The 72,089-nt window shown below is 41.1% G+C and overlaps 4 protein-coding genes across 6 annotated transcripts; 1 reads left to right on the forward strand and 3 right to left on the reverse strand.

Annotated features, from left to right (window-relative positions):
* Positions 1–2,274: 2,274 nt before the first annotated feature.
* On the reverse strand, positions 2,275–22,386 carry LOC123762312 (titin homolog). Its single transcript, XM_045748754.2, has 8 exons — positions 21,038–22,386; positions 13,900–14,064; positions 9,914–10,475; positions 9,564–9,691; positions 8,526–8,721; positions 8,158–8,344; positions 7,725–7,849; positions 2,275–7,388 (listed from the first exon to the last, which is right to left on the reverse strand). Exons 1-8 carry the CDS (start codon positions 21,143–21,145, stop codon positions 4,309–4,311), a joined length of 4,551 nt encoding a protein of 1,516 aa, XP_045604710.2. The 5' UTR covers positions 21,146–22,386; the 3' UTR covers positions 2,275–4,308.
* A 1,213-nt stretch (positions 22,387–23,599) lies between these two features.
* On the forward strand, positions 23,600–39,936 carry abo (de-etiolated protein 1 abo). Of its 3 annotated transcripts, none has more exons than XM_045748749.2 (10): positions 23,600–23,834; positions 24,529–24,744; positions 25,703–25,796; positions 30,619–30,770; positions 31,375–31,645; positions 34,102–34,253; positions 36,549–36,702; positions 37,328–37,551; positions 38,313–38,519; positions 39,491–39,936. In XM_045748749.2, exons 2-10 carry the CDS (start codon positions 24,533–24,535, stop codon positions 39,690–39,692), a joined length of 1,668 nt encoding a protein of 555 aa, XP_045604705.1. In that variant the 5' UTR covers positions 23,600–23,834; positions 24,529–24,532; the 3' UTR covers positions 39,693–39,936. The 3 variants fall into 3 exon arrangements, with proteins under 3 accessions (XP_045604705.1, XP_045604708.1, XP_045604709.1); XM_045748752.2 differs by having other exon boundaries at positions 23,600–23,830; XM_045748753.2 differs by having other exon boundaries at positions 23,671–23,810.
* Positions 39,937–44,815: 4,879 nt separating this feature from the next.
* Positions 44,816–48,403, reverse strand: LOC123762310 (uncharacterized). Its single transcript, XM_045748748.2, has 2 exons — positions 47,745–48,403; positions 44,816–47,419 (listed from the first exon to the last, which is right to left on the reverse strand). Exons 1-2 carry the CDS (start codon positions 48,259–48,261, stop codon positions 44,883–44,885), a joined length of 3,054 nt encoding a protein of 1,017 aa, XP_045604704.2. The 5' UTR covers positions 48,262–48,403; the 3' UTR covers positions 44,816–44,882.
* Positions 48,404–49,894: 1,491 nt separating this feature from the next.
* LOC123762309 (uncharacterized) lies at positions 49,895–52,128 on the reverse strand. The gene is made up of 2 exons (XM_045748747.2): positions 51,545–52,128; positions 49,895–50,983 (listed from the first exon to the last, which is right to left on the reverse strand). Exons 1-2 carry the CDS (start codon positions 52,038–52,040, stop codon positions 49,968–49,970), a joined length of 1,512 nt encoding a protein of 503 aa, XP_045604703.2. The 5' UTR covers positions 52,041–52,128; the 3' UTR covers positions 49,895–49,967.
* Positions 52,129–72,089: the final 19,961 nt, after the last annotated feature.

Below are 72,089 nucleotides of genomic sequence, written 5' to 3' on the forward strand. Positions count from 1 at the left end.
TTCCCAAGGATACAACCCCCGCAAAAGTTGCCTAAGTCTCGGGTACCCGTTTACTGCTAGGTGAACAGAAACATTAGTTGAAATGAAACGTGTCAGGGCATTTCTGTCCCGCTCGGGAATCCCGATTTTTTGTCGGGAACGAACCCAACTGCGCTACCGAGACCCATACACTTCCACAACAGTCATCATTGTCTCCATAAATACGCTTTCTCTTTCTTGCTGAGTCTCCCAGTTGTCAGGGTATCATAAAATATTGGTTATATAATTCATTACAAACTTCGTCGTGGGAGGATGGTGTCAGATGTCCAAGTAAGTCACAAAAGCCATATGTGAATACATTTTTATCATAAATGCAGTTTATTTTTAATAAATAATAAATAATTATATTTAATATAATTTGATTTTAGAAAAATTTAATTTTATAACAATTGAATTTTAATCAATTCTACCCGAAACACTATTGGTGTTAGTAGCTTGGCAAAAAATATAAGAACACTGATGATATGTACTTCCACAACCCGATGTACCTTCTTGCTCGTAAATAAATAAATAAATAAATATATAAATAAATGTTTGACTCTTTATTTTAATATTGGGACTGAGAAGACTTTATGAACTGTTAGCAAGATCTTCAGTAGCGAGCTTTGGTCGTTTCGCTTCCTTAGTCAGGGACATGAAGACTGTACGTTAATCTTATTGAGACCAGGATGAACTTCCCCCAGAATGCGGTCCACAACAGTCCCCCTAACACTAAGGTACCCGTTTACTGCTAGGTGAACAGAGACATCAAGTGTAAGAAAATATGAGTAAACTTCACCTGCTCGATTTTGGGTACGATCGGTTTTGAGCCGACTGTGATGAACTCTGTAATTAGTATGTTAGACCGTGTGGTGAGTGACGAGCAAATGAACTAGAAGCTTCAATCTTGACTATCTTTTTGGCTAAATTATCCGGATTGTCAGAACTTGGGAGTTACACTTGACTATCTCCCTGGCTAAATTATCCGGATTGTATACACTGGTATACCAAAAAAAATATTTATTTTATTAATTTGGAGTTTATTGGATTATTATATACCTTCATTTTTGGTATCTTACCTGTCGTGTTCCCAAGATTTTTTTAAATTGTAAAATTTTCCACGTGATTAAGTATTAAGAAAATATGTATACTTTTTCTATAACAAAGAGAGCACTGAGTCATTCTTGGCCATGGTCCAGCTCTAAGGCTTCCTCCGCTACATCAGTTTCTCCGCTGCACTTTGCACATATGTTTCAGAAACCTAAAATGCCTAAAACTGCTTTCATAAGGACTGTAAACACTCAAGATAACTTCAGGTAATGGTTATTATATTATGTTTTTGGTTATATAATACTCAGTAGTTAATGCAGTTGGCTCACAACCGATTGAACCAGAATACGATACTTTTGGCCACGTTTGTTTACGCCTTATGCTTCTACTTAGTCGACTGTTGTGGGTTGCATCCTGTGAAAGCTCAATCATTGACCTAAGGAAGGGGAGGAGGGACCTTGGTCAACCTAATTGGCTTCCTGTACCAGAAAATGTGAAACTTTCCTGTATATTTTTGACAGAAATCACTGCCTGACATACAGTGAGTAGTGTACCATATTTTAAGGTGAGTTTACAGTGAGTTTAATTAAATCCTGGACTATATGTTCACAACTAAAGTGCACTTGATGGTTAATCAGTTAGCTATTGTATGGACCAAAATAATCTTCCTGCGGTTGATAAGCCTTAAACCTAACATTAACTGCCTAGTCCTATTGTTAGCAAGAAAATGTTTGATTTGAATTCCCGGTTGCCTGCAATGTATGGGTCTCTCCATATGCTGTATTTATTTTTAGAAAAACAGTTTGTGTCAGTAATATCACATGACCTTTATCACGCTAGACGATGATCCGTGAAATTATCCCAGATTGTCATGGATATAGTGGACGAGGATGTGTAGGATTAAGTTGACTGGGTAGTAGAGAAAGTTGACAAGGAAGTGGAGGATAAAGTTTTAGAAAAAGTGTAGATTAAAGTCTGCATTTATCATCACCCAATAATTAAAGTTAGTTCTCATTAATATGGGAGAGAAGTCTATATTTTATTCTCCAGTTGAAGCTTAAACCAATTTGAGTTATGATAACTTCCATCTGGCTAATTTGACAAATAAGCTTGTATCGCCATTTTCTCGTGCTTTAAACACATACTTAACATTGGAATATCCACACGCCGTGTCCCCATATAGGAGGATGCATAATAAAGATCACATTCAATACCTGACAGCTTTATTGAAGCCTTGTAAGCTTAATTTTGTACTTCCTTGGTGATTAATTTTTGTGAATTTGGCATGACATGAGCGCTTAATAGCATGGAGTGAAAATGTTATATGGACATGTAAATTAAGCGTAGACTGAAGCAAAACAACAAAGTCACCCCTCACATTCATGGGTATTGCTTCACCTCTCACATTTATGGCAAATGCATCACCCTCATAAGCATGAGTGATAGTCTACACGAGCATACGCAAAACGCTACACCACGGGCCCCCGGATTCAGGTTCACCAAGAAGACATGCAGGTGACAAAAAGCTTATACAGAGAAGGGGACAAGAAGCCCATCCATGGGACAAGAAACCCGTCCATGGAACAAGAAGCTCTTGCAGAGGGAGCAGAAGCCCATGCAGGGAAGCAGAAGCCTTTGCACGGCACAAGAAGACCATGGATGGCTTGTAGAGATCCTCTTGTCTCTTAAATTCTATCTATGTCTTACACCGCATCATTTTGTTTACCCGCTCCTCCATCATCCCCATAACATTTTATCGATTGGCTTCCACATTTTACTCCTAAACGTTGCAGGGTAAATTGATGCATTGTGTGCTATGCGTAAGACAAAAATTATTCCGAAATTAGTTTTTCTTTGGTGAATTAGCATTCAGAAGCACGAAAATCCACGTAAAAGGTGCACTTATCGTTGCATAGCGGCAGATCGAGGCCCAGTGAAATTGTGTAGATTCAGTAACTGTGTATGTTAAGGCGGCTGGCTTGAAATGCCGAGCATGGGAAGGTAGTCGAAATATTGCTATAGACGATAATCCTTTCCAAAAGCTGCCAGATGGACATAATGCTTCAGGCACAATACAAGCTGGCGACCTTGCACCACAAACATCTTTGTGTAATGAACTGCAAATAGACGATCCCTATATTAATATTTTGATCACATTTAGTAGTTTGTGGAAACAAAATTACCATCAATTGACAACACGAATAATTTTTCCACCACGATCATCGACGAATCTAAAGCACTATCTTATGCCATGAACGCTAACATGATCTCCACTAGCAGGATCATATTAGCAACATGATCAATGTAAATAGGAGTTTCCTCGCACTAGACAATGTGCTTTCTGAATGTTGTTGTTTTAGATTCAGCTACTCGGAATAAAACGTTCCCAGTAGCACGGGCTATGGTGAGCCCGTAGTGGACTTACCTGGCACGGGAGCGATGCTGTATTCTGGCTTTCTGCATCTTTCTTTATTTTTAGGTTGGGTATAAATAGCAGCCGTTTCCCCATGGGCTAAAAAAGACTTTTTGCAATTTCCTTTATTCTTAAATTCTTGTTCTTATATGTCATCAACACATTTTAAGCAGATTCGGTTATTGTTGCAATAAATAAGCTCCAGTTGGGAACTAGAGGTGTGGGTTGTCATCATTGTTGCATCGTGTCAGTGAGCACCCACAGATCCTCACTGCTCAGTCTCTTCCTCTGGTGTTAGAACAGCTTATTACATATTCTGGTGGATAATATCCTGGTTAACTGCTTGTTATATATTCCTCTTCATTATAAGATCATCCAAGTTCATCCAATTCCATGCAGTGTTGTATAGCGTCAATGGCCGCCCAGCATGTTCAGCTGCTGGATGATGATGCGCTAGATATTGTGTATATGTTGAATAAATCCACTAGGGGATTTATTATTATTGTGGATCTATTATTGTGGATTTATTCATTTGATATATCACGCTATTGGGATTTCTGTGTGTGTGATGCATATCTTGTTGTTAAGGGCCAGGAAGGAAATTAAGAGACTAGGTAATTTTTTTTAATAAACAAAGGTCTCTAATGTCGGATGAAGTCCATTTAGAATCTGCAGTACTTTTGAATAAAATAGAGAGGGCTAGATCTATTTCAGGCAATTGGAGCAGTTAAAGGGTTTTAAGCTTTAATTCATGCTTGCAATCATCTTCGGTGTCATCAACTGTGTCTTCGATAACGGAGTTCACATCACTATTAGTCTTTCCATGTTTATATTATCTTGCCTTTGGGGTCTTCAGGACTTCGCCGGCCCTCGAGTTCGTAATGTGAGGAGTCGAGGTGCTCCGCCTCGGTCTCTTCCTCGTCTGCAGTCGTTTTGCTGTCTGTATTCTGCTTCTCTCTGACTGTGTTGTTATCATCGACTTCGACTTCCTTGTTAGATTTGTCTGTTTCTTCGGCGACTTTGTCCTCCACTTCTTCGTCGACTTTGTCCTCCACTTCTTCGTCGACTTTGTCCTTCACTTCTTCGGCGACTTTGTCCTTCACTTCTTCGGCGACTTTGTCCTCTACTTCTTCGGCGACTTTGTCTTCCACTTTCTCGTCGACTTTGTCCTCCACTTCTTCGTCGACTTTGTCCTCCACTTCTTCGTCGACTTTGTCCTCTACTTCTTCGGCGACTTTGTCCTCTACTTCTTCGGCGACTTTGTCCTCCACTTCTTCGTCGACTTTGTCCTCTACTTCTTCGGCGACTTTGTCCTCTACTTCTTCGGCGACTTTGTCCTCTACTTCTTCGTCGACTTTGTCCTCCACTTCTTCGGCGACTTTGTCCTCCACTTCTTCGTCGACTTTGTCCTCCACTTCCTCATCAACTTTATCCTCCACTTCTTCGTCAACTTTATCCTCCACTTCTTCGTCAACTTTATCCTCCACTTCCTCATCAACTTTATCCTCCACTTCCTCATCAACTTTATCCTCCACTTCCTCATCAACTTTATCCTCCACTTCCTCATCAACTTTATCCTCCACTTCCTCATCAACTTTATCCTCCACTTCCTCATCAACTTTATCCTCCACTTCCTCATCAACTTTATCCTCCACTTCCTCATCAACTTTATCCTCCACTTCTTCGTCAACTTTATCCTCAACTTCCTCATCAACTTTATCCTCAACTTCCTCATCAACTTTATCCTCCACTTCCTCATCAACTTTATCCTCCACTTCCTCATCAACTTTATATTCCACTTCCTCGTCAACTTTATCCTCCACTTCCTCATCAACTTTATCCTCAACTTCCTCATCAACTTTATCCTCCACTTCTTCGTCAACTTTATCCTCAACTTCCTCATCAACTTCCTCGTCAACTTTATCCTGCACTTCCTCGTCAACTTTATCCTCAACTTCCTCGTCAACTTTATCCTCAACTTCCTCATCAACTTCCTCGTCAACTTTATCCTGCACTTCCTCGTCAACTTCCTCGTCAACTTTATCCTGCACTTCCTCGTCAACTTTATCCTCAACTTCCTCGTCAACTTTATCCTCAACTTCCTCGTCAACTTTATCCTGCACTTCCTCATCAACTTTATCCTCCACTTCCTCATCAACTTTATCCTCCACTTCCTCATCAACTTTATCCTCAACTTCCTCATCAACTTTATCCTCCACTTCCTCATCAACTTTATCCTCAACTTCCTCATCAACTTTATCCTCAACTTCCTCATCAACTTTATCCTCAACTGCCTCATCAATTTTATCCTCCACTTCCTCATCAACTTTATATTCCACTTCCTCGTAAACTTTATCCTCCACTTCCTCATCAACTTTATCCTCCACTTCCTCGTCAACTTTATCCTCCACTTCCTCATCAACTTTATCCTCCACTTCCTCGTCAACTTTATCCTCCACTTCCTCGTCAACTTTATCCTCAACTTCCTCATCAACTTTGTCCTCAACTTCCTCATCAACTTCATCTTTCATTTCCTCGTTGTATTTAACTGTCTGACTTTCCTGGTGGTCAGCGTCGCGTACGACAACCTCTTCTCCTTCCTTCTTGCTCTGGCTTGCTACGTTGTGCTCGCTGCTTTCTTCTTTTCCTTCAGCATTACTTCTTTCATCTTCGATTTCTTTTACCCCGTCGTTATCTATGTCTTTTTGTTTCGTGTCATCTTTTGCTTTATCATCTTTCTCCTCTTCATCTTCCTCCCAAGAGCTTCCGTACGACACTTCTGTATCATTGCCCGACGCCTCGTGTGCATCACTGCCAGACGGGACGTGAACCTCGCTTCCAGACGCAACGTGACCTTCGCTGCCAGACGCAACGTGACCTTCGCTGCCAGACGCAACGTGACCCTCGCTGCCAGACGCAACGTGACCCTCGCTGCCAGACGCAACGTGACCCTCTCTGCCAGACGCAACATGCCCCTCACTGCCAGACGCAACGTGACTCTCGCTGCCAGACGCAACGTGACCCTCGCTGCCAGACGCAACATGCCCCTCGCTGCCAGACGCAACGTGACTCTCGCTGCCAGACGCAACGTGACCCTCGCTGCCAGACGGCGTAAACACTTGTTGACTGTAGAAGCTGTCGACTTTGCTAATGCCCTTACGTTTTTTTCCTTCGCTGTTCTTTCTGCCTGAGCTTCGACGTCTCCTTCGGCTACTGGAAGAGGTTCCTGAACGGCTCTGAAACGAAGCCTGGTGAATGGGTGATCGGCCAACCAAACTGTCGTCCAACTGTCCCTCTAGACTACTAGATATGTGTGATGGTCGTCTTCTGTTGCTCTGTAAATCTCTCTGGTTTATTTTACTGCTGGAGCCATCGGACTTACCTTCAAAGCTGCTTGTTTTGCTGATGACACTTTCTTTTTTTCTAGAAGAGCTAAAGTGACTTCGTCGAGTCCCTGTGCTCTCACTGTCTTCAGAAGTTTTGGGAGATGTCTCGTTCAAATGGGATTGTGGTTCTTTAATGTTATGTTTAGTCCTGCTACGACGCCTCTGACTGACACGGGAGCTAACCAACGACTTTACATCCACTCCAAGCGCTTTTGCGACTTCGAGATCCGACGGGTCATTACAGGACTCTGCAGAAGTGTCTCGTTGGTGAGTCTTCTGAGACTGTCCCTTCTGCTGAACCTCGAGGTGGTGCTGAAGGACCATGGAGTCAATGTCACTCGAGGTGCTGTCGCTTGTGGAGGAAGATGAGGCAGTCTTGGAGGGCGTGCCGTCTTTGCTGCTCACCGGGTTCGACTCCCCTGTGCCCTGACTGGCGTCGCTGGCGGCAGTACTGCCATCGGGCGAAATGCTGCTTCTCTGAGTGCTGGTGCTACTGTCCTCCGTAGTGCCTGCCTCACTCTCTGCCAGGCAGATATTAAAACAGAAGTTAGATATGGAAAATATAATGATTACTTCTACTAATCTTACCAGAATTATTTCAACTGATGTTGCTTCTACTGCTACTAGTACTACTACTGCTGCTGCTGCAACTGTTACTAATATTAATATTACCACTACTTCAGCTATGTTACCATTACTACCTTTATTACCACTATTATTATGACTTTTAATACATTACAGTGCTACTAGTAGTAGTGTTAAAAATTATAATACAAAAATAAATCAATATAATGGCATTAAAACAATAATATTAACTCAAAATCTTTCCTGAACATCAGTAATATAACATAAGCAACCTGTCTCCTCTGGAGGGGTGTAAGGTCGCTCGTGGTCGGGTGAGGTGGCCTTCCTAGCCTTCCTGGTCTTCACCCTCACTCGTCTACGAGCCTGGTGCCGCTTTTCCACCACTCGTAGCTGACACCTGTTCAGAGAGGGACGCAAAAAAGTAAACATAAAATGCCCTTGTGTTTGGAATTCAAAATAAATAACGAATGCCGCCAGAATATTAATTTGTTGTTGGGCTTGAATGTCTATCAACCTCTTAAGGGTTATTGAGACCACCATAAGCGCCTACTGACCATACAGCGTGTATACTATATATACTTTAGCCATGAATATAGTCCAGGACTTTAGTAAACTCTCAGTGTATATACACCAAGAAGCGGAGTGTACCTCGCAGTCTATATTTCCTTGCCAAATCATATCTTAAATGAATAACTGAATTCTCACCTGAGGCATGGTTCCCCGCCTATGATCTCGACGACCTTCAGATGGCCAGAGCGTCCGCCAAGGCGGGTACCGGGAGCGTACCGGTATTCACAACACGCGCTCAGTCTGCCCGTCGCCACCCCGTTCTCGTAAATTGTCAGAGAAAACGGAAAGTTTTTTCGACGCATGGAAGCGATCTCGATCTCATCTGGTGGTAAACAAAGAATTTAATAATAAACGGACATAAACGTATGTGTATACAAGTAAAAATAAAAGGGAGGATTAAACTTCGACTTAACAAGAAGCGATGCCTCCGCTCTACCGATCAGTTCAAGCGATTGGGTATACAAAAAATATCCGTGATGATGATATCCAAAGAGACAACTCACCCCCGAGACGAATGACACCCTGGAAGATGGAGACGTTATGGGCTCCTGCTGGCTGTTGTACGAGGCCGAGATTGGTGGGGGTGTGGCAGGGCGCTCCCCCACCTGCATACACTAGCCGCATATGGGGGGCAGGAGGAGCTGTGTGGCGAGGCAGGCTGGAGGGTACTGGGTAAGGGGGACACAGTCGCTTCCACACCTGCTGGGGGTACAAGCACAAGGTGATAACTGGCATCTTATGGCACCTGCAATTAAGTTTTATGTGAATGCTGGTTAGCGTTGCAAGAGCACTCCAGTTACCTGTGATTAAGTGTTCAATAACTTCACTATATATGTTATCTACCAAATCTCTAACCTGGTCCGTGGGGCAGAGAATAAATGCATCTGTGTTGTTCAGCATGCAAAAGTATGTACATTGTCGTTAGATTATACAGAAAAGGATGACTAAGTTAATCCTGGTCATGAGTGACCTCTCATATTATCAATAAAAGTGAAAAAAGGGTACAAACGGATGACAAGTCTAGGGCGAGACATTAACAGAGTTCTAAAAACAATCATCCAAGTTAGAACACGAATCAGTGGGTTTGTGTTAGATATGATTAGATTTATAAATAAACTGGTATACACAAATTCTGAAACAGGTTTCACATCAGTCTAACAAGTGAGCAGGTATCAGTACTGAAAAAAGCTTATTGGTAATGTTCAAAAATAGAATGAGCTTGGATGAATGTATGAATTGTCGCCCATAGACCACAAGTTATTAGGAAGATTCTTCTATTTTCATGTTCTGATAAGGATATGTACCCTTTCGGTAGGAAAGGGAAAGCAGTTCGTCCGCCAATCGATATGGATACGAGATGACTCGACCCGAATCCATATCGAATTTTTATCACGACTGGAAAAGGGTCCAGGACAGACCAGAACATCATCACTTTTCTTTCGCGTGTGTAGGTTGGGTTACTGGCTTCAGCGACGTTATTGTGACTGATTCTCCGCAATTTAAATACTTTTAAGGATATGTGTACAAGAGGAAAGACGTACCTCCTTGCAGCTATTGGTAGGGTGGAGGATATGGATGTACTTAGGGGAGGGATGAGGACCCAAGGAAGCCACGTATGGCTCACCGACCATTCCTCGACGACCCAAAAATTTGGGTTTCTGCATGAACTCTGAGAAGTGGAATAAAGGACGTCACAGAGGAAGATAAAAATTAAGTAAAGGAGTTAACAAAGAGATATAAATATTCAGCAAATAAAGATAAATAAAATGGTTTTATGGAAAGGTATATAACTAATGTACATTCAGTTATAGACACAATCTATATAATATACAGATAATTTTCCCAATGTACTATTTCCAAAAACGAATCACTGTACCACCGAACTACTTACTAGGTGGTCTGCCCCACTCAGAAATTACGTTGGTAGAGGGACCAGAAATACCATGCGAATGTCCGAAGGTAACCTCAGAACGATCAGAGTCTGCGTTCGAGGTCCTGGTCTCGCCACCCCATCTGCCGTTCACACCGTTCGAAGCACCAACAGCACCTTTTGAGTTCCTGTGAGTGTCATTTGAAGCCTCAGCTGCTGTAACGTTCCAACGACGATTTGCTCTGTTGACAGTATCTCCGGTACTGTCCCAGTAGCCCTGGTTACTGTTCGCAACTTCTCTGGAACCATTCCAACGGCCCGGGTTATCGTTCACATCTTCTCTGGAACCATTCCAACGGCCCGGGTTACCATTCATGACTTCTCTTGAACCGTTCCAATGGCCTGGATTACCGTTTGCGACCTCCCTTCTACCGTTGGAAGCCCCCGGGGCTCCACCGGAGTGACCAGGAGTACTGCTGGAGGAACGGGCTTCCGTGTTTACGCTGACAGGTCGATAGTTCCATTCTATGTCGAAGTGGATCAGGTCTGGCTCCGACGTCGACGGCGGTCGGGCCAAGTGCAGCTGTGGATAATGGTCGATTAAGTAAAGATTATCATTGGATAAATAGACAACTAATCAAAGAGGTTAATGAGATTGAGGAGCATTTGCATATATTTCTGCTTATGGTTCATTGAAACTGTGTTCATATATATTGAGTGTGGGGTCAAGGGTCATGGCATAGAGCTAAAGTCAAATCTCAGTGTCTGAGGTGACGACTTAGTGAAGTAACGACTTAACTTCAAAAGCAACAAATTAGGGACAGTGCTACGATTCAAGGTACAGGATCAAGGCTTGGTGTCAAAGATCACGACTTAGAATTAAAGATCGGGAGTTAAAGTCAAAGGTCAAATCCTTGTGCACTTTGGGATCAGAACTCTTACAAGAGTCTTGTAGTTCTCGTTTTTACTTTATTCTTTTCAGTTTTGTTTCGACGTGCTTTCCTAACCCACCTTTTATCTTTCCCTTCTATTATTCGTCTTTCCATATCTTCTAACATCATCTTTCATTCTCCGAGCGACTAAGACCATCTCTCATTCTCTTATTCTCTTAGCGTCTAAGACTATCTCTCGTTCATTTAGTGTCTAACACCAGCCTTCATTCCCCCAGTATTCTATACTATGTCTCAACTTCCTAGCGTCTGACACCTCTCATTTCATTGGACTCTAACATCACTTCTCTGTCGTATAAAATCCTTCCTAATTTCCCTTTCGTATGGTGCCCACTTTCTGCATGTTATTATATTTTAAAGCAATTTGTCTACTTCCTAGTGTATTTCGCTATTTAGAACACATCCGTTCACCAGGTGATACCTGGTTCCCATCCACTAAGGTCTCAACTTCAAGCTCATGTACGTTTATTGAGACAATAAAATACATCTCAAAGGGATAGAGTAGCTTAGGCTATTTCTACCCTCCAAATCTAAGGTCTCGCTACAATCTGTCACCCCACTACGGTCTCCATTTAGCTGATACTACACTCTCCTCTCCCTTTTATCTGACACCTTAACCCTTCACACCCTTAGCTGAGGCTTCCATCCCTCCTTTACCCCTTCATCAGTTTCGTCTGATGCTCCACCTCATTCTTCCATCACCAGGAGCCGCTTTCCATGTGAACCTTCATCTGATTCCGTCATTTTAATCCTCATTACCTGATTCCCATCCCTTGAAATCCCATTACCTGGTATTTTGCTCCTTCTGCCCATTATTTTACGTCCATTCCCTTTCCCCCATCATATCCTGATCGAACCCTTTCCCACGTCACCTATCATTGTGCATTCTACCCCATTGCCAGGCGGTCCAGCCCCACGTCTCAGCGTTTAGCTCCATTACCCCTTGTAGTATTAATAATGGCTACCTTTGTCCCTCTCCTAACGCACAGCTTCCATCAGCTCACCTCCCTTCTCCTAGACCTCCCGTCCGCCCCAGGCCTCGTTGTCGCCGCGGTTGTAGCTGCTTTGAGCCCCAAATGCTGCTGCTGTTGCTCCTTATGCTGCTGCTGCTGCTGCTGCTGCTGCTGCTGCTCCTGCTGCTGCTGCTGCTGCAGGTCGAGCACGTACAGCCTCCTCCACTCATCCTCCAGCATGATCTCCAGCGACCGCCTGACCTGAGGGAGGAAACACCTTGTCCTCGTACATAATGCTTCTGTTTTTCTTTCTCACTCTATCTCTCCCTCTCTATTTTCCTCTCCCTCGCTCACATAAGTCTTCCTTCTTCTTCCTTACCTTTGTTACTCCCTTTTATCTTCTATATATAATATTTTCTTATTATCTTATATATCCTATTTTTCCTTAGAGCTCAGTTCATTTTCCTATTTCTTTTCCTTGTCTACGGAAGACGGCACCATCTGTCTACTGCTAACTTTAAAACCTTCAACCGCTGTCTACGGCAGACAGCACCAGTTGGTAACTCTGAACCTCAACCTGCTGTCTGTTACATCTGGTATGCTTATCTATTGTAGACGGCGGCGTGCCGTCTAGGGCCGACAGGCAGCAGAGAGCGAGACGAGAGATCTTTGAAGCGACAAAAAGGCAAAGGTGAGAATATTCTGTCAGAAGTAGAGCCGTATAATTAGGAGCAGGTGGTCGTGGCTCGAGTGGGTTGTAGTTCTTTCGGGATCAGCTGAGTTGAGGGAACCTACATGACTTTGCTGAGTACAATGACTCTGATCAGCAAGGCCGTAAAAGTTCTCATACGCCCACGTGTCTGAGGGAACGTATCAGAAATTTCACCAGAGATCCTTTTATTTAGGTTTGCATTGATTTTTACCCACATCAATGCAGAGTGTCTTTATTCCATCTCCAGTATCACGGAGAGGGAATATATCCAGCGTCTTAAGATCTTTTCCAGTATCACGGTCCTGTTATAGCCAGTGTCTTACGTTCTTCTCCAGAATCACGGTCCTCTTAGCCAGTGTCTTAAGTTCAATTCACTGTTTCAATCTCAAACCTTCCTCTCACCTATGTCTTTCGAATCCATATTTTTTTAGGTGTCCCGTGAGAGCCTCATCGGTTTCATGTTGCTCTTTCTGTATTTAATGTGTAATAACTTTGTACTTTGTATAAATAATGGGTTTTCTGTATTCCTTATTCCCATTAATGTGTGAATGGCAATAAAGAATGAGTCCTGATTCCCTCACCTCCGCTCTCTTTAGTTTCCTGTTCATCATATCAGCCCAATGATCTTCATCCAAACCTTCTTCGTCCGATTGTATTCTTCAGCATTAGTGAGAAAGTCTCGAAGATCTCAAGAAGTTTCTTAGTGAACTGAACATATTTTTGAAGCCATTCTTTTCCAACGTCAATCTTCTGAAGCCTCTTTTTTTCTTCAGTGAGTTGATGAAGCCTCTTCTCGTCTTTATGAATCTCCTGAAGCCTCGTCATATCAGTCTCGACCTTCTGTGTTCACTGATCTCCTACTCATATTGTGTTCATTGATCTCCTACTTATATAATGTTCACTGATCTCCTACTCATATAGTGTTCACTGATCATTCAATAACATAGTGTTATATATCATATAGTGATATATATAATAGACTCATATAGTGTTCACTGATCTACTCATATAGTGTTCACTGATCTCCTACTCATATAGTGTTCATTGATCTCCTACTCATATAGTGTTCACTGATCTCCTACTCATATTGTGTTCACTGATCTCCTACTCATATAGTGTTCACTGATCTCCTACTCATATTGTGTTCACTGATCTACTCATATTGTGCTCACTAATCTACTCATATAGTGTTCACTGATCTCCTACAACCTCATGAAGACTCATTCTATCTTCCACGAACTCTTCTCAAACAGTCCAAATATGTCCACCTCGCCCCCTTGATGTCAACATCGCCTTCCGGAAATATATTCCTGTCCATATATCATTCCCCGCCATCCTCATCGTCTTCCCATTTCCTATTCAAGCCCTTCACTTACGACCCCCTCTCCTTACCTCTTTCCTCTTGATCTTCTCTTTGATCCTTCTCCTCGAAGCTTCCTCCGCCTCCTGAAGCCGTTTTCTGTGCGCCTCTTTCTCCCGCTCCTTGGCTTCTCGTTCTTCCTTCGCGTGCACTCTCCTCCACTCCGCTTCTGGTACCGGATCTCCGGACCGTGTCAACTGGAGAGGAAGGGTAGATGAGAGAGAGAGAGAGAGACAGAGAAAGACAGAGACAGAGACAGACAGACAGCCAGAGGGGGATGAGGAACAGAGACAAAAAGATTAAGAGGAAGGTAGTCAGTAAATTGAGTGTTTGTTGAGCGTGTTAGTACTAAACGAAATAGGGAAGAACGGAGAGAAGATATAATTACATTATATATATTACATAATAGGTGGGAGGGAAGGAATACAGAGAAGGATGAAACGGAGGTAAAGAAGAGACAAATGAGAAGGGGAGGATGGAAATAAACAAAAATGGGAACAATGGAGCTTAAGATTAATTTAAGTTAGAAAATCTTCATTAACTTTGCCTAAACGTTACGTTAAATAAAAAGATATTATTATTAATATAATTACCATAATCTATTGTGTATCTTCATAAATCTTCGTTAATTACCATATACTATTAATAATTATTGTATATTATCGTTAATTATCATATAAGATCATTATCATATATTACCTATTATTTTCATATAATATCGTTATCAAATAATATAATTAATTGTCATATTATCGTTACTTATCTTATACTATCATTAATTATCACATAATTTCGTTATTTATCGTATATTATCGTAATTATTATATATTATCGTTAATTTTCATATATTATTGTTCATTTTCATATATTTTCGATAATTATTACGGCATATATATTATCGTTATCATTTATTATCGTTAATTGTCGTATATTATCTCCAATTATTATATTACCAGTAATTATCAAATAATATTGTTATATATTATCGTTAATTACCATAAAGTGTAAGTAATTAAGAAATAATATAGGTAATTATCAGAAATTATAGTAATTATCTTAATTACCAAATATAATAAATAATGATTGTATATTTTCGTTAATTATCATATTTTATACATGATAATTAACATATATAATCGCTATTTTTATGTAAACTGTCATAGACTATAAATTTTTGTATTTTATCGCTATTTATTACGATTTATCGGTATCATATTTAAATTAACGCCAGTATATAAAATTAAGACTATTAATTATTTAAACTGTCGTACTTTATATACTCACCTACGTAAAATGTTGGGTCTGAATGATTTCTTGCACTTCTGTGTGCTTGTGTGTGTGTGTGTGTGTGTGTGTGTGTGTGTGTGTGTGTGAGTGTATGTGTGTGTGTGTGTGTGTGTGTGTGTGTGTGTGTGTGGGCAACCACCAGGCTCCGTGTTTGCGTGATTCTGAGCTTTAATGTATTTCCGGGATAAGTGCAAGGAAATCACGCACACTGACTTGTCAAAACACACACACACACACACACACACACACACACACACACACACACACACACACACACACACACACACACACACACACACACACACACACACACACACACACACACACACACACACACACACACACACAAACACACACACACACACACACACACACACACACACACACACACACAATCGGACTCACTGAAACAAAACTCTCTGGAATCATAACGAATGCCGTGTTTCCCCAGGAGTATACAGTAATAAGGAAAGAGAGGGAAGGTAGAGGAGGAGGCGGAGTGGCCCTACTCATGAGAAGGGAATGGAGTTTTAAGGAGATGGCCATCCCGGGCTGTGAGGAGTTCAGAGACTACATAGCAGGCACCATAACAATGGGAGGACCAAGAATAGTAGTAGCAGTAATATACAACCCTCCACCAAATGACAGGAGACCCAGTCAAGAGTATGAAAACAACAACAAGGCAGTTAACACTATAATTGAGAGGGCAGCCTCTGCTGCCTGTAGAAATAGATCCCACCTGCTCATCATGGGCGACTTCAATCACGGAAAGATTGACTGGGAGAACAAGGAACCGCATGGAGGCGAGGATACGTGGAGAGCCAAACTATTGGAGGTGGTGACAAGCAACTTTTTAACGCAGCATGTCGGAGAACCCACAAGGATGAGAGGCAATGACGAACCAGCGAGACTCGACCTAGTCTTCACTCTGAACGACTCCGACATAAGAGAAATCGGTTTTGAGGACCCAGTAGGAATGAGCGACCACAGTGTACTGGTGTTTGAGTACTTGATTGAAGAAGGGTTATTGAACTCGAGGAGGGATACCGAAACCAAAAGGTTAGCATACCGAAAGGGAAACTATGAGGGGATAAGAAAATTCCTAACAGATATAGCATGGGAAACAGAGCTCAGGGGAAAGACGGCCCAAGATATGATGGATTACATCACGCAGAAGTGCAAGGACGCAGCAAACAAGTTTGTCCCAGTCCAAAAGGAAAACAGAGAAATGAAGATGAGAAACCCATGGTTTAATCAAAGATGTAGGCTAGCTAAGCAGCAAAGTAAAAGGGCATGGAGAAACTATAGGAATAACAGGACACTGGAGAGCAGAGAAAGATACCAGAATGCCAGGAATGAATATGTCAGGATGAGAAGAGAGGCAGAAAGACAATACGAAAATGACATCGCAAGCAAGGCAAAGACTCAGCCTAAATTGTTGCATAGCCACATTAGGAGAAAAACAACAGTAAAGGAACAGGTTATGAGATTAAGGATAGGGGCGGAAGGATTCACTACAAATGACAAGGAAGTGTGTGAGGAATTGAATAAGAAATTCCAGGAGGTCTTCACCTTAGAACAAGGAGAAATTCCAGAGGTAAGTGAGGGAATAGCTAACCAGGAACCACTGGAAGAGTTTGAGATTACCAGTGGGGAAGTAAGGAAGTGTTTACTAGAGTTGGACGTGACGAAGGCTATAGGCCCAGATGGAATCTCCCCTTGGGTTCTAAAGGAAGGAGCAAGAGAACTGAGCCTACCACTCTCCATAGTGTATAACAAATCACTGGCAACAGGGGAACTGCCAGATATTTGGAAAGCAGCTAACGTAGTCCCGATATACAAGAAAGGGGATAGACAGGAGGCACTGAACTACAGGCCAGTGTCCCTAACCTGCATACCATGCAAGCTGATGGAGAAGATTGTGCGAAAAAAACTAGTGGAGCATCTGGAGCGAAGGAACTTTGTAACACAGCATCAACATGGGTTCAGGGATGGCAGGTCCTGCCTCACAGGGTTACTTGAATTCTACGACCAGGCAACAAAAATAAGGCAAGAAAGAGAAGGGTGGGCAGACTGCATATTTTTGGATTGTCAGAAAGCCTTTGATACAGTGCCACACAAGAGGCTAGTGCGAAAGTTGGAGATGCAGGCTGGAGTGAGAGGGAAGGTACTCCGGTGGATAGAGGAATACCTAAGCAACAGGAGACAACGAGTCTGTGTGAGGGGTGAGGTCTCAGATTGGCGAGACGTCACAAGTGGAGTCCCGCAGGGGTCAGTCCTTGGACCTATACTGTTTCTGGTATATGTAAATGATCTCCCAGAGGGTATAGATTCGTTCCTCTCAATGTTTGCCGACGATGCAAAAATTATGAGGAGGATTGAAACAGAGGATGATAGTAGGAGGCTACAAGATGACCTGGATAGACTGAGTGAATGGTCCAACAAATGGCTGTTGAAGTTCAACCCGAGTAAATGCAAAGTAATGAAACTAGGCAGTGGAAACAGGAGGCCAGGCACAGGATACAGAATAGGAGATGAAGTACTTAATGAAACAGACAGAGAGAAAGATCTAGGAGTTGATATCACACCAAACCTGTCTCCTGAAGCCCACATAAAGAGAATAACGTCTGCGGCATATGCGAGGCTGGCTAACATCAGAACGGCGTTCAGGAACCTGTGTAAGGAATCATTCAGAATCTTGTACACCACATATGTAAGACCAATCCTGGAGTATGCGGCCCCAGCATGGAGCCCGTACCTTGTCAAGCACAAGACGAAGCTGGAAAAAGTCCAAAGGTATGCTACTAGACTAGTCCCAGAACTAAGAGGCATGAGTTATGAGGAAAGGCTGCGGGAAATGCACCTCACGACACTGGAAGACAGAAGAGTAAGGGGGGACATGATCACAACCTACAAAATCCTCAGGGGAATCGACCGGGTAAACAAGGATGAACTTTTCAACACTGGTGGGACGCGAACAAGGGGACACAGGTGGAAGCTGAGTACCCAAATGAGCCACAGAGACGTTAGAAAGAACTTTTTCAGTGTCAGAGTAGTTAGCAAATGGAATGCATTAGGAAGTGATGTGGTGGAGGCTGACTCCATTCACAGTTTCAAATGTAGATATGATAGAGCCCAATAGGCTCAGGAATCTGTACACCAGTTGATTGACGGTTGAGAGGCGGGACCAAAGAGCCAGAGCTCAACCCCCGCAAGCACAATTAGGTGAGTTAGGTGAGTACACACACACACACACACACACACAGGCCCTCGCAGCCAAGGACCTGTGAACATTAGACAACCAACAGTTAGAATGGTGGTATAGGATTGATGAGAATGAAACAAAGTTCCCGATTAAGTCTCATAAATATTAAAACACATTACTTTTCAGTGTCATAATAGTGAATAAATGTAGATATGACAGAGCTGTCAAATATAGATATGACAGACCACACACTAGAAAGTGAAGGGACGACGGCGTTTCGGTCCGTCCTGGACCATTCTCAAGTCGATCCGAAACATCGTTGTCTCTTCACTTTCTAGTATGTGGTCTGGTCAACATATTTCAGCCACGTTATTGTGACTCATCGCCTGCATAGATATGACAGAGCTGTCAAATATAGATATGACAGAGCTGTCAAATATTGGTATGACAGATCCGGATAGCAGGTACGACAGCATTAGAACGTTGAGAAATGTAAAACAAAAAAAGTGAGAGGTTGGGGCTCTAGAGCTAGATCTTGCTCCTCATAGACACCGGCAAGTGTAGTCATGCAGGCAAATCCGAGGAGACCGAGGTTTATGAGGGGAAAGGAGGAGAGACTCACCTGTTTCACTCAGGTAATCAATAGGGCGCCTACTGACCCCCTTTTCGACTTCATCCAGACTTTCCTTCCTCTTTCTCTCTCTCTCTCTTGTCACTCTTTAGTCGGCTGTTGTAGGTGGCATCATAGGGAAGGACAGTCGTTGGCTAGCAGAGCCTTAAATGGTCTTACAGGCTTCCTGTCCCCGACAACGGGAAGGAATACCGTTTTTTTTTTCTTTTCCTCCCCTGCTCTTTAATTATTTTCCTCCCTATCTTCCCCCCCCCCCTCCTCTAATGTGGCCGGGTTATTACCCAGTTGGTGCAACAAGCTCAGCTTTCTTCTTGACTTTCAACTAGTCTCCTCCTTTTCTTTCGTTCCCCTTTTCTTCTCTCTCGTTTTATATTTTCTCCTTTTTCTTCCTCTTCCCCCTGCCTTTTCTTCGTTTCTCCCTCACTCTCGCTCGTTGTTTGAGCCCTCTATTTCCAGCCACCCTTGTTCGTCCCTTCCGGTATACCTTAGCCCCTGATAAGCAGCATCAATTATACTATGTTTCCACCACATTCCAAGTTTAGACTCCTGCCGGCGGCCTCCGACCAGCCGGACCTGCTTCCCCTCCCTCGACCAACCGGTCCAGCTTCCCCGCCCCCCTCCCTCGACCACACAAATTAGCTCCACCCTCCTCCGCAACTTCGACCACACAGACTAGCTCCCCCCTCCCTCGACAAGCCAGACCAGGTCCCCCACCCCCTCCCTCCACTTCGACCAGCTAGATGAAGCCCCAACCAACAAGACATGGCCCGACCAGACTATATATATACCTCCCGGAGCCCTGTCCTACCTGTCGAAGTCCACCCTCCCAGGCAATGCCTTCAGACAATATGCCACGGACCCCAAAATCAGACCCGCTACCCTACCGGTAAAGCTCCCCAGGCCCCCAGACCCCCAGACCCCCAGGCCCCCAGACCCCCAGACTTGGTGTTCCTCACCCACCAGCTAGACTTGGCACTCCCAACCAGTCAGACTTTTGGCAGAGAACCCAGACGGTTTCCCAGCTAACCTTGCAGTTAAGGTCAAGGTGAAACAGACTGTAAATACTTGCTCGCTAAAGATTGTTTGATATTTATTTTGTAATGACTTCCACGCACGTCCCTTTATGAAAGCCGTTTTTCCTGGAAATTATCAAAGTTTCAAGGTTGAGAATGGTATTTTTATATAAGAATTGACTGTTTTTGTTGGAATTTTAAATAAAATTTTGAATAACTGATTTGAAGCAAACAAGGAAATGTGGTGGAATGTTTAAAATTAAGAAACTAAAGGGAGTTGTAATTTGTAGGAATTAAAAAAGGCGATAGATGGTATGGGAATGTTAAAATAAAACCAATAAGTTTGGCAGCTGCATTAGATGATTATAATGAGGAATAGAAATAAAAAAAAATGATGAAGAAAATATGTAACAATTATGTATATAAAATAAAATTAAAATAGAAATATCTTCATTCATATACCTATTATGCTATGATGACAAGGTATCTGAATTGCCACTAAGCCAAGGTCTCTGAGTGGCCAGTAATCCAAGCTCTCTGAGTGGCTATTAATCTAAGCTCTCTGAAGGGTAACTAATCCAAGCTCTCTGAGTGACTATTAATCCAAGCTGTCTGCGTGGCCATGAATCCAAGCTCTCTGAGTGGCCAGTATTCCAAGCTCTCTGAGTGGCCAGTATTCCAAGCTCTCTGAGTGGCCAGTATTCCAAGCTCTCTGAGTGGCCAGTATTCCAAGCTCTCTGAATGGCCAGGAAGTCCCCCAGTTCACTGCAGGAACCTACAGGTATGCGAGCATTGATTAACCTGTTTGACTGGCCTTGCGCCACGACCCCCTCCACTACCTATATACTATTGTATTCCTCTATTGATTATACACTTGCTTGGTTGTACACTTGTGTTTGTTTTGTTTACTACGTGTATACACCCATGTGAATGTCTGATGAGTGAACTGCGGCTTTTGTTACCCGCCGTTTTAACCATTTAATCAACTGGTGGATGTTTTGTGTGTGTGTACGTGTGTGGTTATGTGCACCTACCAGTCCCATGTGCACGAGGTGACTGATGACGTCTGCTCTGGAGAAGTAGTGGGTGAGATGTACATCTTTCAAGCTGCTGTAGCCTTCACAGATACTTCCTTCCCGCATCTTGTCTCTCTGCTTCTGTCTGCTCTGCCTGCTGCTTCTGTTATGCCTGCTGATGCTGTCCGATTTGCCAGCTGTTTCCGTCTACTATGCCTGCGGTTTCTGTCTGCTATTCCTGCTGCTTCTGCCTGTTATACCTGCTGCTTCTGTCTGCTATGCTTGACGGGCGTGTCTGCTCTGCCTCTGCACATATGCCTGGTATTATGATCATGTACAACGATGCCCTGCAAGCGTCTCCTGGACCCACATCACAACTATCATCATTCGATCCAACATTATTGGTATGATTTCCTTGTTCTGTGCTCAGTGTCATTCGTAGAGGACCACTTGGTCGTCTTGGTTTTTCACCTGTGGAAATTTTTTGTTTATTGAATTTTCTTTTATTCCTCTGCTATTCTGTAGGAATTTAAAATTAAATTATTAAAGCTCTGATATCCACGCCCAATGTGCACTGTGTGTATGTCCCCAACACATGCACAGTCCTCGACACGTTCGAAAACGCTGTTTTTATAGATATTTGAAAAGTTCTCACATTCCAACAGATATTCTGAGGTACTATCTCCCAGGTGCTGTCTATCAGGTGTTGTCTCAGGTGTAATCACTCGGGTATTATGCTAACATAATCCAACAGCTGCTTTATCTCTCGATTTTTATAACTGTTTCATTAACGACTATCTTTTTATATTGCTTGTAACGAAAATGAGATTCTCAACGGGGAAATCTTTAGCCAAAGCTGCTCAGGTTATCAAAATGTGAGAGTCGCGACATGTTTCTGGATGACCGGTGATAGCAGGCGATATATAAGTAATGTATCAGAACACTTCAGACTTGTACATAACAAAACTGATTTTTTCTATGCGTTTGAAGGATACTGTGCTATAGCACTGAAAACAGCCAAAATTAGGCAAACCACCTCGGATTTTGTGACCAGTGAGGAATCGAGTCAATTATGTTTAGCGTTGGGTACGTTTATTATGAGAACAAATGTTGATCAGAGATTGATGAGTAAAGGTGATGTTTGGCCACATCCTTGCACAAAACCGTGAAGAATATCTCCAACACTACAACATTTCCGGCTTCCTGTGACACGAGAAGGATTTAAATGTGGCTTTCAATAACACGTTCAGTAGGTGTAACCTACGATACAGCGAGGAGTTCGTGGGCGGACGGAAAGCAGGTAAAATGACGGAGGAAGAGAGAGAGGGCTACATAAGAGGGACGCCCAGACAAACATCGCACACCACCATCGCCTCCCCAACACACACTGCTGTTGATCCTGGTGTCCGGTACGTGCCCCTTTCCTCCCCCACTCCCCCACCACCCTTACCCTGTCTTACCTTCCTTCGCTCTCCCCCCCCCCAATCTTCCTCTCCCACCCCCTCCACTCCCACCTACCTAAACAGGCTATTATTCTCACGCTCTTCTCTGTTTGCACGTGATCCAACGCTCCACATATGCCTCTCTAAACTACCGTGTAAATAAATCGATAAAATATGTAAATGTAGATATGTACACACACATTTCAAGGTGGTGCCTGGGCCTCTGTCCGTCTCTCTCTCTCTCTCTCTCTCTCTCTCTCTCTCTCTCTCTCTCTCTCTCTCTCTCTCTCTCTCTCTCTCTCTCTCTCTCTCTCTCTCTCTCTCTCTCTCTCTCTCTCTCTCTCATCTCTCTCTCTCTCTCTCATCTCTCTCTCTCTCTCTTTCTCTCTCTCTCTCTCTCTCTCTCTCTCTCTCTCCCTCTCTCTCTTTCTCTCTCTCTCTCTCTCTCTCTCTCTCTCTCTCTCTCTCTCTCTCTCTCTCTCTCTCTCTCTCTCTCTCTCTCTCTCTCTTTCTTTTTCTCTCTCCAATCCGCCTAAAATACTCTCCTACCACCCTCTAGAAAACTCCAGGAGTGTTTTTCACTCCTAGTGGTTGCTGGAATTCAATATTAACAAGTGTAAGGTAACGAAGATAGAAAAGGGAGAAAGAAAACTAGTATCTACATCAGTAGATGTCTAGTGTAGATAACGGGCAGGACATACCATCCTGCCCTACCATTAGGCATGGCAGGATCCCTACTGTAGAACGTAGGATTTATTTGTATTTTTATTTATTTATATACAAGAAGATACATTGGGTTTATTAGAGTACAGAGACTTGAAGTTATACATGAAGTTATACAATCTTGTAAACGTAGGATACTACAGGATGCCTACTACTATGCAAGTTGGTTTGCAAAGGATGCAAATCGACATTGACATTGGATCACTTGATTGTTTCAAGCATAGGTTAGACATATATATAAGAACATAAGAACAAAGGTAACTGCAGAAGGCCTATTGGCTCATACGAGGTCAATAGGCCTCGTATATATATTTATTACATATAAATAAATATAAGTCTATAATGTGTCCATTTATTTCTTATATGATATAGTTGGAATCCGACTTCCACATTCAGGATTTTGACGAATGCGGTCAGGAACCGCTTCGAGAACGTAAACATAACTGAGGACTAGGCCGTATTTGCCCGAAAAAATTATAGCGTTAGAAATTAAAAGAGCCAGAGGCGAGTGAAGGCCCCAAAGAGGAGAGCAAAGATGAAAGTGTCGATATAGTTGCCAATTTATTCCTTCTGAATTGAGCTTAATGATTCAAACCAGACGTGTCGAGGGAGTTGCAGCTGCAACGGCGAGGAAACTGTTGCCTTAGTAAGTAAGTGTAGCATCTATGCAATTGGGGATGTATAATAAATACTTGTCACATCATAGAGAAGACAGTTTGCCCATCAGATTTTAAGACTTACCTATCTTTACCCAAATTATATCAAACACAACCGAACCCTAGCACAGCCCAACGGAAGGTAATACATCCTAACCTAATAATCTTTGTAAAAATTCTTGAGTACAGTTACCCCATATCCTCATAGAATTTCTCAAAATGTCTTGGAATTACGTAAATAAAGAGATGTAATAATTAATTATTTCTGCTGGCAGGGACAGGAAGCCTGCACTTAGGCTTCTATTGACATCCCTCTATATCACACTGCTAACCTTTCCAAGAATGCAACCTTCAACAGTTGCCTAACTCCAGAGTACCTGAGTACTACCTGAGTACTCATTTACTGCTAGATGAACAGATTGCCATTGCCTGTGATTTTGAGTAACCATTGCCCGTGCTACTTGGAACCTTTAGTTCCGAGTAGCTGAATCTAAAACAACAACAACCCAAACTATTTTTAGGGTACAGAGGTTGAGAAATGCTGCTCTAGACGAATGCTAAAGTTAAGAGAATGAGTGTTAGCAAAATTTACTGAGCTTAATATCACATCATGATATCATATCTAAAGGAAACATTATTAAATTGTGTATAGGCTGTGTTAATACTGATACTAAATAATTCTCCACAGAGCCATGGGGGATATGAATGCTGAACCTGGCATCTCTGTGCAACGGATCCCACCTCAGAATCTCGTTGTCCGGCTCTTTCATCGAGAGATACACAAACAGTCACACAGTCAGTTGCATACTGACCGATGCTTCTATCAAAATGTTACCCCAAACTTCACCGTAACAAATGTTCAGAAGCCACCTTGTTTTTTAAGGAAGTTTAGTCCTGATGGGAGGTGAGACTTTTGGAAATATGGTGGCTTACATTAATTAATTTTTCACCCTATAACTTTCCCACTAATTAAAATCCTGCTCCCTTTTAGCAATAATGTTCTCTGAGAAAAGTGTACTTTACCTCTTATCCACTTTGATCATGTACATAGCCTAGTTCATTAAGGTTTTTAATAGTGGTTAATTAAGAATGTCATCCAGAATCATAAAGAATACTGAATACAGAGTTTATGTCTTGAAATGGGAATAGCCTTATATATTTGTTAAATTGCAATCCTCATTGCTTGCCCATTGTATGAAGTTATAATTTACAATAATCACATGAAAATATTCTTGTACATAAAATAAGTATCGTATAGTTAAAAAAACTTGTAAAAATTATTTGTTTCAGACAGTTTCTTTCAAGTTTAAAGAAGTATTCAAAATAATTGGGAAATTGCAAAGTCTTGTACCAAAATGTACTGAAAATAATTTGAAATTTTGAACAAATCCATAAGGGCCGTGATGAGGGTTCGAACCTACATCCGAGAGGATCCCAGACACGCCTTAATCGATTGAGCTACGACATCGTTGCTATGTCGTAGCTCAGTCGATTAAGGCGCGTCTGGGACCCTCTCGAACATAGGTTCGAACCCTCATCGCAGCCCTTGTGGATTTGTTCATTTGATGCATCACACTATTGTGATTTCTTTGTATAATTTGAAATTTTGTTAATTTTAGTGAATAGTCAGCAATAAAGTATACAGTTTATGGTTATGTTCACTAACAAATACCTGTACTAATGATATTTTTTCATTTTATATAAAAGCATTTATGGTCTGCAAAGGACCAACCAAGATCACCTATTAGGCTTAAGATATAGGTTTACTTACATACCTCACATTTTGACATTAAATCACAGCATTGGTCTTTGTATGTGGATGGTTTTTCTATGTGATTTGTAGGTGTTACATTTCTTTTCAGGTTTCTGATTGCCTTTTCTGCTGACCAAACCAGCATAGAAATCTTTCGGTATATGGGACCATCTGCTGCTGCCGACATATTGCATTGGTGTGAGGTAATTTGTAGGGATTGCTAATATAGCCTATCTTCAAAGCAAGTTAATCTACATTATAATATAAATTCTAAGAACAATATTTAATATACTATATTTCAGAGTTCTAACTCAAGAAACATGAGCTTAGTCCTAAAGCCTTAAAATCTTATGATATATTTTCTGTATTACGGAGAAAGCTAGTTATTCCTATACCAGTATATACCCAGTATAAAGGATCTCTGTTATTTGTGACTTTAGTAGAATAAATTTATCCAAGAAAACAGGGAATACTGAAGTACAAGATTTTTAAGAATTAGTTGATAACTTTCCTTAAACAACATATTATAGAGCCAATGTCGGAAAATAGTATTATAGACTTAGCGTTAGCTAACAGGAAAAACACATAAATAACATTGAAATAGGGAGTGAGCTAGCAAACAGCGAAATTTGATAAAGCATGACAGGGAAAAGTTGTGTGGCAGAAAAAGAATTGTTAAGGTGCAAGATTTAGTAAATGCTGGTTAAGAAGTGCCTTGGGAAGGGTAGATTGGGTGGACCTGAATATGGAAGAGGGGCTGTTGTTAGGACGTGACATTATTCCAGCAGTGAGTGACAAGACACTCAATTACAATGCAATTAAAAATTGTAACTCATTTCAAAACATTCTTAGTAAAGCTCAGGAATTTAGCACTATACTGTACTATATTTTTTCACCTCATTTCCCATAGTTGAGATAAAAAGCCAATCAGGCTTATTGAGGTTTCTCTGGGCCACCTGCTGACTTTTCCTAGGATGTAGTCCACAACAATTGCCTAATTCCTATGTATGTATTTACTTCTAGGTAAACAGTAACATCAGATAAAAGGAAATGTTGCCCAATCACTTTTGCCCTACCTAAAATGGATACCCATAGGATTAAAAACTACATGGAAAAAACTTTGTACAAAAAAAGTGAGAAAGGGAAGTCTTTCTTCAACAACAATTAGTCAAAATACTGTAGTAAGAAATGTTAAAAATCAAGAAAAACTAAAAAAAATTACGAAGCATGTGCATCAGTGCAGGCAAAGGCAAATCTTGAAAGATTTTGTCAGATATACAGTATTAAAGATTATGGAAAGGACTGAGCAATTGGAAACTGAGACAGGGCAGGTATCTGATAACTACACAAAAAAAAGGACTGCTTTTTTTAAATAAGTACTTTGTCTCTGTAGTTACTAGAGAAGAACTTGACAGTATGCCTGCAGCTGAACAAATGTATGAAGGTGATGAGGAGGACAAATTGACTAGTTTAGAAAAATTAAAGCCATGCAAGTCTCCAGGGCTAGATGAAGTATTTGCCAGCATACTTAACCACCGTGCTGCGCGTCCTTAAAATATGACATTCCCGTATTGCGACGAAAATAAATTCTTTGCAAAAAATTATTTTCTCTTCATATATTGTTAAAATGCAGTCTTTGTTCACGGAAAACTAAAGAAAAATATTGTATGTGACATACTTTAGCTGTGATGGAGCTGAGAAGTTGAGCAAATTATAGGCGCTGAGTGATTAAGCGCTCAGGGTCACAACCATACCACCCCGTGGGGCAGCAGTTGCCTCGAATATAATTTTTTATAATTATTTTGATGTTTCTCATTCGTTTCTTCACTGATTTTTTGCTGTAATATTATTCAAAAGTGTGTAATTTGTGGAATTTATATAGTTTAATGTGTGGAATATCACTATGCTCAAAATTAAGGGGCTCATACTTGTGACATGTATATTATATTATATTCAACGATCAATCAAACAGTGTTTTTGCTGTTATTATACTATATACACATACAGGTATTGTATAATCCTATCTACATGTTTGTGCACCATAATGAACCACAAAGATCGTGTGTTGAGAGTTTATATACACAGGAACAAGAATCCAAGGTCAGCTTAGTGGCCGAGAGCTGAGTGTGGTAGGGGCTGCCCCAAATTAATTTTTACATAATTATTTCAGTGTTTGTGAATGGTTTTATATCTAGTTTTATGCAGTAATTTGATTGAATTGTGTGTAATATGTGGAATGTATATACCAGTAATTAAATGTGTGGACCTTCGCTATTCTAAAAAATATGGCACTCATATATAGTGACATATATGTCCATACCATGCTAATAAGTAGTTCTGGTGGATATGGTGACGAAATCAAAACACAGCATGGAGCCAAAAGCAGATGACGCCAGCAGTCACATGATGCACTACAATGCCTCCAATATTCTACTCATCTCGCTATGACTAGCTACAAAACTGCTGATGTTACCACATTCCTGTCGTAAAATCCCGAATATGAATCCATTTCCATAACAAAATGAACATTGGTGACGGAACATAGCGTCATTTCATGATACATAGATGCAGGAAGCAGTGGCTGGATGCTGTGCTCTCTACCTCATGCTGTGAATATCATAACTAACATTGTGTTCACTAATATCTGAACATTGTACATAGTCTTTATCACTGTCAGGATCATCTATAATACTATCAATGCAAAATAATTTCAGTTCCCTATTTTATTCATCATTACTAAATGATGCTGTGGCCCCTAGCTGCACAGTGGTGCTGTGCACGGCTCCTGCATGCGCCAGTAATGGTCGCGCTCTCAGTACTAAGGCTCTCACAGCCAGCACAGATGCTGATTTTTTTTTCAAGATGGAATCTGTTAACAGGAGTCCTAAGACACAGGACACAGGCAAGAAATAAATACAGAGGAAGACAAAACTGCTACAAGATGATCTAGATCGGCTTTAATGCTGAGAAATGTAGGGTACTGAGCTTAGGTAATAATAATAGTTACCAGATATCAGCTAGACAATGTTAAAATTGCAATATCTGAATGCAAAACATATCGAGGAGTCATGATTAATAGGGATATTAAGCCAAGAATCCATGCATAAATATAAGGCATAAAGAAATTGGGTACTGGGATTTATTTGTAAAAGCATTAGTAATAAGACTTCTTATTAATCTTCAGCATTATCATGCCCTTACTACGCCACATTTAGATTATGCACATTAAGATTATTTTTGGGGGGAGCCCCTACGGTTCCCAGGAGCTATCTAGGCTGATATAGATGTCCCTAACTATGGCATCAGTCGATGTGGGTGGAGTTCTAGGCCTACCAGGAACCACAAGCCAGAACCTGGCCCCCTCAGAGAGTCACAAGGAGCAATGGCCTATAGAAATGTACATGTGATTTTGGAGCATTCTACATCTGTCATCGACCGGGACAGGCACCCAGAAAGGTAAGCGCCCCAAAACAAACCCCTATTCTTGTTAAAAAATGCCAAAAATAGACAAACAAGTGAACAGAACTCCCCAACCGAAACAGAGCAAACAAGCATGACGTCACACGAGCCGCGCCGCATGTCTGCACAGCTCCTCCCTCCCTAGGAGGGGGGAAAAGGAAGCCCCCAGACCCCTGCGCCAGCAATCCACCCTTCAGTTCTTCGGCTGATAGGTTCATTCATTTGCAGCTGTCTCCTTCTTTTCCTGGCGAAGAATGACTACTGCTTTCCAGAGGGGTCCTTGGGTTGTTGATGCTTGGTTGGTCAGGCTGGGGGTGCATCATGTGTTCTGTCCGGTTGCAGCCCTCCTCGTTATTTGCGTGCCACGGCTTCTGTGTCTGGGGATGTGCTTTGGGTTGATCTGGTTTCCCTTCTTCCCTGTACGTGGGTACGGGTCTCTCAGGTCGTCTGCAGGGTTATTAAGTCTAGCCAGCCTGCGGTCTATTTCCGTGCCAACAACGATCGTAAGTTTGCTGCTCTTGCTGCCATTTTTTATATGTCCTGGGCTGACATTCGGGCACTGGGTTTTTGGCAGTCGAACAGGGTCCTGGCTGCACGCTACCTCGTTAACGTTCCTGGGCCTAGCCGGTGGCTGCAGCCAGTCTCGACTTCGAGTTGAGATGTGAAGCACTGACCACCTCCCGAATAAGTCCCCTTCTTTCTTTTTAGTCTTTGGTGAAGTAGCTCCGGAAAGCCATAGGGGCTCCCCCCCAGAAAACCAGCATTGAATGTAATTAAACGCCATTTTCTGGGTGAGTCCCTGTGGCTCCCCGGCAACCCTCCCTCCCTTCAGTCCGCGGTTTTTGCGTATTTTGATATCCAGCCTCAGAACTGCAGAGTAGATCGCCGGCCCACGGGTCTGGGGCTGCCCCATCCACCGCCCAGTAAGGGGGAAGCTGCGCAGACATGTGGCGTGGCTCGTATGACGTCATGCTTGTTTCCTCGTTTTCAATTGGGGAATTCTGTCTACTCATTTGTCCATTTTCGTTGTTTTTAACCAGAACAGGGGATTTGTTTTGGAGTGTTTATTTTTTTGGGTGCTTGTCCCAGTCGATGGCAGATACAGAATGCCCCAAAGTCACAATGTGCATTTCTATAGGCCATTGGTCCTCATGTCTCTCTGAAGGGGGCCAGGTACTGGCTCAGGATATCCATATTAGCCTAGATAGTTCTGGGAGCCTCTGGGCCTCACCCAGAAAATGGGGTTTCATTATATTCAATGCTGGTTTTTTGGACGTTAGCATGGTAACGAAAGCATGGAACGTAAGCATGGTAACGTAACATAAGTAACGTAAAAGTAACATAAGTAACGTAAGGTAACATAAGCATGGTAACGTAACGTAAGTAGCGTAAAAGTAGCATTAAGTAACGTAACGTAATGTAAAAGAACGTAAGCATGGAAGATGGTAACTGAGGTGTTTCCCTGGGAATGTATGGTAACAAGTGTATATTACGAGGTATAGTTGAGCAATTCATATCACATTTGTAGATAAAGTATACTTTAAAATTCACCTTGATTCTTTGCAGAGTACGTGTGTTCTTAAAGAAAATGATCCCAAAACCCATGAAATTCGTAGAAACATCTTTGATCGTTTTTTCAAATTAAAGCACACTGTAACTGTAGCGACAAATGGTGAGCAACTTAACCGTGAATGCAGCCTGTTCACAGATGATGGCAAGTGAGTGGAAATAATTCTCAATTTAATTTTATATGTTATTTGTTCCTCTGCATTAAAGATTACAATTAATTTTATAATTTTATTTTACATATGTTAATTTAATAATGCTTTAAGATGAAAGCTCATTCTGCAAAAATTTCTGATACAAATAACCTAACCCACACATGTGAAGAGAAACGACAGTGATGACAATGTAATCTGTCCTGGACCCGTATCAAGTCAACTTAGCAGTCCCTGTGAAGCAGTGGTAACACACTCGCCCTGGGTTCGTATCTGGGCCAGGGAGGATTGACTAGGTGCCAATTTTTATATGTACGCTTGTGTTGACCCAGCAGTGACTGGGTACCTGGTTGTTAAACGATTTGGCAGGTTGTATTCCAGGGGAAAAATTTTAAATATGGACCTGCCTGAAACACTATGCATGCTAGTGGCTTTGCAAGAATGTAAGAATTCTTGTACAGTATACACTGTATATAAAAAAAAAACTTGATGACTTGATAGGAGTCCATGATGGATTGAAATGTCGTTGTTTCAATCTTTTCATATATGTGGGTTGGGTTATTTGTTTCAACCACCTTAATATGACTTACTCTCTGCGTTTCAGATATGTTATTGTGGGATCAGCATCTATAGATGATGTTAACAGTATTGACCACTTTGATATGTACAGAAATAATGAATCAGTGACCCCAAACCCTCGTTCTCCTCTTGAAGATTACACTCTTCATATAGTTGATATTGAAATGGGCCGCCTCTGTGATTATAGGACGTTCCTGCATGATAAAATCTTCCTCTCGCACAATCAGGGACTTTACTTATATCGGCAGACTCTTGCTGTTCTTTCTGTGCAGCATCAGACCATACACATATTCCAGGTAAATAATTTTTATTTTTTTTCCAATGCACAGTTATTTTTGTTTTATTATGTTATGCCTTGTAAATAAACCATTATGATAGTTTCATGTGCCAAAGTTTATATTGATTATTTCATATGCCAAAAATTTAATTTTATGAAGATTACAAGTTATTCATTATCATTTCTGTGATGCAGAAATTATTGATGTCAGCTTTACATCTTACTCAGCTGTAGTGAAATTTTTATTTAAAGATCAAGCACTCAAATGACGCCTTTATAATTTCATATAAACGTAAAATTGTTACCCTTTTACCATTTATTTTGTAAATTGTAAATTCTTTCATTTACAATCAGTTATATGCATTTTCTGCTTATCTGCCTGTGTATTTACATCTCTGATTTATAGTTTTTTATTTTATTTTATTTTTGGTGAAAATGGCAGCACTTTAAAAGAACATAATATCCACCCACCTTTGAGAATTTCTAAAAATCATTTTTTTTTTATCATTTGCATAATTAATGTTGCCATAGTAATTGACTTCTCATGTACAGTCATGAGAAGTGGACTTCCACTGGAACAGAACTCCATCAGCTGCAATGCCAGATGAAATAGGAGTCCATTTTGTTAGTATGATCATTGTATCTGAATGCCACAGAACTAGTTAGAGACTTTCAGTTGAGTGAGCTTGTGAATTTGCTGGACCAGAATTCACTTCTGATAAACTTCAAGAAAATCAGCAGGGGTTTGGTTTTTGCTGTTGCAATTGCCAATAGTGCTTTCTTGGGTGCCTTGTCTCACCACTACTCTTTGTGCTCCTACAGGGCCTTCATCCTGCTCTTATCTTTCTGGCCTTGTGTCTGTGGTTAATTTTGGCAGGTTATAACTTTAGTGTTTGCAGTTGGGCTTCTTTCTTTGGCTTTGTCCTGCAGTGTGTGCCTGTTTTTTATCCTGTGTATTGGCATTGTTTGACTATTGATCCTGTTCTGCCCTTTGATTTTTTTGGGCCAGCTCCCATTCTTCATCTTGCTTTTGATTGGTCTGGCCTTGGTTGAGACATTACTCCTTTTCTTGGTCTGGGCATTGGAGTGGGTACATCAGATGCCACTTATATTTCACTTTTTTTTTTTTCTGCTGTGGTGTGGCTTCCCTGGAGATTTTTCTCTCAGTCTGTTTGCTTCTCTGGCCCAAAAAGTCACATAGAGCCTGATGTATGTAGTAGTGTCTTGGGTATATATACGTACAGTGGTACCTTGGTTTACAAACGCCCCTGTTTACGAACTTTTTGGGTTACGAGCCCGATTTGTTGGGAAAATTTGAATCGGAATACGAACTTTACCTCTGGATACGAGTTTATTGATGCGTGTATGGCCAACCTAGCGCGTGGTGGTACGGCGATCGCACCTCAGTTTACCAGCACCTCGCGCCCAGTGACTATCCCGCCTGAATACTTCGCAAGCATTAACAGTTTTTTCAGATTTTTGGCTATTTGAGCATAAAAGTTGTTATTATATATCTCACCATGGGAGATACACTGTATATAAAATATAAAATAACCTTTCAGCTAGTTTCTCCAAGAAAGCCAGTGGTAAGGTTCAAGGCAAGAAATCACATGTGAGAATGACCACAGAGAAAAATAAGAGATCATTCGTAAACATGAAAATGGTACATGTGTTGTTGAACTAACTAGGCAGTATAACAAATCTTCAGGGGAGGAGGAGGAGGAGCCAGTAGAGGATGTCCCATCCTCATTAATTAAGAAAATGTGTGCAGTATGGGAAGAACTGCAAAGTTTTGCTGAAAAGAATCACCCAGATAAAGCTTTAGCAGGCCGTTGCATTGATCTTATTAATGACAATGTGATGTCTCACTACAGACAAGTGTTACAAAGAAGGAAAAAACAATCTTCAAGAAAAACAATGAGAAAATCATGCGGTGAGCCAGAAGCAGGTTCTAGTGGTATGCAGGCAAAACGTGCCAGAGTGAGTACCCCAGAGAAATCATCACTGCCTGATGTTATAATGGAAGAGGACTCCCCTTCCAAACAATAACACCTCTCCTCTCTCTTCCCCCCCCCCCACACCATCTTCCCCCCCCCCCCCCCACCCCACACTAACACCTCTCCTCTCTCTTCCCCCCCCCCCTCCACACCATCTTCCATATGCCAACAGGAGTCATCAGCAAGGGTAAGTAATAACTTGAGCATACTTTTGTAGTGAAGATTTGGATGAATTAGGTATAAAATTTACTTTGAAATGAAGTTTTTGGAGAGTCAGGAACAGATTAATTCATTTCCCATTATTTCTTATGGGGAAATTTGCTTCGGTTTACAAATTTTCGGGTTACGAACTGCCTCCAGGAATGGATTAAATTCTTAAACTGAGGTACCCCCTATATACTAGCTAATAGTTAAGGAAGCTACTAAGGGACCACTCGGAAAGAAGCATTTCAATCCTCTCAATGCCTAATTTTTTCAGATAACAGCAGATGGATGCTTCTTGGATGTTCGCACAATTGGCAGGGTTTGCTATGAGGATGATGACTACTTGCTGGCCACAGTCTGCACAGATCGAATGCTACGCACTTATCAGCATGTTAGAGAGAAAATAATAAATTGCCTTAAGCACAGGTAAGCTTTAGCAAGCTTTAAACTAATCTTTAAGAGTTTCTTTGGGATTCTAGTGATATAACTCAATAGTTGTTGTATATAACCTCATCATGGACCATCTAACAAACATTTTTGTTCTTGTCCTGTTCACGTTTATTTTGCCATCATTAGACCATTAGCCTTGTCAGTTATTGCACTGCAGAGAGAGAGGGGACAGAGAACATTAATACTTTGTTTATTAATAATTACTGCTTGCTAATTATTGTTAATAGTAGTACAGTATAGTATTGGATTACACATATTCAGAGTTTCTTGGGTAAACAAATCTCAACCAAGTTTTTAAGTGTGATCGATAAATTATGAAATTAGATTGGTTGAAACTAAATTAACGTGCTAATCTTTGGATCTACCATGTTCTCGGCAGTGATATACCATGCTAATTCTTGGGTCTACCTTGTTTTCAACCTTGAATAATGCTCCCACACACTTAGATTCTTGTTTTTCACACTATTTGTTTTATATTTATGTATTTATGCACATTCTAATCAGTCTGGACTTCAGTGTGTGCTGAGTTTCTGTTTAGAAAGTGGAGTGAGTAATAAATTATTAATGTTGAAAATAGGGCAACTGATTCTTTATCTTTGGGACAATTTTCATGAATACGCTTCTCATGCAACATTTGTGTTTAAATAGGTTTTCCTGGCATATAGTCATTTGAGTCTTGTGCTTTTGGCATTGGGTCTCCTGGAGAAGTTGTTTGTCACAACACTGAATGCTGGTCTTGACATCCAGGTCAGAGCTCTCTTGAAAATGCTTGCCTATTTCAACCGATGCATGGGTTAGTAAATATAAATTACCTTCATGTTCTTTTCTTTGGTGGTCCTGTGGAATGAAAGATTGATGTTCGCTGTACAATGTTAACTAGCATTCCACAACAAAGAAACAATCCTTGTCATTAGCTCTTCTTTCTTTCTTCACTTTGTTGGTCAAGGAAATTAAATTTGTACAGGAGTCCCTCCAGCTACATTTCGGTGTAGCTTGCATTTGTCTCCTGCTATTGGCCACTGGTGAGCAAGATACATGTACTGTTCTGCAGTTTCAGGTTTGCAATTTTTTGGGTTATGGAAACTTTAGTAAGACTCCATCCCTGTCTATTTTTCCTCTCCAAGACTGGGACTAGCTCATTTTAGCAAAGTACCATACTCCTTACAGCATAATTTCTTCTTCTCAAGGGTTCTTCTTATTCATTCTGGCAACTTGCTCCAGGAATATCTGACTGCCTCCTGTTACATGTCTTCTGACAGTCATGTGTGCTTATCATTGCTCCCAAGTTGTCTGCTCCAAGTCTCAAATCTTTTGGTTGATGATGCGTATTGAACCCATTGCTTATTACTTGGCTTATCCTTATTATCAGTAGAAATTCACCACCTAAATGAGATTTTTTTTTGTAATACCTTGCTCAAAGATCCAACCACAGGGGTAGGTTTGATCCTCTAATTTGGTGATTCATATGCCAACAAATATTTTCTCAAGATTCCTCATTCTTTCCATGGTGTATGGTGTTTAGGTCATCTCTCCATTGGTTGACCTTGAGTGGTAGTGGTGCTGGGTTTTTTGTTTCCAGGTCTCGCCTTTTCCATTTAAGCATTTTTCACCTTCATTCAACACTGTTCTGCATAACCTTCCCTTTTCTATACTTTCTCCTTTTTTTTGGGTTGGTATCCGAGACTTCCTTTAGAGAGCAGTCAAATGTCATAGCTCTGAAGTAAGGTTTTTAAGCAATATGAAAAGCATCTTACTGTATAGAATCATTTGGTTGTATACATGTTCTCACACCTTGTCTTTCATTCCTTTATGTGTGTGCACTTTTTCTCATTTCCATCACTTAGAATGTGTGTGTGTGTGTGTAAATTTATATTTGGAAATTCTGAGTTGGTGTTAGTGTTACCTGGTAGTCGGTTGGCAGATTTAACTATGCGGGCCAATGGGCAGTTATGAAACCACAGTTAGCAGTCATTTCTGAAACCATGTGAGGAGTTGGTATGATGAGTTTTTGTTTTGACTAACTGTTCATGAATTTTGGCTATAACACAGAATATACTTTCCTTAGGGGAACTACCAAATGGTTCTGCTCAGAAAGATGGTTTTCATTATGATTCAAAGTCTTATTTTTGGTCATATGTAATCTTCCATCCAATATCCTCTTTCATTTCATCTGGGCTGATGCCTCACCATCCTATGGAGCAGGAAAATGTAGTAATTTTAATGATAATGATTATGAATAATCAGTAACTGATGCTTAAAATCATTTGACAGGCTTCTTGTGTTTCTCTATCAGCGTGCTGAAGCAATTAGTAAGGAAGAAAGTAACCCTCGTGCATTACGTGAATTTTTTCACTACTTTGACCACCTCCACCGCCTTCGCATGTGGAAAATGCAGCTCCTTGATGATGTTCACTTACTCATAAAGGTGTGGTATCAATTCAGAAAAAGTGCAATCTTTTTAAATGCTAGCTGTAAAATATAGCCCCAAGATCATTTTTGTTTAGTAGAAGGTAACTTAAACTCATTGTAAATTTTATCTCTTGCGTTTAAAACATTTTGATTTTTGTTTTTGATTACTTAAGTAAGTTTTCTTCACAAGAGCACAGAATTATTTCTAGCCCCAGTAGGATAGTTTCCTGGTTATATATATATGTAATATATAAGATTCCTATAATATTAGCTGTTATTACCCGTGCTGTACAGTAATGCACTGTCTGGAGACTCCAGAACTATATTCTCATGTGATCAGTGAGCTCATTATCTTATGACTTATCCAGCTTCATTCATGATTCTAATACTGTCTCATTTAACCATTTCTTTCCATTTTGCTGTGACAGATGGCCAAATGTTCAGAAACATTCTCTAATTGGTAAAATTGGACTGACAAAAATTCAGCTATAATCTGCAAACTTTTCACTCTACAATACTTAGTCATTACATGTATTATACAATGAAATCATCATTATGTGATATGTGGGATGTGAGTTTGATCCCATCATATGTCTTCAATATTTTCCCCATTACATAACCATGCATCTGATTCCCAACAGTATGCTTCTGAGGATGTGGTGACCCTTCGAGCTGCTGAGCCCAATGGACAGCCATCCTTTTTTGTGGTATATAACATGATCTCAACTGAGGTCCTTGCAGTCTATGAAAATACATCTTCAGAGCTCCTGGAGCTTTTCGAGAAGATGGCCGATTTTTTCCGCAATGCAAGACTTAGTTGTGAATCCCAGTTCACATGCTCACCATCTAATAATAACTGGGCAAGGTAATATTTGTTACATTTATTTAAAGACTTTGTTTTTGAGAATACTTAACAAGTAATAATGGGATATGAAAGGTATCGCTTAAATTTTCCATCCTAATGGTTCAGATATTAGATTTCAGCTAGTTTCTACTTTGGGTGGACAGCCTTCCCTTACATTTCTGGTGAGCCTGCTTAGTATCAAAAACTGTTTGGTCTATTTTCAAAATTATGGAAGAAATTGGATGTTTTATTGCCTAAAGTTCACTGCATTATATACATATTTGGGAGCTTATGATGAATGAATATGATAAAAGATGATGCTTTCACAATGGAGGTAATTTGGCCTAATTTTCAATGTTATACAATGTTGTACTTCAAAAAGCAGTTAAGGTCAATTGGTTTGATATGCTCAATAAAATATTGGTATTATATGTGTAAATATAAAATATTGTACTTTGATTCAAATTAGTGACATTGCAACAGCCAGAGCCAGCTCTTAGTAGCAAACATTACACAAGTACCATCCATATGGGCCATTAGGCCTTCTGCAGTTGCATTTAACCACCTGTTCTTATGCACCTAAAATTAGATTTATTAGTGCATTTTTTCAGATGAATATGTTCAGTATTGCTTGCTACAAAAGTTAATAAAAGTAAATGATGCAACTGCTTGGCATGTACAATCTTTTCTTACCAATTTCAAGTGTATCTTTTTTATTGTTTATAATTTTGTTTAAGTTCTACTTTGAAAAATTACATAAATATTGTCATTTGTTTCTGCAGGTTGATTCACAAAAGGTTTAAAAAAACTATCATCAATGCTCGTGGTGGTGGTGTCACAGAAGCCACGAAGCGACTCTTGGGCCAATTGCCAATCTCGGCTCAATCATTCTCCGCTTCCCCTTACCTCGATTTAACACTTTTCTCCTATGATGATAAATGGGTCTCGGTGATGGAACGACCTAAAAGCTGTGCTGATCATCCCATTAGGTGAGTTTCTGGAGGAGTCGAATGATGGCTCCCTGTTTCTAGCTACACTAAGATAGTTCTACACATACAAGTCACATCAGCCCTTGAGAGTTCTTTACTAGCTTATCTGTCTGATTTTTTGCATGATCACTTTAGCTCAGTTCTCCCTGGTTTTTCAGGCAGTTTTTCAAACAAGTATACATATACTGATATACTGATAAGGATCATGATTTTGAGGAAGTGTCTTTAACACTTTAGGCGGGCACGGACTGAAAATGTGCCCATTAATAACTCTACGGCTGTCCAGCGTGGATGCATGTTGCATCCAAAATTAAAATATTTGTTAAAATTCAATTTATTGTTTGATTATTATGGGACTAGTTTTAAAATGCGCGCCTTTAGATTGCGAACAATTTGATACTAAAATGAACGATGTAGCACGAAAATTAAAGCCAGAACACTGGAATGAGTATAAATACTTGTGTGGTGATTTGCGTCCAAAATTAAAATATTTGTTAAAATTCCATTTATTGTTCGATTATTATGGGATTATGTAGTTCTATAATGCATGTCTTTTGATTATGAACAATTTGATACCAAAATGAACGACATAACACAAAAATTGAAGTGTGAAAACTGAAAAGAGTATACACATTTTAGTGTGGTGCGCACTCATGGGAAATGCCAGGCTGACCTTGGGGTAGGCTAGGGTGCACATTCTGGGTCGCGCAAAGTGTTAATACATGATTAGGAAAAAAATTACATAGAAATCAAAGTTACCTGTTTATTTGATTACTTTTCAAACTCGAGATGCATCTGATGTACACACAATACCTCATGTGTTGGCTGAGTTATTCGTTTTGGCCACATTATTGTAACTTATTCTCTGTACATAGAAAACATTCTTTTATCTTATTTGTTTAAATATTATTATCTTTCGTATCCTAGTCTGATACTTTGGTCTTAACAGTACTGTACATCATTTCTACCAGATTTTATGGGCGCGATTCAGGTTTGATCAAGTTCAGTATCAATGCAGGACGAGCAGGCCTTCCTGGATCAACTGTTCCAGCATCTACTGCACGACGACTAGTTGCATTTACATTCCATCCTGCCGATCCATTTACTATATCAGTCCAAAGGGCAAATGCAGATTATGTTGTTAATTTTCATTTGAGGCATCAGTCTAGTTAATTTAGAAAACTGATTTGATATTTTCTACTCCTGTTACCTCCATTAAGGTGATACGTAAAAAACCTACCCCCTTTGAATTTTGTATCTGCTTATCATGTTACTTGCAATCATTGGGGAGGTACTGTTATTTTAATAATATAGGTTTAGCACTTTTCTCCACATATAATTTCCTAAATATTTTTTGTCTGAAAATTTGTATAATGCTTTCTTGATGCATATTAATAAATAAGAAGTACTGTATTCCTATTGACCACTCACCTGCAATTTTCCTAAGGCAATCATGTAATTTTTCCTTATCTTACTGTATTTTTGTTTAGCTTTCACTTTCTAATTTCCACTGAAGACATTTCAGTGGATATTTTTTATTTTTACTTATGCCTTTTATTGTTGTTTATTTTATATGTTAATCTTTGTGATAAGCATTATTAACATTATTTTTTGTATATATATATGTTTTGAGTACCAATACTTTTTCATAAATAATGAAGCAATAAGTACTTAGGCTCACTGAGGTATTCCTCGGTCAACTACTGACCTCTAGGATACAATCCAGAACAGTTTCCTAACTCCCAGGTACCCATATACTGCTAGGTAAACAGAGACATTAATTGAAAGGAAACATGTTCAACCATTTCTGTGTTGCCCAGGAATCAAACCAGAGAGCCTAGATTGTGAGGTAAGGATGTAAACTACTGTACTGCTGCAAATGATTTTCATGCATTAAGTTCAATGGTGTCATGAAAGAGGTCAAGTTAAGAATGTTAGATGATGGTGTAAACTTAGTGGTAAGTACTAATATAAGTTGGTGAAAAATTTAAAATTGTATGTATTTTGATAATATAGTTCTTTTAGTAGTGACAGACTTGTGTAAACCACTTGAAACTTTACTGATGTGTAAAAGAATTTTATTTAAAAGTAATGTTAACAAATGTAATGTTATGGTAGTGGAAAGAGAAGGAAATCATGTGTGTGAAATGTATGTGAATGGTGGAGTGGTGGGAGGATTGGGCAGTTTAAATGCTTAATATATGTGATTGCTTAAGTGGAATTTGTTAAGTGGCTGTTGCAATAAAGGCTCTGATTCTATCAGAGCCTTTATTGCAAAAGGCAAAAATTATTTATCTGAAAACGAAGATAGAAATAGATTAAGTTAAAGAGCTGTATGAGGGAGTGTTAGAGATGACCTGTATATACAAATGCCAGTCTATGGCATTTTCAGTCTATGACTGAAAAAAAATCAAGAAATAGAATAGTAGAAAGTCTGAGAAACATTTAAAGAATAGTAGAAAGTCTGAGAAACATTTATGGTGCTGGAATAGGTGCAGTATAGAAATAAAATACTGTATTATGGAGAGAAGCATAGTGTACAAATTTTTAAATGGCAACACTGTATAGAATGTACTGAGATGGGTTGGACGTTTTGAAAGATTGAAGAGTATATTAAAGTGAATTTAAGGGTAGGATGAGAAGAGAAAGGTCAGGAAAAAGGTAGGTTTACATGATAAGTGTGCATGCAAGGAAGCAGAGATTGAGTGTGATCAGTGCATTGGACATGTTTATAAACAAGGCCTTACGTAAGACCAAAGAGAAAGGGGGTTAGATGAGACCTCAAAGAACTTGAGTTCCCATCTGGTTGCAATTGGATGAATCAGTCAGAATATCTCTCCTATGGCAATGAATATTTGCCTTGCTTACCTTTTTCCTTTAATTAAGCAGTCATTTTCTATGGGAGCCCCTATGGCTCGCAGGAGCTATCCAGGCTGATATGGATATCCCTAACTTTGGCATCAGTCGATGTGGGTGAAGTTCTAGGCCTACCGGGGACCATGAGCCAGAACTTGGCCCCCTCAGAGAGACATGAGGAGCAATGGCCTATAGAAATGCACATGTGATTTGGGAGTATTCTATATCTGCTATCGACCGGGACAGGCACCCAGAAAAGTAAGCGCCCCAAAACAAACCCCTATTCAGGTTAAAAACAATGAAAATAGACAAATGAATGGACAGAACGTCCCCCCCATCCCCAATAAAAATGAACAAACAAGCATGATGTCACATGAGCCACGCCGCATGTCTGCACAGTTTTTCCTGTTCCCAGGAGGGGGAAGGGGAGCCCCGCGCCGGTGATCCACCCTGCAGTTCTTCGGCTGATGGGATACAGCATGGTCATGTGGCTCCAGCTCCGGACTCTCTTCTCCTTGGTTTGTTGTGGCCTCCTTCGGTTCAGGATTGTTTTTCTAAGGCTCTTTTTCCTGTTGGCATCGGCCTCTAGGGATCGGGTCAGGGAGCGTCATGCTCTCCTCCAGTGTAGGGGTTTGTGCTCTTTCGGTTGTGGTGATAGGTTCGTTCGTGTGCAGCTGTCTCCTTCTTTTCTGGCAAAGAATGAGACTGCTGCTCTCCAGAGGGGTCCTTGGGTTGTTGATGCTTGGTTGATCAGGCTAGGGGTGCATCATGTGTTGTGTCCGGTTGTGGCCCTTCATCGTTATATGTGCATCACGACTTCTATGTCCGGGGATGCGCATTGGGTTGATCCGGTTTCCCTCCTTCCTTGTTTGCGGGTACGGGTCTCTCAGGACGTCTGCAGGGTTATTAAGTCTAGCCAGCCTGCGGTCTATCCCCGTGCTCATGACGTTCGTAAGTTCGCTGCTCTTGCTGCTGTCTTTGGTAACATGTCCTGGGCTGACATTCGGGCACGGGGTTTTTGGCGGTCGAACAGGGTCGTGGCTGCACGCTACCTCGTTAACGTTCCTGGGCCTAGTCGGGCCTGTGTCACTTTGGGTCGGCGGCTGCAGCCTGTCTCAACTTCGCGTTGAGATGTGAAGCACCGACCACCTCCCGGGTCAGGAGGCCTGGACGTTTCATTCAAAGGTCCCCTTTTCCTGAACTGGGCCGCATGCACAGCTTTTTTTTTCTAAAATGTTCAAAAATTTTAAATAAGAAAGTGTGCACACAGTAAGCAAGTGTATGTGGACAGGTGAGTGCAAAGTTACTTCAGAGGGAAAGATAAGTATACAGTACAGTACAGTATATGCAAATAATGACATTAAGCCTACAGAGAGAACAATATCAATAAATACGGTATGATCAAAATGCTTGTACATTCTTCATAAGGCCCTTGAATAATAGAGGATGACCATATTGAGGCAGGTTGTCTAGAAATTTTAAATGTTTTCTGGTATTATTTAATATTCAAATTTGTTTTTTTTGCATTTTAAAATGACAGTCATATTAATCTTTGTTCATTTGATTTGAAATGAAGCATCTAGGCATTATGTGTCTTCCCTTTGCAAATAAAAACGAGATTTTATTTACAAAAAATTTTAAATATTGATATTACAGTATTTACATTTTACGTATTTTTATTTTTTGTATAAAGCCACAAAACATTCAATGTGTTTTGGATAAAGAATATTCATTACCACATGCCAAAAGTAAAATAATTAAGAATATCAAGAGCCAATATGTAAATAAAATTTTTATATATTTCATAGTGTTGCATGAACTTTATCCTTTTATTACTGATCCTGAAGAAGTGCTATAATTAATTTGTCATTGTTCATGTAATGTTTTGTTATTAAAAGTGTATATTCTGTATATATATATAATTATGTAATATATAATAAAGTGTATTTTCATATTATGTATAAGTATACAATAGTGGTACATTATTTTCTTTTTAATGTAAGGAAAGGTAACTGATAAATTTAATAAAAGCCTATTTTAGTTGTGATAGTTTCCCCTTTACCCATATTACATATGACAAACCATTCCTTCTATTACTCGAGCTTATCAGGACATTTACAGCATTACCATACTTAGTGGCATACTATATGCACTATGTATAAACCATATGGTGGGTTTGGAATTTCGTATTTGAATATTTTGTAGAAAAAATGTTGGTCCTTGAAGTTAGCCAATAATTAATCCTTTCATTGTAGCAATTCAAGTTTGGCCTCTAATTTATCTTTTTTACTTTTTATTATGAAAACAGACCTTCTCTTTAAATTTATAAATTCAGTTAATAGTCGTACATACTAATACACATTTGTACCACATTAGTAATCATCCATGTAGTGTAACATGTTCAATATGATTAAATATACTTGACAGAGAACTGAGCTTCTCTTTTCATAAGTTTTTAACTCTATATTTAATTTGAATTGCAAGACTATTTCCACTTTCAATTTATAAATATATATATATATTATATATATATATAAAATATGTTCAGAAATATTAGTTTCAATCATTTTTTTAAGACAATATAATTTTACAGTATGGTATATCTTTTCTGTTTCTTCCTTGGGAAAGTTTTTAAAATTTTTCTAGTGACGATCAATGTTAAATAGCTATTCAGTACGGTATATTGTATTACTAATATCTTCCAAAGCTTCCACCAATTGGCCTGAACTTGTGTTCAGTGGCTCAAGCTTTACTGCCAAGATTTGACTGTCAATGGAGAAAAAATCATTAGGATTTCACCATATCAGTGACTTCCTAACAATTTCACAATCCATTTTTCTACAGTAGTTATTTTTTACATTTTAACGTACTTATTTTAATGAATAAAAAATATTAACTAAAAATAATGATGTACTTTAACAGGTACAGAATTTGATTATATCAATCTTATTTAACAATAATTTTTCTCAGTAATTTATTAAGTACTAATTTCTATCAGTCAACATATAAATGAAAGACAAATGTTTAAAAAAATATTATTAAAATTTGTCTAAAAATAAAAAATTACAATAGTAATTATTTGTTCTATCCATCATACATTTTTTACCTTGAAAAAATAGGCGTATGTAAGGCACAAATTTGCATTATGTTAAATGAAATATTAGTTTCATAGGCATGCATAAATGGGAAAACATGGGAATAAATATTATTTTAAAGGTTCATGAATCAGACTACCACAATCGTGCAATTAAGATGCCTTGCATGGTAAAATTATTAAATTCAACAGTTAGTCATGGGAAATAGTACAATAGCACATATATGCTAGAAACTAATCCAAATAAGACATCTTAATAAATACCTTCAAACAATAAATATCTAGTTATTTTAAGATGGTCAATAACTGGCAGAAACATGCATGCTGGATATTGTCAAACATATGATACATATAGTATAAGATTTATTTTGTAACACAATAAAACATTACCTCAAGGAAGAGGTGGTTTAAAGTTATTCAACAGCATTTGTGTATTCATTTTTCTTGTGCCATTTTATGTGCCGAGTATAGTAAGCCTTTGAAGTGTAACTTTTGTTACAAAATGTGCACTTGAATGGCTTTTCTCCTGTATGAATCCACATATGCACCTTGTAGGCATCATGCTTAGAGAAAGTCTTCAGACAGATAGAGCATTTGTAGCATTCATTTTCATTGCATTGTACCTTCGAGGCATGCTGTTTGTGCTGGTATGTAAGTATCTCTGGATGGCTTTTCAAATGCTTTTCCAGTTTTGAGACGTCATTTGCAACGTCACCATTGATACCACATGTAACTGGTATCTGACTGCAGTCTCTACCATGGATTTTCATGTGGAGTCTCAGTCCCACGAGATTATTACTCCGATAGTAACATACGCTACACTCATAGTATACTGGCTTACTATTTGTCTTTAATTCTGTGTCCACAGCCTGCTCATTTTGGTCCATGGAGAAGGAGGCTTCATCATTTTCAAATCCCTTCAACATTTTAGGGTTCTTTTGATGTGAATTATCTTTCTCTATTTCCCTCTTATTGCATTTCTTGGGAAGTGAATGTGCTAACTGTGGTATATTCTCACTCTTAATGGAATCCTGTGGCAGAGCTAAAGGATTTGCACTGCAATTTACTGTTCCCGAGACCTCAAGTGAAGAAGTCTGCATAGTATCTATGTTCTCTGTTGTAAACGTGTGCTCATTCACAGCAGAGTAATCTAACCTATCCTGGAGTGAATTATCTGGCTCATGTGTGTTCTTCACAGGACTGCAAGTATACTGCTCGGGATTGTATGTATGCAGCTCAAGATTGCATCCTTGCTGCTCAGGACTGTGTCCATACTGCTCAGGACTGCGTCCATGCTGCTCAGGACTGCGTTCATGTTGCACAGGACTGCGTTCATGTTGCACAGGACTGTGTCTATGCTGCTCAGGACTGCGTTCATGTTGCACAGGACTGCGTCCAAGCTGCTCAGGACTGCGTTCATGTTGCACAGGACTGCGTTCATGTTGCACAGGACTGCGTTCATGTTGCCCAGGAGTGTGTGCATGCGGCCCAGGAGAGTGTGCATGCGGCCCAGGAGAGTGTGCATGCGGCCCAGGAGTGTGTGCATGCGGCCCAGGAGAGTGTGCATGCGGCCCAGGAGAGTGTGCATGCGGCCCAGGAGAGTGTGCATGCGGCCCAGGAGAGTGTGCATGCGGCCCAGGAGAGTGTGCATGCGGCCCAGGAGAGTGTGCATGCGGCCCAGGAGAGTGTGCATGCGGCCCAGGAGAGTGTGCATGCGGCCCAGGAGAGTGTGCATGCGGCCCAGGAGAGTGTGCATGCGGCCCAGGAGAGTGTGCATGCGGCCCAGGAGAGTGTGCATGCGGCCTCGGAGTGTGTGCCTGCGGCCCAGGAGTGTATGGCTGCGGCCCTGGTGTGTATGGCTGCGGCCCTGGTGTGTATGGCTGCGGCCCTGGTGTGTATGGCTGCGGCCCTGGTGTGTATGGCTGCGGCCCTGGTGTGTATGGCTGCGGCCCAGGTGTGTATGGCTGCGGCCCAGGTGTGTATGGCTGCGGCCCAGGTGTGTATGGCTGCGGCCCAGGTGTGTATGGCTGCGGCCCAGGTGTGTATGGCTGCGGCCCAGGTGTGTATGGCTGCGGCCCAGGTGTGTATGGCTGCAACCCAGGTGTGTATGGCTGCAACCCAGGAATGTATGACTGCGGCCCAGGAGTGTATGGCTGCGACCCAGGAGTGTATGGCTGTGACCCAGGAGTGTATGGCTGCGACCCAGGTGTGTATGGCTGCGACCTAGGAGTGTATGGCTGCGACCCAGGAGTGTATGGCTGCGACCCAGGTGTGTATGGCTGCGACCCAGGTGTGTATGGCTGCGACCTAGGAGTGTATGGCTGCGACCCAGGAATGTATGGCTGCGACCCAGGTGTGTATGGCTGCGACCCAGGAATGTATGGCTGCAACCCAGGAGTGTATGGCTGCGACCCAGGTGTGTATGGCTGCGACCCAGGTGTGTATGGCTGCGACCCAGGAATGTATGGCTGCGACCCAGGAGTGTATGGCTGCGACCCAGGAGTGTATGGCTGCGACCCAGGAATGTATGGCTGCGACCCAGGAGTGTATGGCTGCGACCCAGGAGTGTATGGCTGCGACCCAGGAGTGTATGGCTGCGACCCAGGAGTGTATGGCTGTGACCCAGGAGTGTATGGCTGCGACCCAGGAGTGTATGGCTGCGACCCAGGAATGTATGGCTGCGACCCAGGAGTGTATGGCTGCGACCCAGGAATGTATGGCTGTGACCCAGGAGTGTATGGCTGCGACCCAGGAATGTATGGCTGTGACCCAGGACTACACGAATACTGCACAGGACTGTACACTACATTTTGCGTGAAGGAGACTGTCGGTGGAGAAACATTCTGACGCCTGCCAGGCTTGGGCTGAGGGTAGGAACGCTGGGTTTCGTTGATGCTAGGCTCGTATTGCTGCATTCTCTGACATGCTCTTGTTCCGGCACACTGAAGACCTGAAAGAGAGTTACAAGTGTTTCATTCTAACCAGCAAAATCACTATTGAAATAAGATTTTTATTAATAGATCCCGAGCAATTTTACGATGAAAAATAACATTCTTTATTGCTAATGCTCCTTGGTATACAACCCGCTACCCTATTTCAAACATTGATATAAATAGAAAAAACAGGGGAGGGGAGGACATTGACAAGCCGCTGTCATACTGTCCCAGTCGAGGCCACACGATATGCTGGCCTAAGAGAAAAATTCTGGTAAATAATAATTAGGAAGTACCCCACCACCAGAGTAATTCCTCAAAAATAAAAATATTGGACCTTGCCTTTGTCATGAAGTTCAATATTCCCATGTGTGATGGCGAGACGATGAATCTCCTTATCCGGGTAGGATGGAGTGTTGTTTGGCGAAGGATACTTGGACATCATCCGTTGGTCTGTGTTCTTGACAAAAATACTACCACCACTTGTGTTGTAACGCCGGGACACAACTCTGTTTTCTGCCCAAGGCGTCGGAGGCCGTTCATCCACATTGCGAATATCTCTCTGAACTGTGTACGAATGACGGCCATTACCAATACCTATGGAGTCCCTGTGGAACACAGCTATCCTGTTATCTGTCCCAGGCGTCATAAGCCATTCCTCCATATTGCGAGTATTCCTCTGGTTGAGGCCGTTACCACCACTGGCGTCACTTTGAAACACAACCTCATCGTTATTTCCCAGTGGAGCAGGTAACAGTTTCCCAACGTTGCGAATGTCTTGCTGGTCTGAGAACACCTGCTTGAGGTCAATACTCCCACCCTGCAGTGGTTTGTATTGCTTTGTAGAAAATTCGTCCATTTAGTTTAATCACTCGTAGTCTTCATACTGTTAAAGTCGAATGATTACTTAAGTGCTAGCCGAACGATTTTAAACCTGAGCAGAGAGCAGAGAATTGTGCAACTCCAGTCGTTGCCAAACAACGATATCACTCACTGGAGAGCAGGAGAGCAATGACATTTGTAGTTGCCTATATGTAAACATAACCTTCCATGCGGATGACAGCTGTGGTATTGTTAGGTGTAGTGGTTATTCTTGAAACATGCCAGTTAGCACCGAGATATTATATAGGAATAAATGAATGTGCGGAAGGCCTATTTGCCTTCTACAAATTCATCCTTCTTTGTTCTCTAAAGATCCGAAAGTGATTCCGTGCCAACCTGTCCTCGACCCCACAGACGCATTCATCAATTTTTACATGCTGTTCAGTCAAAACGAGAATTTACTAGTAATTAATAATGTTGCATATATAGGTAAAGGTTAGGTTAGGTGTTTAGGTTCTGTTGGCGATTATTTTTATTTGTAGTATATGGGGGAAGCATTTACAGCGTTGTGGTTCGAACAAAATTCGTCAGTGAAGCACATGTTCCGAAGTGTTCGAACGAAATCAGTTGAGTGTCTTGTGTAAACGGGTTTTCATTCGGGTTTGGCGGGTGCAAGGAATCACTTTTGGGTCTTTCTTTGGAGGAAGGACCGAGTATCTGGTCATTGTTTAAGAGGTATTTGACGTAATTTGACGAAGCATTTGCAGAGTTGCAATTCGAACAAAGGTAGTTAGCGAAGCATTGTTCGAGTGCCATCAGTCGAGTCGTTTGTAAACCATTTTTCCATCAAACAGGCGGTTTGGCAGCTGGATTAACAACCATTTAGCCTTTGTTGATAAGGACCTGTATTTAATGAATCCTTACAGTCTAGCAAAGAAGCGCAAGCATGAATAATTGCAAACATTGAGCTACTCTTTATGAAGGAGGAAATAGATCACTCGCTTCAAATTATCTGCCAATTTAAGCGTCAATTTAAGGTTTTCCGATTCATACGGCCGCAGTCTGTCTTACAGACTGAAGATGTCTTACATAATAAAATGCAGTACATAAATTAAATTATCAACATACAATAATTATAACAATGACAATAATAACCACAAGTAATAATATCATTTATTACATCTAATTTTATAATTTCATTAAATAATAACCAACAATTAGTAATTAAATGTTGCTCTTAGATTTACACCCACCCAAGTACCCACTCACTGCTGGGTGAACAAATGCGTATATATCCTCGGCCAGGATGCGAACCTAGGCCAAATCAATTGCGAAGTGGGGCGAGTGTGTAACGCTGCGCCAATGGGATTTAGTTGCGAGATAGCGGTAATACAATCAGATACATTATAAATCTGCTTAGTTTAGTTTCTAATCGACTTTTAAATGTCTCCAGACACCAAATGTCTAGTATTTTAAGATGGCCAGTGACCCGTACTGGATATCAGTTAATATACGATATGTTGACCAGACCACACACTAGAAATTGAAGGGACGACGACGTTTCGGTCCGTCCTGGACCATTCTCAAGTCGATTGTGAGAACGACTTGAGAATGGTCCAGGACGGACCGAAACGTCGTCGTCCCTTCAATTTCTAGTGTGTGGTCTGGTCAACATACTTCAGCCACGTTATTGTGACTCATCGCCTGCATAATATACGATACATTAACCAAATACATTTTACATTAGGAATTCGACACTATAGGTGTGCAGACTTGTTTCTTTGTGTTGTGGGATTTTACGTGAAGAGCATAGGCTCCTTGGGCACGGTATTTTTTTTTACAAAAACTGCACTCAAATGGCATTTCTCCCGTATGGATCCTCAAGTGCTCTTTGTGATTTTCATGCTTGCGGAAAACCTTGTTACATTTGGGGCATTCATAGCGGCCATTTTCATTGCGCTTCGCTTTTGGAGCGAGTACTCTGCGCCGGAATGTAGGTATCTGGTGTTGCTGCTCCAAATGTTTGTCCAGTTTCTGCAAGTTGCTTGCAACCTCACGACAAATGGCACATATAATTATCCACTTCTCGCAGTCGCCGTTACGGTGGATTCTCATGTGATGATTCAGTCCCGTATGATTACTAATTCGCAGGTGACACTCGCTACATTCATAGAGCATTTGTCTTGGACCATTTTTCTCTAACTTTGTATCCTCATCCGGTGTATGGAGAGTCTTTAACAAATTATTTTCGTGTTCCTCTTTTTTAAATAGCTTCGGAATTGAAGGATTTTGAAGCGAGTTTTCCGTATCTGGTCGTTTTTTAGGAAGTGGCAAAACTAAAGAATTTGTGCCGAAATTAGGTATTCCAGAGACCCCAACCGAAATATTCTGTGCATTATCCATGTTCTGTGGAGTTAACACACGCCCAAATCCAGCATGATAATCCATCCTATTCTGGAATGAATCATTTGATGTCCAGTTGCCCATAAGATCGCGACGGGGCTCCTGTGTATGCGGCACAGGATTGTTCGTCAGAATGAAGGAGTACGACGGTGTAGAATCAACACTCTTAGAGTAGCCTGGATGGGAGGAGGCCAGGTCGAGGATCGGGCCGTGGGGACGTAGAGACTCAAAATCATCGCGCAAAGGTCCCAGGGTAATGTAAGTAGGATAGGACACGGGATGAGTACGCTGGTTTTCGACCATGCTCGGCTCACATGGAACACCCTGAAGAGTCCTTTGATCCACCCTCTGCATACCTGAGAGAGAGAGAGAGAGAGAAAGTGATTGAAGTTTTTCAATCTAAATAGAAAAACTTATTACAGTGTTATTAATTGATAGTGAACAGTTATAGCAATGCAAATAAAAATATTGATTTTAATAAAAGAAAAGGCAAGAAGATTGGAACTCTACCCAGATTTTACATCCAGGTCATTTGCATTATAAATCGTTAACTATTTCAAAAATATTTTCAAGGTCTTCCCTTTAACTAAATTTATGAGGACTGTTTTATTCTGTTTGGGAATATGTATTTCTCAAATTTCCTTTCATCCATTTGTATACTTTATCACCAGTTACTTTTCCATGAAATAAGTTATCCTTCATTATACACGATTAAGCAAGTTTACCCTCAATTATACGATAGGCTATTACTTTAAGCTTCATACACACTATACTAAAATAGTGTGTATGAAGAATATTATGAATATCGTCTTATTAATTCTTCTAGACATGCATCCTCGAGGTGGTGGCCTCGGGTAAATACAGGGAAATAGTGAGAATTGGTGAACGTGTAGTCAAAAATATAACTAGGTACTTGCCATTGATATCATTCCCAGGGGTGATTGCCAAATGATGCCCAGACCTTTCCTGGTAGAGAAAGGGACGAAGTTCTGGAATCCGCGTTTCCACCTTGTGAGTATTCCACGGGTCTGTGTTCGTCTGATGGAAAACGACACCACCACTTCCATGGTCCGCCAGGCGCACAACCCCGCCTTTATCTGCCTGAAGGGTAGGTTGCCAGCCCTCGATGTTATTATTGTGCAGAACTGTGTATAGACGGTAGGGGCCATTAACACTATAACCGGCAGCATTAGGAGAGACGACCTGGTCATCTGCCCGAGGCGTCGGTAGTCTGTTTTTCATATTGCGAATATCTTGCTGCTCTGAGTGATGATGATGTAGGACATTATTTCCTCCATTAGCGTCGCTAGGGCACACATTATCGTTATCTGGACTAGCATGCGTTGTGAAGGAGTTGGCGATGGAGAGTATTTCGTGCAGCGGGTCGTTTTGATTCACCGCCAATTTATCCATTTGATACCACTAAAGCTCTCATTAATACCTAACAACGCAGTCACTCGCGCGCGTCAGAGATCAGACAAAACAATGAATGATACGCTGCCTATGAACGATCTATATATATAGTGGCCGTGCGGACGGCAGTTCTGGTGTGGCGACAGTGTACCTTGGACAAATGGCTAAGTGGCCTCGAACTGCCAATCTGCCAATACGAGGCAGCTCCTAATATTTATCCGCTCAAACTCATTCATATCTATGTCTGGCCAACGTCATAAATAAGCCGTTTCGTATCTGTTGTGTTACCCGGTAATTTATTCCATAGATTAACACAACATCACAAATTTATGTTGGTAGTGAAAAAGGTGAGTTAAATTGGTTAGTCGTTACCGTTGAAGAAGTTATTAGACAGAAAATTTAAAGCTAAACAAGTCCTCAGAACGAACGAAGTCCTTAAAGAGTATAAATACGCAACCCGTCCTCGACTCAAGTATCACCATCTGGTCACCACTTGGTCCGGGAGACATCTCCCGTCACGCAGGGTGCATTCGCACCTCCACAGATCTCCAGTATCAGCTCTTAATACTGGTGATGGCTCGAAAGGGCCACCACTTACGAGCTATTCATGCCCGTGCCACCTTTTGGGTGGCTTCATCTTCATCTTCTTCATCTGTTTAAAACACGGGAGACATCTCCCGTCACGCAGGGTGCAGTTGCACCTCCACAGATCTCCAGTATCAGCTCTTGATACTGGTGATGGCTCAAAAGGGCCACCACTTACCAATTCATGCCCGTGCCACCTATTGGGTGGCTTCATCTTCATCTTAACACAAGGGAGGGATGTCAAGGGAGACATCTCCCATCATGCAGGGTGCATTCGCACCTCCACAGATCTCCAGTATCAGCTCTTGATACTGGTAATGGCTCAAAAGGGCCACCACTTACGGGCTATTCATGCCCGTGCCACCTCTTGGGTGGCTTAATCTTCATCAATCAATCAATCAAACACTACATGGGAGACATCTCCCGTCACGCAGAGTGCACTTGCACCTCCACAGATCTCCAGTATCAGCTCTTGATACTGGTGATGGCTCGAAAGGGCCACCACTTACGAGCTATTCATGCCCGTGCCACCTTTTGGGTGGCTTCATCTTCATCTTCTTCATCTGTTTAAAACACGGGAGACATCTCCCGTTACGCAGGGTGCAGTTGCACCTCCACAGATCTCCAGTATCATCTACTGATACTGGTAATGGCTCGAAAGGGCCACCACTTACGGGCTATTCATGCCCGTGCCACCTTTTGGGTGGCTTAATCTTCATCAATCAATCTTCAATCGACTCAAGTCCATTACACTCAGCGGTCAACCCCACAGACGCATTCATAAATTTTAACATGCTGTTCATTCTTGACGGGAATTTCCTCAAGTATAAATTAATATTATAATATATTAGCATATTGTGTATGTATACGCATAGGATAGGTTAGGTTAAGTGTTTAGGTTCTGTTGGCGATTATTGGTATTAGTAGTACGTGGGTGAAGCATTTACAGCGTTGTGATTCGAACCAAATTCGTCAGTGAAGCACTTGTTCCGGATATGTTCGAACGTCAGCAGTTGTGAGTCGTGTGTAAACCGCTTTTCATTCATAAAAAGGGGGTTTGGCAGGTGGATGGAATCACTTTTGGCTCTTTGTTTGGAGGACGGGCTGAAATACGAGGTAAGGGAACCTTTGAGCTCTATAGTTAATAATAAACAGCCCATCCTCCAAACAAAGACCCAAAGTCCATTCCATCCACCCGCCAACCCCAGCTGTTTATGAATGTAAAACGGTTTACACACGACTCACAACTGATTTCGTTCGAACACTTCCGGAACAAGTGCTTCACTGACAAATTTTGTTCGAACCACAACGCTGTAAACGCTTCACCCACGTACTACAAATACAAATAATTGCCAACAGGACCTAAACACCTAATCTAATCTATGCCTATATATGCACAACATGCCAATATTGTGCATATATAGAATAATTATAATTGAATATTATATTTGAGAAAATTCCCGTTTTGAATGAACAGTGTCTACAAATTTATTTATGCGTCTGTGGGAGCGACCGCTGGATATAATGGACTTGAGTCGATTGATTGATAAAGATTAAGCCACCCAAGAGGTGACACGGGCATGAATAGCCCGTAAGTGGTACAATTTTTTGCTCAGTAATTCTTTTCAGTATTCTGAGGTTGCATTTAATCGTCAAGCTGTTATCGCGGGGAGGATACTGCTTGACTTGAGTCGAGGACGGGTTGTAATAAATCATTAGTTTGAAGCAAAGTACGGGAGACAATTTAGAGAGCTGTAAATGTTGTGCTAATCTTTAAGAAGGGTGAGGGGGGGGGGAATGATTCACTTGAGTCAAATTATCGGCTAATTAGCTTATCGTCCATAATTTTGGGATGTTATGTTTACATGAGCTAATAACATTTCCGTGTGCACATCTTGGCTCATGTATCCAATATTCCGTTTCAGTTCGCACCAGCACTTGGCCCGGATCGCGTTGGGTAAGTAGCCCTTTTTCGTATTTCCATATGACAAAGTTAGTCATGCAAATTAGAAACTTTCCGTTGAAGAGAGATGGAAAAGCTTATTTTACATTCTCTAGAAAACTGAAAAGTTAGGAGTGATATGATCGAACTGTAAAGTGGATGAATGGGAATAACAAAGGGGATATTAACGCCCGAAACGTTTTGCGTAATAGTGGCTTCAGGCATTGTATGTACAAGCTCTATCTATAAATTCATCAATATTTGAACAAATCCACAAGGGCCGTGACGAGGATTCGAACCTGCGTCCGGGAATATCCCAGACACTGCCTTAATCGACTGAGCTACGACAGGGTAAAAGGGTTGAAACCGAAGTTCTACTGAACTTACTGGATCCCATAGCCTCTCCGAGGCACAAACCAGGATTTTACACAACCTCCCCCCTGCACCCGAGCTATGTCAATAGGCCGTTCTCCCTCTTCGCCCTTACATCATTACACACAGAGATCACACTAACGTGATGCATCAAATGAACAGCATGTTCATTTGATGCATCAAATGGACCATTCCTGGTCGATTCGTCCTGGACCATTCTCAAGTCGATTCTCACAATCGACTTGAGAATGGTCCAGGACGGACCGAAACGTCGTCGTCCCTTCACCTTCTAGTGTGTGGTCTGGTCAACATCCCTTTTGGTATGTCCATTAATCCACTTGTAAATCTCTATTATGTCACCCCTAACGCTTGGCCTTTTCAGTGAATGCAATTTAAGCTTTGTTAATGCGTTCTAGTGGCCTTAATCCTTAATCCTTAAACAGTGGATTATATTTCTACTGATGATGAGTCACAATAACATGGCTGAAGAATGTTGACAAAACCACACACAAGAAGATGAAAAGACGACGACGTTTCAGACCGTCCTGGACCGTTATCACGTCAATAGTCTATCAAGTCGATATCACGTCGGTCTATCAAGTCGATATCACGTCGATAGTCTATCAAGTCGATATCGAGCCTCTCTGTACTGACGTTCCCCACCACTAGACGCCGACATAACACCACCACTACTATGATATAAGTCGCCTGGGTCCGTACCCCACTTCCTTTATTACAAATTTTGTGATTTTGGCCCTAGAGGAGAGCGTACGTTTTACCCGTACCCAGTATATTTTAAGCAATTTCCAGGCTTTCATAATATCATGCATCCTCCTTAGCACGAACTCATTACCATAACCTTCCTCCCGTCCTCTGTACACGCTAAATTTTTGCATGCAAAAATAATATGGTTCTTCTTCTCTAGTATGTTTTTGTTGTCTTTGTTAGGGCAATTTTATATAAGAACGTAAGTATGAGTAACACAATGGTAGGTTGCTGTTTTATAGGTATAAGAACATAAGAACAAAGGTAACTGCAAAAGGCCTATTGGCCCGTACGAGGCAGTTCCTATTTATAACCATCCAATCCCACTCATAAACATGTCCAACCCACGTTTGAAACAATCGAGGGACCCCACCTCCACCACGTTACGCGGTAATTGGTTCCACCAATCAACAACCCTGTTACCGAACCAGTATTTACCCAAGTCTTTCATAAATCTAAACTTATCCAATTTATACCCATTGTTTCGGGTTTTGTCTTCTGTTGATACTTAAACGGGTATATAACACATCTATTTTTAACATAGCTGTTCCATTTGACTGTGCTCATCAAGAGCTCTTCAGTAGTGTTCTTTAGGGATTAAGCTCTTTAGAGCTAAACTAATTTCGGTTGTTGACCAAATCACACACTAGAAAGTGAAGAGACGAGGACGCTTCCGTCCTAAACCATTATCAAGTCGAATTTTGATTGTTGGTGATTCCCAGGTAAGATTTTTGGATAGAGCTTTTTTATGCCAGAATCAGGGGAAACTGGCTATAAATTTCCTATCCGAGAGTAGGAACTGAGGATATAAGAACATAAGAATAATGGTAAATGCAGAAGGCCTATTGGCCCATACGAAGCAGCTGGTATTTATATCCACCCAAACTCATTCGTGTATATGTCTAACCTACGCTTGAAACAATCAAGGGATCCTATTTCTATTATGTTATTGGTAATTGGTTCCACAAATCAACAACTCTTTTACCGAGCCAGTATTTACCCCAGGTCTTTTCTAAATTTAAACTTATCCAATTTTTACCAATTATTTCGTGTTTTCTTGTGTTGATACTTTTAATACCCCCTTTGTTATATCCATTCATCAACTTGTACACATTTACATACTACACATTTTGTTCATTATTTAATTTGTTCATTTGTACACCTTTATCATGTCACTCCTAATTCTTCGCCTTTCTTGTAAATTGAGAATGTAAATTTCTTGAGAATGTAAATTTAAGCTTTGTTAATCTTTCTTCACGTGACAGGTTTCTAATTTGCGGGATTAACTTTGTTATTCTTCGCTGGACGCGTTCTAGTGAATTTATATACATTCTACACTATGGTGACCAAAATTGAGCTGCATGATCTAAATGGGGCCTAACTAGAGCAAGATATAGCTGAAGAACAACACCAGGTGTCTTATTACTAACGCTTCGATAATAAATTCCAATGTCATATAAATCCCAGCTACTTTTAGTCCAATCAGGCAACATTGCTGTCAAACAATGTTGTGAACTAGGTTTTTAATGAACTGAACTGAACTTTAACTGAACTATAATAATTTGGTTAATTCTAGGTAATGTGTCTAGTTGTCTGGCAGGGCGCCTCACGTGATCCCTTTACCGATTGATTGATAAAGATTAAGCCACTCAAGAGGTGGCACGGGCATGAATAGCCCGTAAGTGGTACAATCCCCTACCATTGGATGTCGTTAATTATGATTATTCTTCTCGGGGATTACCCAAGGGATGCCGGAACTACTGATTATAGATGTCCTAGTTTCTGGGAACTGTGGCCAGGGTATCGCGGAAACATTATCCCCAATCTAAACATCATGGGGGTCTGCGCTTATATGAATTAATGAGATTAGTTAATTTATTTTCGGGCTATTCATGCCCATGCCACCTCTTGGGTGGCTTAAACTTTATCAATCAGTTAATTTATCTTTATTGAGAATAATTTTGCGGTTTAATTGAATCTACTTTACTGAAAGACTTGTTATTCTTTACTGTCTCGATCGAATCAGTAATATCCCTTCAAATAAGCGTCTCTCTTTGATGTGTTATTATACACAATTCTACTATTATTGAAATTTATAAAATATCGAAATCCCTACAATGATTTATGATGCCATTATTCGCACCGAATATTAATACAGATTTTTTGTGTTCATCATTTTATTTAAACTTTAAATAAAGCACCACCAGTCTCTACAACATATGAGAAATTTCAATCGTTGCACTTAATTAATATCATTAATAGGGTATTAAAAATATCAACACAAGACAGAACACGAAACAATGGGTATAAATTGGATAAGTTTAGATTTAGGACCGACTTGGGTAAATACTGGTTCAGTAACAGGGTTGTAGATTTGTGGAACCAATTGCCGCGTAACGTGGTGGATGTGGGGTCCCTCGATTGTTTCAAGCGTGGGTTAGACAAGTATATGAGTGGGATTGGGTGGTTATAGATAGGAGCTGCCTCATATGGGCCAATAGGCCTTCTGCAGTTACCTTTGTTCTTATTACCTACATTGTTTTTATAACCATTATTACCTTTATTATCGTAACCATTGCTACCTCTACCCCCCCATTACCATTATTGCCTTCACAAACACCACTCCAGCTATTAATTATTATCTCCCCAACGACAACGTTATTACCAATACCATCATTCTCCTCGTTATTATTTCCGTTATTATTATTTTTGGGTTATGGTAAAGGTTTTTAGCCAAATGTGTTTTGGACGCCAAAAACAAACTCGTAATTAGTGTTTTTAATAAGTAATTAGCGTTTCTAGTTAGTAATTAGTAGTGTTTTCAAGGTCTCCAGATATTATTTTCCATAACTATTTTTTTACAAACTTATTTTTTGTTAAAATTTGAAACAATTTGTTTTAATTGTACGCTTATATTTCTTTCTCCAGCCTACCTCAAACGTACGTAAAATTCAACGTAATGTGACGTACCCTTAGCACTTGGAAATATTTGTTTCAATAATTTGGTTAAAAAATAAAGAAATCATACTTATAAGTGTAGCCGTGGACAAAATACAGCAGTAGTAGAGTTAGGGGGTAAATAAATAGATCTATTCTTAAGCTCTATAACGTATTAAACACCTAAATGAGCGAGTAAGCTTATAGGAGGATGCATTAATAGACTAAATGCTGCCTTTGTTGCAAAGGATAAATAAGCAGGAAAATATATTGATTATATATTTATTATATATAGAATATAATAAAATATATTTCTTATTGGGACGGCAGGTTTGGTGTCCCTAGGGACAGATTTGTTTATAGCAGTGAGTGTCCCCAGGGGGCGAGGAGGTCCATGTTACCTCATTATGTGTGAGGGGAGTGGGTGACGGGGTGGGTGTTAGGGGAGGCATGGATGAGAGGGAGGGTGAGGAGTGGCAGTTAGGGAAAGAGAGGAAAGGTTGGATATTACGCGGAGAGTCTTGGAAATGGGCTCGAAAAAGGGTTGGGGATAGAACAAGGGTTAGAGTTTTGGGGATAGCTATGTGTACATCTCCATTACCATGTGAAATTGAAATTGAAATAAGTTTATTGAGGTAAAATACACACAAAGGGATGAGGTAGCTCAAGCTATTCTCACCCCGTTCAGTACATCGTGTTAATACATACATAGACACACATCACAAACAATTAACATATTACCAAACATTCTGAGATTACCATGTGTGTAATGATTTGTTGATGACAGTAATAATAACACGAGGTTCATAACATAATACCATAGCAGTAGAGAGCACTGGTAAAGCCTCTTTGGCGTATTGTCTTAAATGCCCATTGCCTAACCTTCGTTACAGTCTATCAGCTTTACGTCTACTACGTTGCCCGACTTTCAGACCAGTATTTACCCAATTCTTTTCTGAATCCAAACTTCCCCCATTTGTACCTATTGACTTGTATAGTAATAATACTGTAATAAAATCCCAATTTTTGATGACCAGACCACACACTAGAAGTTGAAGGGACGACGACGTTTCGGTCCGTCCTGGACTATTCTCAAGTCGATTGTGATGAGGAGGTATTAATGGTCCAGGACGGACCGAAACGTCGTCGTCCCTTCAACTTCTAGTGTGTGGTCTGGTCAACATACTTCAGCCACGTTATTGTGACTCATCGCCTGCATCCCAATTTTTATTCCCTTTAATATAGCTTTTAACGTTGCGCGAAACATTGCAGCTTCTTCAAGAAATATCATTTCCTCTGCAAATATACACACATAAACTATCACCTCTACAGACACACGTGCAAATTCAAAATATAAAACGAAAACTACAGGGTTACATGTGTGTTAATATCCCCCCCATTCTTTCACGCATTCCGACCCGCCATCCTGAAAGAAAAGTCCCAGCACTGAAATTCATGACCGTCACAGGCCAAGTCGTTCTTGTTCCACCACCTCACTTGCTTTCAACTTTCTGAAGACTTTCTCAAATTTTCTCACTGAACTTTCCTTTCTGTTACCAATTTGTTATATGGTGCAGCGAGGGAAGGGGAACATTGCAGAGCACTGCGGTGTGGTTAAGTCAAGAAGTTGCAACTGGGGTAGTGGGCCGTGGAGGAGAGGAGGCAGGGAGGGAGCAGCAGAGGAATAAAGGAGGGAAGGAAGGAAAGAGGGAGAGAGAGAGGGAAGGTGTTTGGTGTAATGTGGTGTAAAGTTAACGTTGTAGTTGGGGGTTGAGGGGGAAGGGAGGGGGGGGGGAAATGGGACGTGTGTCTTGGTTAAAAAAAACCACCTTGTGGTACCATGTGGTACCTTGTGGGTGTCTGGTAGCAAACAATACCTTGTTCAGTACAGACAATAAGTCGCTGTAGGTCCTTCACTACCATATCTTCCACCACTCACACAACCTCCTCCGCTACCACCTCAACCACCAACCCCACAACTCTCTCCGCTACCATCTCCACCACCACCACTACCACCACAATTACCTGCACATCTTTGGTTGGCTAGTCCCCCTGGTAGAGGACACTCCGTGTTTAACCTCGTGCAAAGGACGATCAGCTCACAGCAAATCTGGGTCGCCATTTGCTTGTACAAAAAATACCTGATATTTCCATGCAAATGAACCGTACCATTAATTTAAAAGGATACCGAAAATTCGAAAAATGTGCTTATGTTTTCTTTGAAAACACGAGCACTTGATTTACAGCGTACGTACCTTGTGTGGGAGATACCTTGCATGGGGGGGACTTTTGTATGGGTATACATTGCATGGGGGTAATTTGTATGGGAGATACCTTGCATGGGAGTACCCTATATGGGGGGATTACTCTGCATGGGGGATACCTTGCACGTGGGTGAATTCTGTGTGCTTAATTTTATGCATCTTTCCCTAAACCCTTCCACCGTCTCTCTCTCTCTCTCTCTATCTCTCTCTCTCTCTCTTTCTCTCTCAACCTCTCTCTCTCTCTCTCTCTTTCTCTCTCTCGCTCTCAACCTCTCTCTCTCTCTTTCTCTCTCAACCTCTCTCTCTCTCTCTCTCTCTCTCTCTCTCTCTCTCTCTCTCTCTCTCTCTCTCTCTCTCTCTCTCTCTCTCTCTCTCTCTCTCTCTCTTTCTCTCTCAACCTCTCTCTCTCTCTCTCTCTCTTTCTCTCTCAACCTCTCTCTCTCTCTCTCACTCGAAATGTTAGAAACGTGTCATCAGAATAAACCGTTTTTAATTAAATCGTCCGGAAATTACAGATGCTTGATTAAACAGGTAATTGTTTGACATTATGTTATGGTGTGCCATCAGATGGAATTTACTTTATTTTTGAGAGAGAGAGAGAGAGGCAGGGAAAGAGAGAGAGAGAGAGAGACAGAGAGAGAGAAAGAGAGCGAGAGAGAGGCTGGCCAACTTAGTTCCTCGTGAAAGTTTATCTTAGTGCTCCCCAGCTCGGGTTTATTTTCCACCAAAGAGAATGGGCAAGTGGACTGATTTCAATTTAAAGTTGCAACTTAAAAGTTTTTTTGTAAAGGGAGAAAAATTTCAGGGTTTATTGTAGAAAGGAACAAGGAGTATAGGGAGGAGATAGGTCTTCTTCCTTACACTTTTCCCCTGCTAACCCTTATACAATTGTTCTAATACTTTTTTATATTAAAAACTGTATACGTTACCTCTCTTGCACTATAACTTATATATTATGCTATTTATTTGTTGCATATTTTCCATTATGTTTTATACACTATACAGATTTCTCTTGCACTTATCATATAATGTTTCACACTTTTTTCTTTATTCCTTATACTTTAGGAATAATACTTTTCCTTTTAAAACTCATTCTCTAGAGTCTATACTCTAGACTTTGTTTTAGAACTCGGTCTTTGTTTATGTTACTTTGTACCTCATATTTTATAGTTAGTACTTTTTCACGTGTAATTTATACCTTATACCTCATACCTTATTTCTTAAAACTATCTTATACTTTATAACTCATACTTTATTTCTTAAAACTTGGAGAACATCCCTTATAACTAATGCCAAATATTTTATTACTGATACCCTATACCTAATAAGTCATACTTTATAGCTCATTACACATTCCTTATACGTTATAACTCATATTTTGTACCTTATTACCCATATCTTATACCATTTAATTTTACCTTGTACCTTATAACTCATGACTAATATATTATAACCTTACAAATCATCTGATACCCTATAATTCATATCTAATCCTTTATAATTCACACGTTATACCATATAGCTTACTATGAGCCTCATTTGAAAATTTTATTAAATGTTGTGAGTCAACAATTAATTATAGATTGATGAGCTCCTCGTTCTTAGAGTCAACGATATAAAGGAGATACAGCCTTATACCTTATACATTTTGTCTCATTCGTTGGGTTCAGTGAGCAAAGGTAGACTTTTATTTAATTATTTATAGACGCTTAACGCCAAGCACATATCTGCATGGAAGAGAGAGTGAGAGAGAGAGAGAGAGAGAGAGAGAGAGAGAGAGAGAGAGAGAGAGAGAGAGAGAGAGAGAGAGAGAGAGAGAGAGAGAGAGAGAGAGAGAATTTAATTATCACTTGATTATAATATATATTCTCTACTTACCCTTCCGTTCTCCAGATAATCCTGTACCTCTCCCCCTTTTTACGTATTTCTCCCAGCCTCCCTCCCTCTCCCCCTTCATTCTCTCCCTTTCTGTCTCATTTCCCTTCACCCATCCTCCCTCCGTCTCCCCTTCCGACCCTCTCAGCAGCGGGAGGGGGGCGTGTAGTATCAGAAATGTTTATGACCTTCCTACAATCTCTGCAGCCATTATTGTAACTAACAGCAGTGACTTATTATGGTAATGCTGTGTTCTCTCGTGCCTCTAACCCTTGCGCACCCTCCCCCGCCCCGAGGACGTACCTTTAGCTTCTGCCCACTCTTCCCCGTCTTGGGGACGTACCTCTAGCCCTTGGCCACTCTCCCCCGCCCTGAGGACGTACCTTTAGCCTCTGCCCACTCTTCGCCGTCCTGGGGACGTACCTCTAGCCCTTGGCCACTCTCCCCCGCCCTGAGGACGTACCTTTAGCCTCTGCCCACTCTTCGCCGTCCTGGCGACGTACCTCTAGCCCTTGGCCATTCTCCCCCGCCCTCGGGACGTACTCGAGGTACGTCCCGACATCCACATACATGAAGCAAATCAACAACCCATGTCAATCCACTCATGGACCAACTAAGGAAACGAAGACCCACCCCTTGTTCACCACGCCCACAGCCACACCCACCCATGTCCAAGCCCTCTCCCCCACCCCTCCAAACCCACCCACCCACTCCCACGCATATCCACCCATATTCATCCCTCTTGCTCCCATCGTTCCACATATTCTCTAACCAGATCGCTTCCGTTTGATACCGAACGATAAAGTCCCATAAAACAAAGGGATGTCGCGCGACGTCTCTCAGTGCTGGTCGTCGATCGCGATCCGCTGTCTTACGATTTTTGCGATTAGAAAGACTCGCTCGGCCGGTTTATATACCGCCCATTTCTCCCACTATAAATCGCTCCTCGGGTGTAAATATCAATTGAAAGTTTTAAACCGTCGATATTTTATGGAGGAAGGGGTTATAATTTTCGCGAGTGTCTTGGTGATGTAAAAGGAGATTGAGAATTATGGTAGTGTCTGTAGGTATCTGGTGGGGCGTGTCCACGTCGTTACCTACGTCTTTATTTACGTCTTTATCTACTCCTCTATATGCGTCTTTTCATCATTACCAACACGTCTATATCTTCACGTCTTTGTGCATTTTCAGACACTTCCATCAATACCTCTATTATTCATTGCCTCCCTCTCTCCCTCTCTTTTCTAATTTCTTTCTGTCAATATTCACATATCGTATATACGAATGCTCTGATATCAACACCTGTGTAGCTGTTCCTTTTTTTCAGGGATATTCCTGCGCGGGGCCTAAGCCTCTGGCTGGCCCACTAAGTGTTGCTTGTTTCTGTTTTACTTGGGCGGAGTATGAGTATTTATGACTCGTATGGTCGCTTCAGTATGATTTTGTCCCACGTGTTTAACAACTTCTTCTACTCTGTTGAATCTAAGTTGAAATCTTAATGGGTTTGTAACTCTGCACTGAGTTAGATAATGTTCCAGTGTTCCTGTATCGGTAGGAGCAGCTATGTATCTACTAATTACTACCTCCATTGAAATCTACACCTGTAAATCTACGTTTATATCACTATCTAAATTTATGTATGTGTGTGCAGGTAGGTACAGGAGCAGACAACTTTTGACTCATATTTGCAGACTGCTAAAAGCTTTCCATTCACATAGCTTTCTCTAACCAGACACTTAAAGCTTCACCTTACTAGTTTTCTTAGGAACACGATCCGCAATTCGGTTAACAATCAGGTACCCAATTACTGCTGAGTGAACAGGGGGTGAACAGTTAAGGATTGATGCCCAATCAATTATCTGTTGCCTAGACTCGAACTCAGATCAAATCGTTCGCGATGAGCTGATCGAATGTGTTGTCATTACGCCACCAGGATTTGCAAGTGAATGGGTAACTGTCTGTGTTGGCATTATCGCCATATATCAGCGTTTGTATAAGAAACAATTTATATATATCTGTATGTGTGTGTATGAATTATCTACTTGTTAGCCAACAATCTTAACACAGAATTTTCAAGTCACTAACAAGCCTAAACAATTTTTACATGACTTTTTGGTGAGGCGTCCAACTTTTGCACTACTTGAACGAAGACGAGGGTTTTGTCCAACAAATCAACAAATTTGCCCAATAAATTTGTCTTATAACTAACCATTTTCACTATGTTCGACAAATCAATAAAGCTGGTGTTTGAAGATGAAATTCCACTTATATCTGACGACAAGATCCGTTTGGTTTAATTGTCAGCTGAGGTGACAATAATTTTGCTTAATGCAAGTAGCATTTTGTCCGATGACTTATGGACTGTCCAGTGACACGACCAGTTGTACAATAAATGTTTTGACAAACGGTGCACTTTGTTTTGGCCGACAGCGCTGTTATTTTTTTGTCATATGAGTTAATAAAGGTTAGTCCAGCAACTCGCTTTAGGCTTCAACAGTTTTGTCCGACGACACTGCCATAGTATTGATTGACGAAGACAACACAGTTTTGTCCGACGATTCTAAAACATTTTTTTTTGACATTTTGCGATCTTTTTTTTTCGAATATTTAAGCGTTGGACTAATCTAACTGTTTTTCTCGTGAAATCTTGACAATTTTGTCAAATTGTTTTCGACTATTTTGTCTCAAGAAGCACACGAGTGTTGAGGCAACGAAGTTCAAAAGTTTGATAAGAACTCAAAAGCTTTGCCAGAAAAAAAAAAACTGTTTTGAACGCGAAATTAAAAACGTTTACCACAGAAATTCACGTTTGACAAGAACTCGCAAATTTTGACCGAGACAAGAACAGTTTTTGACCAAACAAGTTCACAGGCTTTAAATAACGACGTTTATAGTTGCGTGGCGTTGACGGGTCACAGCTGAAAGGTCCCAGGCTTACTTCCCCCGGCAGGATAGAAGTGTTTGGGCAACGTCTCCGATTACTAGTTACCTTTGTTCTTAAAACAGTAAGGTGGTACCTGGAAGCTAGGTAACTGTTGCAAGGTGCAGCCGGGACAAAAGGAGCGTAACTAGCTTACAGGGGACAGGGGGACTCAATAAGTCTTAACATTTGTGCTGCCCTCGACAGTGGGGACCACAAGATTAAAACACAAGATTTTGGGAGAGAAACTCAAGATCTTACAGAAAAATTTTTTGTTTTAACAAACTTGACATTTTCAACAAACTCGAAACTTTTGACAATAAATTCAAAACTTTAGTCATAAACTCAAAAATGTTTGACATGAACTTGAAAACTTTTGACGTAAACTCGAGTCCTTTGACAGTAAACTTGAAACTTTTGGCATTAACTCGACATTATTGACATAAACTCGAAACATTTCCATATAAACTCGGAACCTTTTGATATAAACTTGAAACATTTTGACATAAACTTGAATAAAAAAACTAGAAACTTTTGACATAAACTCGAAACGTTTGACAATTAAACTCGAAACTTTTGTCATTAACTCTTAAGTGTGTAAAGGCTCTCTCCGTTTTTAGAGAAGAGAGACTCAAAGATTTTGGTAGAGAAATTAAAACTTTTTGACAAAGAAACTGAACGGCTTGACAGAAAAACACAAAAGTTTTGGGAGCGAAACTCACAAGAATAGACGGAAAAATATACCGTCTTGTTATAGAAACGGGAAAAGAGTTAGACAGTATTAGTCACAAACTTTGACAGAAATTTGTTGGTTTTGATCAAGACGATTATACGTGATCTTCGATAAATCCACGTGTGGGGACTAGCTTTGGCCGTCAAATCAACCAATTTTGACCATCAAAACAATCTGTTTTAATTGCGGAACTCGCCCTTTTTTGGACCAAGAATCCTACCCGTTTTGAGCAACAAACCCGTTAGTTTTACTTATCAAAATTTGCTTTCCCTTCACGGACGAAAAATAATATTGTTCGTCCGCTCATTTGGTGGTTCTACCGACCATGTTCCTCATTTCTTCGACGGGATTTTCACCTCCTTTGTGGGAGAGATCAGAGGCTGTAATGAGACTGAGACTGAGCTCGCCTTGTAATGATGGTGTACTTGAGCTCGCCTTGTAATGATGGTGTACTTGAGCTCGCCTTGTAATGATGGTGTACTTGAGCTCGCCTTGTAATGATGGTGTACTTGAGCTCGCCTTGTAATGATGGTGTACTTGAGCTCGCCTTGTAATGATGGTGTACTTGAGCTCGCCTTGTAATGATGGTGTACTTGAGCTCGCCTTGTAATGATGGTGTACTTACAAAAAACACTTTACCAGCGGCAGCGCCAATGGGGTGGGTATGGCCTCACCATCACAAGAACTACCAACCGTCAACACCAAAACAACCACCAGCACTACCACCATCATCACCACTGTCATCATTGCCATCAATATCACAAAAAGTTAACACAATTACCGCTACCACACGACAACAACAAGCCTTGTACCACCACCACCATCCACATCAGCAAAGGAATCACCATCAGTAGCATCAACATCACCTCAGAGCCGCAATCACAGACATCAGTAAAAGCAGCAGCAGTGCCGTAAAATACAGCTTCAATAGAAGCAGCATCACAGGCGGAAGATTGGTGCTCTGGTTCTAGTAATGATTCTGAGCTTTAGAGAAGGGAACGACTCTGACTCTCTCTCTCTCTCTCTCTCTCTCTCTCTCTCTCTCTCTCTCTCTCTCTCTCTCTCTCTCTCTCTCTCTCTCTCTCTCTCTCTCTCTCTCCTCTCAAGATATTTAGAGCGAGAGATAAAGAGAGAGAGAGAGAGAGAGAGAGAGAGAGAGAGAGAGAGAGAGAGAGAGAGAGAGAGAGAGAGAGTTTTAACCGCTTATCGTCTGTGATAAAGTCATTATAATCAAACAGACGGAGAAAATAAACTAGTATACACCAGACATTCTTCATAATGAATGTAAATGTTATTCATTGGCAAACTGTCTATATAATTTGCACGGTTCGCGACTTTTGAATGAACTAAACTGCAGGAAAAAAAAGCGCAATTCAATGTAAAAAATTTATAGCAGAGTGTCCGTATTTTAAATGGTTCTTAAGCAGCTAAAGAATCCTCCTTATCATCAACATCATCAATTTCAACATTAGTCTATATCATCAACTGTATTATCAATATTAATATTTAAATACGAAAGAGATGTTGACTGGGCAGATTATAAGTGTAATATTTTTCGGTTGAAAATTTCTTTGATTACTGTAAGTACAGTATTTTTGTATTCGGTAAACTACTTCGTCAGGATGAACCCAGCGACTGCTGTACCGGTCGCCTGAAATGATTGGCTGCAGTGGTTGATTGCATTGGTTAGCTGCATTGATTGGGTGGATTCACTGGATGTGTTAATTGAATGAATTGATTTTATGAATTGATTAGCTACATTGACTGAACTGAATGACTGCATTTATTGACTTGATTCAGTAGTAATATTAAATGATTGCCTTGACTGAGTAAGTAATAAGGACAATCTGTACTCTATAATCAGTAGCACTTTCATATTATGTCGCCTTCACTGATTGGTAGCAATTTGGGGCTGCACTGATGCAAACTATTATGAGTCTTTATTGACTAAGTGTACTAACTACACCGACTGACTGTGCCAGTCATCTTCATTAACTACCAGAAGTGATTGTGCGAACCTCTACTCTGAATTATATTTGTGTAAAGGCACATGTAATCTGGCAGTTGTGTAAGTTCTTATGTCTTACCAGCAACAAGTAAGGAACCTTTTAGTTCTGTTGATAGTTTAGTTTCGAGGATAGTTGAGCTTTGGTGACAAGTTAGTTCCGGCGATAATTTAACTATGGTGATAGTTTAGTTTCGGTAATAGTTTAACTTAGGAAATATCTTAGATTTGACAATAGTTTAATTTCCAGTAATAATTGAGGATTGGCAATTGTTTAACTCTGGAGATAATCTGGATTCAGCGATGGAGAGAGAGACAGAGAGAGAAAGAGAGAGAGAGAGAGAGAGAGAGAGAGAGAGAGAGAGAGAGAGAGAGAGAGAGAGAGAGAGAGAGGCACAGAGGCTTACATATGTAGAAAGGAAGACAGATACATTGATTGACAGACAGGTAGGCATACAGATAGATAAACCGACATACAGGCAGACGTACAACCAACCAGATATAGAGGTGTGCTAAAACTTCCGGAACATGAAACATTCACCGGAACATCTCCAGCATATCAAGGAAGAGGGGGGGGGGAAACTTGACGCTCTGAGCAGCTTTGCATACATCATGGGAAGCAAAAGTTGAGGAAGCAAGACGCTCCTTCAGATTCCAGACTCGTGCCATCATCTTGAAGAGATGCAGCACCACTACCACCACCACCACTACCACTGTCACCGCAACCACCACTACCACTGTCACTACAACCAGTACCACCACTGTCATCAGCACTTCCACTACCATCACCAACACTACAAACCATCATCATTACCACTACCATCTCCCGAACCACCAACACTGCCACCATCAACAATGACATGGCCGTTGCTTCAACCCCCCTCCCCCCTTCCTCTTTTCCCCCATCCATCATCTTTGACAGCTTTCCATCTACGCTGCCTCATTCTTTCCCCCTCTTCTCGGTACCTCGCTCTCTCTTCCTATTCTCCATACCCTCTTCTATATGCCTCTCCCACACTTACATTCCCACGCTTCTCCCTTGTCCTTCCCCCCTTCCCTTTCACTCTTTTCCTTTAACCTTTCCCTTCCTTCTTTCTCCTTATCATACCCTTTCCCACGAAGTAAGAGGATTAGGTCCTGTAGACGGCCCTCTTCCTCTGAAGGTCTCTTCCACTGCATCTATCCTTCGGAGGTCAACATCATAAAAAAAGGCAAGCATCCTAGAAGAGTATTTGGCTGACTGTCAGGTTTGTTGGCTGTCAGGTTTGTTGGCTGTCAGGTTTGTTGGCTGTCAGGTTTGTTGGCTGGCTGACCAGCCCGTCTTCTCAAGTTGTCACGTCACTAAACTTATGTACTAAATTGCCAGAACCTGACGTAACCGAGGGACCCACGGATAGAAAACCAGACAGTCCGTCAATTTTGCGAGTCGGTATTGTATTCTGACGTTTGAGGACTTATACGTCAAATTGCGATGTACTATTCGAGAGGAGAGGTTGTCTACATGACTTACTTGCTAGCTGGCTGCTTGGTTTATTGACTGGCTTGCTTGACAGGTGGCTTGCTGGAAGGCTAGCTGGTTGACAGGCTGGCTGTTTGACAGGTCTGTTCGCCTGCTTATTGACTGGTTGATAGGGCTGCTTGCTTGATGACTAGTTGCCTTATGTTTATCACCCAATTGCCACTAACTGCTTTTATTACAATTCTTACTCATACTCTTCTCACCTTCTCTTAAACCGCACTCATAAGTCATTGTTTGTATACTTCCTGCTCACACACATCTTGCTTTCGTATACACTGTACTCACCTTGTGAGCCACTAATTGCTTGTCTACTGATACCCGCTCACAAGCCTCTATCTCATATTCTGTTACCGCCTCATTGCTTGTATACTGGTACTCGCTCCTAAACCCCAGTCTCACCATCCACTCTCATGCAAATTTTACCACCAATAGAAGTGATATTGGTGAATTAATTTTTGCATCATGTGTGTTTTAAAGGGTTCCCCACCCCACAGGAGAGAGGGTTTTCAAAAGAGATTAATCACGTCTAAAATGGCTTGTTGAAAGCGGACTCATCTGTGAAACGATGTGATTACTCCGTCGTTTTAGGTCAAAATAAGCTTCCATATCATGAGGTTATTGTGTGTATGGTGTGTGTGTGTGTGTGTGTGTGTGTGTGTGTGTGTGTGTGTGTGTGTGTGTGTGTGTGTGTGTGTGTGTGTTATTGAATGTGATCTAAGGAATTTATGGTTCAAGAACGAATCTCCTGCTTGTTATAACTATATGTTCATCTTCACTTGAGAAGGAATTGAAAAATGAACGCTACAAAGTTCATTTTAAAATATGATGAGTATGTGTGTGATGTCAAAACATAGTTTTTGCTGAAGCACTCTTCAGTATCTTCGGAAGCTGATTGCTCAAGCATACTAGATATCTGGCCAGCTGTTATCTACAACACATGATCCACAAGAAATATAAAAATGGTTGACTCAACTGTGCTCAGTAATGCCGTGGGAAAGCTCGTCTTCCTTGTTTCTATTTGTCAACCTCAGTATTGTACTCTATGATGGATGTGATTTATCGAGTCTTCAGAATGCGACCCACAACAGTTGGATAACACTTAGGTACCTATGCACGGTTACGTGAACATTCATGTCACGTGTAAGAATACGTGTCAAAACGTACCCTCGCCTTGCATAGGAATCGAACCCTGTAACAACTGGTTGCAAGACGACTTTGTTTACAATTTCGCTGCATGGTTCTATCCACCACAACGGGATAACAACAAACATCTGACAGAAAAAAAGATAACCCAGGTGATAACACCTGTGTGGTGTTTATAGCTACGTCGCTGCCCCCTGTAGTGGCGATGACCAGTTCCCCTGTTCCAGTGGGCATAATATCCAAAAGTAACGTTAATTCAACGTTTTCAATGCTAATTTAACATTATCAATGTTAATTCAACGTCATCAAAGTTAATTCAACGTTTTAAACGTTTTTCGGCCGTTATTAACGTTGATTGAACGTTATCATCGACAAGTAAATGAGGGTATCTCTGGCTATTCCTGACCGCCTGATAAGGAAATCTTCGACTGTCTAGCTCTAACCTGACCTGGATATCCTAACTTGGTCTTGACCACCTTACCAGGATATCTTGGCCTATCCTTGGCTACGTGGCCTTGATATCCTGGCCAGTCTTTGATCACCTGGCCAAGACATCTTGGCCACTTCTCGACCACTGGACCAGTATATTCTAACCTATTCTCGACCTCCTGATTAGGATATTTTGGCCTATCCTCAACCACCTGACCAGGATATCTCGTTCTGTCCACGAGCGTCGTACCAGACTGGGCCAATACCTTAGCTTTAGTGAGACAAATGCTGCCATAACGGCAGGGGAGGCTTGACCCGGCCTGATACCTACGTATTTTCCACCGACATTAATCACCTCAGATTCTCCTACACGGCTTTCTAGGGTGAAGGAGGTACAGAGATGGAACGAGAAAGAAGGTCCTAGGGAGAAGGAGGTACAGAGATGGAACGAGAGAGAAGGTCCTAGGGAGGAGGAGGTACAGAGATGGAACGAGAGAGAAGGTCCTAAGGTGAAGGAGGTACAGAGATGGAACGAGAGAGAAGGCGTTAGGTTGGAGGAG

The sequence above is a fragment of the Procambarus clarkii genome, chromosome 2 (genome assembly GCF_040958095.1).
Source record: "Procambarus clarkii isolate CNS0578487 chromosome 2, FALCON_Pclarkii_2.0, whole genome shotgun sequence".
Lineage (NCBI taxonomy): Eukaryota > Metazoa > Arthropoda > Malacostraca > Decapoda > Cambaridae > Procambarus > Procambarus clarkii.

Coding starts and splice junctions, on each gene's coding strand:
- LOC123762312 (XM_045748754.2), bottom strand. CDS start 21,145: ATGCGGGAAGGAAGTATCTGTGAAGGCTACAGCAGCTTGAAAGATGTA. Junction 14,065..21,037: donor ACCTCGTGCACATGGGACTG/GTAGGTGCACAT, acceptor CTTCCTCTCCAG/TTGACACGGTCCGGAGATCC. Junction 7,850..8,157: donor GGCGGGGAACCATGCCTCAG/GTGAGAATTCAG, acceptor CTCTCTGAACAG/GTGTCAGCTACGAGTGGTGG.
- abo (XM_045748749.2), top strand. CDS start 24,533: ATGGGGGATATGAATGCTGAACCTGGCATCTCTGTGCAACGGATCCCA. Junction 36,703..37,327: donor ATGTTCACTTACTCATAAAG/GTGTGGTATCAA, acceptor GATTCCCAACAG/TATGCTTCTGAGGATGTGGT. Junction 37,552..38,312: donor TCTAATAATAACTGGGCAAG/GTAATATTTGTT, acceptor TTGTTTCTGCAG/GTTGATTCACAAAAGGTTTA.
- LOC123762310 (XM_045748748.2), bottom strand. CDS start 48,261: ATGGACGAATTTTCTACAAAGCAATACAAACCACTGCAGGGTGGGAGT. Junction 47,420..47,744: donor TATTGAACTTCATGACAAAG/GCAAGGTCCAAT, acceptor ACTCTCTTTCAG/GTCTTCAGTGTGCCGGAACA.
- LOC123762309 (XM_045748747.2), bottom strand. CDS start 52,040: ATGGATAAATTGGCGGTGAATCAAAACGACCCGCTGCACGAAATACTC. Junction 50,984..51,544: donor CCCTGGGAATGATATCAATG/GCAAGTACCTAG, acceptor TCTCTCTCTCAG/GTATGCAGAGGGTGGATCAA.